Source organism: Arachis hypogaea, chromosome 13 (genome assembly GCF_003086295.3).
Source record: "Arachis hypogaea cultivar Tifrunner chromosome 13, arahy.Tifrunner.gnm2.J5K5, whole genome shotgun sequence".
NCBI lineage: Eukaryota > Viridiplantae > Streptophyta > Magnoliopsida > Fabales > Fabaceae > Arachis > Arachis hypogaea.
The window spans coordinates 143220467-143292555 of record NC_092048.1 but is presented as its reverse complement, the minus strand read 5'-3'; the positions used below and the strand labels follow the sequence as shown (position 1 = coordinate 143292555).

General features: G+C 27.7%; 3 protein-coding genes across 4 annotated transcripts in view; 1 reads left to right on the top strand and 2 right to left on the bottom strand.

Annotated features, from left to right (window-relative positions):
- Nucleotides 1–33522: 33522 nt before the first annotated feature.
- On the bottom strand, nucleotides 33523–36781 carry LOC112792518 (putative ubiquitin-conjugating enzyme E2 38). Of its 2 annotated transcripts, none has more exons than XM_025835787.3 (6): nucleotides 36442–36781; nucleotides 35066–35539; nucleotides 34903–34966; nucleotides 34661–34800; nucleotides 34258–34575; nucleotides 33523–34131 (listed from the first exon to the last, which is right to left on the bottom strand). In XM_025835787.3, the coding sequence occupies exons 1-6, from the start codon at nucleotides 36499–36501 to the stop codon at nucleotides 33802–33804; spliced, it is 1386 nt and encodes a 461-aa protein (XP_025691572.1). In that variant the 5' UTR covers nucleotides 36502–36781; the 3' UTR covers nucleotides 33523–33801. The 2 variants fall into 2 exon arrangements, with proteins under 2 accessions (XP_025691572.1, XP_025691573.1); XM_025835788.3 differs by having other exon boundaries at nucleotides 36274–36456.
- Nucleotides 36782–37841: 1060 nt separating this feature from the next.
- LOC112783904 (uncharacterized) lies at nucleotides 37842–44254 on the bottom strand. The gene is made up of 4 exons (XM_025826988.1): nucleotides 43729–44254; nucleotides 40612–41208; nucleotides 38428–38486; nucleotides 37842–37961 (listed from the first exon to the last, which is right to left on the bottom strand). Exons 1-4 carry the CDS (start codon nucleotides 44252–44254, stop codon nucleotides 37842–37844), a joined length of 1302 nt encoding a protein of 433 aa, XP_025682773.1.
- A 26288-nt stretch (nucleotides 44255–70542) lies between these two features.
- LOC112792516 (uncharacterized) overlaps nucleotides 70543–72089 on the top strand; it is a 4683-nt gene continuing 3136 nt past the window's right edge. Inside the window, exons 1-3 of the mRNA XM_025835785.2 lie at nucleotides 70543–71255; nucleotides 71405–71542; nucleotides 71874–72062. Coding sequence (XP_025691570.1) covers nucleotides 70746–71255; nucleotides 71405–71542; nucleotides 71874–72062 — 837 coding nt within the window. The 5' untranslated portion in view covers nucleotides 70543–70745. The remainder of the gene's footprint in view (nucleotides 71256–71404; nucleotides 71543–71873; nucleotides 72063–72089) is intronic.

Sequence of the window (72089 nt, the reverse complement as noted above, 5' to 3'; positions counted from 1 at the left end):
ATATATATATATATATATATATATATATATATATATATATATATATATATATATATATATATATAATTTACTATAAATATTAAATTCAAAATCAGTCCCGAAATGTATATTTGCTATAAAAATAGAAAATAGAGTGTGCTGGAGAGGACTGTTTGCATGTTCATGCTCAGAACATATCATTGCATGTACCCGCCGCCCAAAAGAAAAAATTAGAGAAAAAGAAAAGAGCGATTATACTATTGTATGTTATGCCATTTATTTTAATTTTGTTGCCTTTTCCTTTTTTATTTGATTGATTTCATTTTGATTTTTTAATCAATATGTTTAAAGCACTAATTAGATAAATCTATTTTTTAATTAAAAACATAAATAAATTAAAGTATTTTAGTATATTTAATACATTTAAGATATATAACAGCATTTGTAATGAGAATTTTTTATTTTAAAAAAATAAATAATGAATTTGACTAAGAGTGCTGTTAAGGTTATTACTTATTAATAATCCTAAATTTTTCGTTATTCAGTAAATATATAAAAATTATTTTTCTTTATATTTTCAATGCAATTTGCTTACATTAATAACTTAGAGAAATGCCTCTATAAATAAGAGTATAGTATTTGTTAGTAAAATTGTTAAATAATTAGTAAATTTAATATATATAAATTGTATATAAAAAATAAAATATAGAGAAAAAGATAAATAGGTTTCTGATTTTTTGTCTCGTGAATATTTTTGTTATTAAAAATTGAAAAATATATTTAAATCTCAGGCCTCTTAAAAATATGGAATTTAGGTCCCTCCATTAAACAGGATTTGTCATACCTAACGGAAAAATATGACGTAATTTTTGTTGGGTTGACCTGGCTGTTACAGGAGAACTAATTTTTAAAAACTTTCCCTCTACATAGGACATCGTAATGGTCAGGTCAATTCAGCGAAAACTATATAAAATTTTTTTGTTAGGTCTGACGGATCCTATTTAACAAAGAAACTTAAATGTCCAAATTTTTAAGAAATTAAAGATTTAAATATATTTTTTAATTCTTAAATATGAAAATATCTGTAGAATAAAAAATAAAAAATTTATTTATCATTTTCTCTAAAATAATGTATATAGATAAGAATACTTGTTAGAATTTTTTTTTTAAACAGATAATACATTTAATATATTAATAGTGTATACATAAAATAAAATGTAGATATGAAATTAATTACTTGTTTCTATTATCTTGTTTAAAATGTAGTATATAGAAAATAATAAATATACTTTAAAAGCTTTGGTAAGCACGAGACTAAAACTTCCTAAGAGCCTCGGAGCCCAAGCCTAGTTATTAATAATTATTGTAACGCCATTATTAAAGAAGCGAACTAATTACGAGCAACTAAAATTAAGTTATGTAGCTTATATGTCGATCTAACGTGTTTTTTTCCTGGCAAGCTCCTTTCTATCTACGTCAAATTATTTGCTAACCAACTTGGTTAGTTCTATTGATTAGTTTATTAGTCAGTTTAATAAAATATTGATGATTCAAATTTCGTCTTATATATATATATAGTAAATAATTTATTAGCTATTGACAAATTCTTAATGAAGCTTAAATATGTGACGAATCAGTTATTGACCTAACGATAAAAAAATATTGTGAAAACAAAAAAAGAATTATTTGATTATAATTATAAACGAACATAACACCAATACAATTAGGACTAACGAATAATAAGGAAGTACTAAGCATTTATGTGAGGTGCATATTAAGAATGAATATGCTAATTTTGTAGATAATTTCCCATAAGTATCAGTTACCAAAATCAAGCCTCAACTACTAATGTAAATAATAGTACCATTAGATCATTTGGTTGGTTTATATACTTTCAACCACCATCACATATCATGATATCATCTACATGCATGGAGATGTCAAATAAAGTCGTCTTCTAATTTTAAAAAAGTTGCCATTAATGCATATAAACATAATATTCACCGATGAAACTATATTTATAAAAAGTTTTAAGCATTCAGTAACGTTACTGAATTTTCTATAAAAGAAAACAAAAATGAAAAAGTGCTCAAACCAACTCAGATATCTGCAAAGTGCAAAGTGACTTCGTCATGATTTTATGATTTTATCCCGCCATTGACTTCACACATAAAAATGGAGACCTTATAAAACGAGACTCCAGACATCATAGCTTGACAAGATTAGCACCTACAAAATCCAGAGGATCCACAAAAAAAAAGTCATAATTTAAGGAAAACCATAATATTAACGCGCAACAAAGTCAAAAATGTGGCAATTAATTAATCACTCCATATTCACTTCATGGAATTTTATTTTTAATATTGGAGTGGTAGTGGTGTTTTTCTTAAATGTGGATTATTGAGGTGTTATACTCAAACGTGGAATCGTTTAACTAGAAAAGCAGAAATCGGATCGTTCGATTTGTTAGAGGTACACAAATCGGATCGTCCGATTTTTAGAGGTACAGAAATCGGACCGTCCGATTTCTAAGAAATACACAAATCGGACCTAGAAATTTCTGAGAGGTACACAAATCGGTCCCAGAGATTTGTGTTAAAAAAATTAAAAAATTTTAAGTACAGAAATCGGACCTAAAAATTTATATACTTCCACAATTTTAAAAAACACCAAAAATTATAATGTTAAAGTATATCACTACTTTTACTTCCATAACAAACAAAAGAATGAACCTCACTTCATGAGCAGTTGTGACGTGTAGTAGTGCATCAACTAGTAAAAGAAGAGGCGCGTGAGTAATCTGCGCGTGGATCAGAATCTTTTTAATCGAAGATCAATTATAATTTTGAAATGCCAGCTATGAGACCATTCGACGTAAACGGACCCGCCGTCGACATCAGCCACCACCGGCAACCATCAATCTCCGTTATCTCCGATTTTAACCTAACGCCGTCACTTCACCGGTGGGACCCACCAGATAAAGTGTACGTCTACTTTTAATTTTCTAAATTTATGTGATATATCATTGTTCTTTGATGAACTTTTCTTTTCATTTTGTTTTTCTTTTTATAAACTATTTTCAAAATTGTATTTAATTAGATCCCCAACCCAGAGAAAAAGCTTTGTAATTTCATTTAAAACTTTATGGATCCTTCACTATAATTTATACATTCAAATAATTAGCTTTTCTTACTTTGAAATACAATGGATCAAAGACAAAATCCAAAATTATTTTTTATTGATGAAATTATTTTTTATTTCTTTCTTAAAGTACAATATTATATGACTAAAAATATTTATATTTTTAGCTAATACTTAGTCAATTTTAAATTCTAATAATATAAAAATAAGATGTTGATAAATAATGTTAGCTAATATTAATAAAAAAAAAACTTTCTAATATTTTTCTTTTCTAAAATTTTACCTATCTATCTGGACAAAACGTGCGTATAACTAATTGGATACACAATTTACACAAGAGAAAGTATAAAAAGTCAATGGTCTAAATATACAATGTGTACAATGGAGATTTAGAAAGTATTAGAAATATGACCATTAGTGTTACATTGTCCTGTCAGGTTACGTTTTTGGGATGAGTGGGTTCATGACATGGTATTAGAGGTTTAGATCTGAAAGGTCAATGGTTTGATCCTTGGTGAATTCCAAAATTAACTTAAGTTTGAACATAGTAATTCGAATTGGTACAATTCGAACTAAGCATGCATGAAAGTATCATAATAATTCGAATCAATCTTATTCGAATTACATACAAACACTGATTCGAACTAGTACTTGGTATATTGACTCATAGTAATATTTGTCAAAAATATTAGTGAAATATTTGTTAAAAATATTAGAAAAAAATTACTATATAATATAAAAATTATACTACAAAAAATATTTAAAAAAATTATTAATATTAGTTGAATGTGAATTTTATAGCATAAATCTAATCCATGCAATTATTTTAATACACCAACAATTATATTTAGATGGAGCTAATGCTAAATTGAATCTAATTAGTTCGATAATACGAGTCTATGAAAAAAATTGTATTTTATAAAGTTTAAAATTTTTTATTATGTGATAGATTAATAACGAGTACATTACAAATCTTTTATAGTACTCATCGTAACAATGTTTAATTTAATAATTGTTATTAAAATTTTAGCTGTACTCGTTACAAAATAAATAATCACAATAAATTTTTTTTATAAAATTTTCTTAAAAGACTCCATGAGTATATAAAAAGTATCCTAAATCGATTTATATAAATTGACTTACAAAAATTTTTAGTACTCATAAAATCTTTTAACAAATTTTCATATTTTATAAAATTATTTACAATGAGATAATAATAATAATAATAATAATAATAATAATAATAATAAGATTTAAACATATTTTATTATATTAGGTTAGGTAAAAATTAAACTATTTAAATAAATAATTCGGTATTTAGAAGTCAAGCCTTAGAATATATTTTTGGGAAGCATTTATCATATTATAAATTCATAAGTACGTAAGTATGCGAAGGATTTATTTTTTAAATTACGTTTTTAAATTAAATGACTTTCAATATTATTAAACTACTCTTCTACTTTAATCATGATAACAATAAAAAAGTTTCGTGACCAAAAAATTCAGCCCAACAGAATACATAAATTCAATTACAATTTTAATATTTATTATTCTATATCATCTTTTCTTTATCTTATCTTTAGTTGTTCTTATATTATCTTTATTTATTTTTATCTTTCATAGGATAATGCTCTATATATATTTAGTTTTACCTTCATAGTTTACAATTCAATTCAATCAATTAACAATCAATAAAAGTTTCTTCATCTTTTTTTTTCCTATTCTTTTACAATTTTATTAAAGAAGAAAAAAAAACGTGTAGCAGAAGAAGTGCGTTGTGAACAAATTCGTGAGAATGAGTGACATTGAAGCAGTTGTATCCCTCAAGAGAGGAGCAAAGGGTACAAGAGTGCCGAAAAAAAAAAGAAGCAGAAAATGAGGAGGATCATGGATTTGAAAGCATCTCGCCAATGTTATACCATTCTCAATATTTTGTCTTCTCACAAACATGGATGGCTTTTCAAGTGGATCCTATCATAACACATCCTATGGATTTAGGCACAATTAAATACAAGCTCGAGTCAAATAGCTATCCTTTCATGGAGGATTTTGTGACTGATGTCAGATTGACCTTCTGTAACTCCATGATATATTATGTCCGTGGTTTTTTTTATGAAGTTTATAAAATTACAATGGAGTTCAGCCAAATATTTGAGGATAAATGGAAAGAGTTTGAGAGAAGTTTGAAGTGTGAACAAGATCATGGAAAAAAGTATGAATCAAGAAAATGATACCTTGTCCAACAAGTCACCTAAAAAATTTGCAAGAATTTGTTACACACCAACTTTTATTGCTATATTCGGAGTGATTTCAAAAGGAATGCACAAAGGATCAAGAGGACGTGTACACAAATCTGGTGCTGATAAACTGGAAAGATGAGGTCATCACAACTCACATTTGCAGAAAAAATCTGATGCTGGTTCTGTTGAGAGAGGTCTAGGATTGAGATATAAACTAAAGCTGCTGAGAAAGAGCCTAAAAAAATAGGAAAACATAGAAAGAGAAATTACCATTTGATTAGAAAAGATTAAGATAACTGCTTATGAGAAAGATAAAAGCTTAAAGGAACTTAAAATACTATCTCCTCAATCCCAAGCAGTAAAATTGCACCCAGATTGGAGCTTAATTTATTTGACAAAGATTATAATAATATGCAGATGACCAAATTTTAAATGGAAGGAAGAGATGATCCTTAGTTGAAGTACTCTTTAGTCATTTTATTTATTTGTACATTTTTTTATAGTTTAAATTTGAAGGTTGGTGAATTTGTGTGTCTATGGATATGAGTAAAGCAAATGCAAGTTTTCATGTGTGACTTGCATTTAAATGCATCTTAATCAAATACATAATTTCTTTAAAAGAAAGAAGTAAAAAAAAATCACCCTACTTCTTTTTCAATCTCCTCCCACGATGAATAATCAATCTTTTAATTTAGCTCAAAATCCAACCAAACTCTATTAGGTCAATCCAAGTAAAAATCCAATATCAGTCTTGAAGAATGCTGTTCAAGCATAGCATCTTCTTTTATATTTTTGCTGCCCGCAGCTCAAACTCCACCGCATGCATCTTCCTCCGCATCACCATGTCAGACGCTCAATAATTTCATCGGAACTTATCTAAGATGTGGAGGCATATTAAACTACTCTTCCACCTTAACCCATGACAACAATAAAGAAGTCTCGTAACCCACAAATTCAACCCAATAGAATATATAGTTTTACCTTCATAGTTTACAATTTAATTCAATCAATCAACAATCAATAAAAGTTCGCATTCTTTTCTTTTCATATTCTTTCACAATTTTATCAAACATTATTAGATTGTCCTATTTTTAAATTGGTCAATTCATTTTATATTTATGTATTGTAATTGTTTATTTTGTAACGAGTACAACTAAAATTTTAATAATAATTATTAAATTAAACATTGTTACGATGAGTACTATAAAAATTTGTAATATACTCGTTACTAACCTATCACATAATAAAAACTTTTAAACTTTATAAAATGCAATATTTTTTCATAGACTCGTATTATCGAACTAATTGAATTCGATTTAACATTGGTTTCATATAGATATAATTGTTGGTGTATTAAAATAATTGCATGTATTAGATTTATGCTATAGAATTCCGTTCAACTAATATTTATAATTTTTTTATATTTTTTATATTATTTAGTATTTTTTCTAATATTTTTGGTAAATATTCTATAATTCGAATCAGCATGCTTCGAATACTATGAGCCAATATACTGGGTACTAGTTCGAATCAGTCTAATTCGAACTAGTATGTGTTTGTTTGTGTGTGTAATTCGAATGAGATTGATTCGAATTACTATAATGCTTTCATGCATGCCTAGTTCAAATTGCACCAATTCGAATTGGGAGCCACTCAGATAAAGACGCATAAAACGTCTTTTTTTTAAATATGTTTTTCAGTAATTAAAATTTAACACATATAATCGATTAAATTGTGTTATTTTTGTCAAAATTAGGCTAGACAAATTGATTTAACCGAAAAAATGGTGAATCAAATTTTAAACTGGTCTAAATTAATATTTTTTTTATAGAAAATGACTACAATACCCTATTATAAAAAATGATTAAAATATTTCTATTATATATATTAATTTTAAAAATTCTAAATTTTTGTCCTTTATTTTTCTTTCGTAGGGTTAGGATTTAGAATTTTTAATATATATATATAATAATAATAATAATAATAATAATAATAAGAGTATTTTAATCATTCTCTATAATAAGGGTATTGTAGTCTTTTTATAAAAAATAATATTAATTTAAATAAGTTTAAGATTTGATTCACAATTTTTTCGGTTAAATCGATTTGTCTAGCCTAATTTTGGCAAAAATAACATAAATCGATTATATGTGTTAAATTTTAATTACTGAAAAATATTTTTAAAAAAAGACGTTTTAAGCGTCTTTATCTAAGTGGTTCCCATTCGAATTACTATATTCATGTCTAATACGAAGTAAGGTGATTTGAATTACTATTTATTGGTCTAATTTAAATTTGTCTAATTCCAATTACATAAAAATATTCTCCTAATTAATTCATATTTCTTTTTTTTAGCTGAATTGTATAAATTGTATATCCAATTAGCTTATATGCATTTTGTCCTATCTATCTCCACCATTGCAGTCAACCTTAAATCAAATACTACACATAATAAACGAATTGAGTGAAGGTAGATAACATAAAAGTTAATATGAAATATTTAATCTCTATTGTGGTTGAGGCTCGGTGAAAGCAGCTTCCCAAGCACTATATAGGCCAAAATGGATCTTCTCTTTTTTTCTTTTTAAAATTATTTTGTCAAATGTGATTTTTTTATCATTCAACATTTTTTTACGTGTTTTTTTTATCTCATTTACAAAATATAATGTAAAAAATCATACTTTATAACAATAATTAAAAAATTTATTCCGTCACTCATAGCGTTAGAGTCTATTATAAAAGGTTTATATTTTTATTTAATAGACAGTAATCAATAGATGAACTCATTACCTGCACTAGAAATAGAGTTATGTATCGTGCTTCAAATTTACAACACAGTTACCTCCAAATTTACCGTCAGAAAAATCTCACACTAACGTATTGTGGGTCGCCAAAATAAAGCGTTTTACTAAGTGGGTTTACTATCTAATTTTTTCGCCAGTAAATCCGATCCTAATTTCGTTTGGTTGATGTATGCGATGAGCCATAGACACAAAGATATAGACATTAAAGACATAGATATAAAATATTTGTGTTTATGTATTGTGTTTGGCAAAAATAAAAAACAAGACACAATAAATTGTTGGTTTGCAATAGTATGTGTGATATGGAGGATTAGAAACCAATTTATTTTTTAAAGAAATGATATATCGTGGGAGAATGCATGTGAGTTTATTATGTACCAGCTAAAAGAATGGGAAATGCTTAACAAAAAAAAGAAAGGAAGAGTAGTCAACTATTGTTTAAGGGGTTACAAGTAGTCTAGAACCAGTTGTGAACATTTGAATATGAATTTTTTTGGTGGATTTGTGCTGAATATGTTGCTTCAAAACAATGTATGGCAGTGGGTGGCTATCTTGTGAATGCCGAAAATAATATTGTTGTGCTTTTATGTGAGTTTTTGAATGCAGATTCTAGAGTTAATACTTTGGTGGAGTGTATTGAAACATCCGTTCAATTCTTGCTGGAGGAGTGTAATACAATTCTAGAGCGGGTGGTCTTCAAAACCAATGAAGCAATCATGGTGAGATGGGCCAAAGGACAAGGTGATAACTATTGAAAGCTAAATTTTGAAAGAAATAAACTGAAATTTTTTTTGCAAAGTTTCAATAATATTAAGGTTCAATATATTTCACACAAAGAGTTCAAATTCATCAACAATTGAAAAAAAATGGTCAATAATCAGAATGAGAACAGGAAAGTCTTATGATGCTAATGAGAAGTTATGTGATCACCAAAATGATCTTCGTGAGCAACTGTGGTATTGATAATAGGAATGTGGTCTTCTATACAGTGTTGGAAACAAAATATTGCAATAAAAAGTGGAGACATCATAACAAGAGTTATTGTAGCTCTAGTATTTAGTTGGAGAATTCTCTTTTTGATTTGGTGTTAGTTTTTGTATTAGGTGTGATTTTTCTGTATCTTGGACATTTTTATATTAGTAGCGTTGTCCTAATCTTGATCATTATTCTTGATGGCAATGCCGAAGAAAAAATGACTGAGAAGTAGAATTTGTTGTGTCTTCTCTCCCTTTTTTTGGGTCGAATTTGTAACCCAACAATCGAAAAAAAGACACATATATTTGAAAAAAACTGAATTACCATTTATTCAACTATAAGTTTTATCACCATCACTTTACACTCATTATCCTAAACATTGCATGTCATCACTATTAAATTTTTATTTCTTCTAATATTTTTTATTTTTCTAATATCATCTTAAATTATCATTTAAATACTAAATATATGATTTTCTTAAAAAAAATAGAAAACTAAAACTCAGAATTTATCAAAAATTAATCAAAATTTAAATAAATAAAAAATTCAATGTACAATATTTTTTTTTTTGAAGAAAAAGGAGGATAAATTTAGTTGTAGAATCTAAAAGAGGAAGAGAAAAAAAAATTTAGGGAGATAAGAGGATAAATTTAAAAATTGAATACGGGTAAAAGAGTTAAAAATTAGTGTTTCACAAGTTGTGTCTCAGTGTCTCACTAAATTAAAAGTACACAAATTTAGTGTCTTCGTATCCATCCGTGTCTATCTGTATCTTCCCATGTCCTTCAAAAATCTGTGTGTCACCAAACCAAACAGCAGACATGTGTTAATTGAGATATGGATATCAATCAAACACTATTTTAAGGACGTCCCAATTTTTTTTATATTTTCTCTAATCATTATCAGTGATTTTACCGTGAAATCATAATAAATCTACTAGAAATAATTTTTCCTGACAAATTTAACGCCTAATTTCTCGATAAATTTGCCGGTAAAATTGTACCTATTCTGCAACACTAATTTTGATGATATTCAATGTTTTTTTTTTTTAATGATTTGATCTCTTAGATGTGTAGTGAGCCACCAACACTTAATCATAGTTCAACTAAAACTGAATATAGGGTTCTTCTAACTTCTAGGTTCTAACAGCAGTTTTCATGGAGTTGATTTGAATTCAAAATCCCTTATTAAATTGGGACAACTAACTATAATTCTTCCAACAGTGTTTTATGACAAAATATTAGTTGTATTTCTGGTTTATAATCTAATCCTATACAATAGAACAAAATATTTCGAGTAAAATCTTTATTTTATAAGAAATCGGATAATCAAAGATACTATTACTGTATCTCACATCTCCTTGTCTGAATAAGTGACACGTGTGCTTACAAAATTATTGTCTTCAACTAGCTTTGATAAAATTAAAAGAAATTTCAGATTGGCTTTAAAATCATCCTGAATTGAGAGGAGAGGAAGAAAATATTAGCATATATAAAAGAGTATTGTGAAAATGTTTTGATTTAGCAAAAATTAGTTATAACTGCCAAATCTATTAGGTAGTTATTAGTGCTTTGTTTCTTTAGTTCTAAGTTAATTATATTGCTATATAAATAACTACTAATTCTAAATCTTTGACACACATCAATAACAAGTTTCTCTTAATGTTTTCTTCTTTCAATCTTTAAATATCTCTCTCTCCTTCTCTCTTTCATCTTTCTTACACTTACATTATTAAACTGAAGCTAAACTTCGTTATTTTTCTCCCCTTTTTTCCGCGTGAATGAATTTATATTGATCGAAGAAATAATAATTGAATGACACTTTTAATTGTGTTTGCAGAGTGCACCCACTGCAAGATTCAATTTTGGACAAGGAATATCGATGAGCAGCATGCATGTTAGGAAAAAGGATTATACGGATGGCCATGGTCGCGATTAAATGCAGTTTATTTTGGAAAAGAAAAATAATTTCTATTTTTAGCAAACAATCGAGTTGACGTTTTGTATTTTGTGCTTTTTTTTGCATAACCATCCAAACATGTCCTTCGGTGCCTTCTACTGCTGCCATTCCAAATTATTATAATGCCTAACCACTAGCTTCTCCCTCTCTCTCTTTCTCATCTCTGGAAATGAATAACAAGGACAAAATAACCTTATATATTATTGATGAGCTTGAAGAATATAATAATTTTGAAAAATAATAAAACTCCATCAATAATAACTAGTTATAATATGAATTTCGTATTTTGGATGTGCGAAATTTTTTATTAAATACAATGCACATTGCATTTTGTATTATTTTTTTTTTCATTTATATTAGGGGTGTTCATGGGACAGGCTGAGTTTAAATAACTCAGACTCGATCCTAAAATAGTAACAAGTCTATTTTGATGTTGTAAATATCAATCTTAGATATTTTTAGTATTTAATTTATTTATTTAACTTTTAAATTTTTCATCATAATATCTATTTTTATGAAATAAGATCATAAAGATTCTAGTTCTACAAATATGTAACATTATTAATATAATTCTTTTAACAAAAGATAAATGATATTTTGTCTTTTTATAACTTAAAAAATTTTTTTTTACAAAACAATAGCGTTTTATGGTACTATCATAATAATATAAAAACACCAAATTACAATAATTAAATATTCTCGTAATTTACATTAAAATTATTCATATGAAAAAAAATCAACCACCATAAGGCCTCTCATATAAATACTAAAATGGTTCTGGTCTTGACTAACCATACATTAATAAAACATGTAAAATAATGCAACTTCACAAGTTTATTTTGATCGAACAAATTCTGTTAGGATAACGATAGGTAACCAATAATTTTTTTGAACAATATGAATAACCACTAATCAAATCAAAATACACTACACCTCCAAACTACATATCTAAATCTTAATATTAGAATAACCATTCGCACACCTAGTAAAATAAACATCCAATATATATATTTATTATTTACATTATTTAGTATTTTTATTGTTTATTTATACTTTTCTATTCTGTTAATAGCACAGTTAAATAGATTTTGCTATTAGTAGAATAACTACTTCTATTATAACCAACCTTCCAAGATTGGGAAGAGTTGGTTACAAGGGTATATTTGTCAATTCAAATAGTGAATCAGCTTTTAGGATCTCTATATAAGGTGTAATAAACTTGTATGATTAACACAATGAATTTCTGTTATTAATTCTCGTCTTTCATGCCTTACTTCTTTTCCAAATTTTCTTCCTTTATTTGAAACTCATCACTACTTCTACCTATTCTGTTCTTGTTACTATCCATACTTTATAATCTTTCTCAAAATTCTATCATGATATCAACAGCCTTGGTTTTTAATATTTTTTTTAAATCATAAAAATTAAAAACTCAGATTCAATAACAAAAAAATATTTTCTTTCTATAACAAAAAGACTTATGATTGAATTTTTGATGGTTTAGAATTTCACAAATGAATTCTTGTTGCAAGTATAGTTTCTAAACCAACAATAATCCTTTCATACAAAAGATTGTTTGTCACAAGTAACAAACCCCTAAAATTAATAACCGAAGTATTCAAACATCGGGTTGTTCTCCCTAGGAATTGTAATGAAGTGTTTTGTTATTGGTTGTGAGTTATTTTTGGGGTTTTAATAAGAAACATGAAAGATAAATGGCAAGAAAGTAAACTAAGGCCTAAAAAGATCTTGGCAAGGGTTGGTGGTCAAGAATCTCTATCCTAATCACTAACCACAATATGAGAATTGGCAAGGATTAATCTCATTAAATTATCCTCTAACTAGTAGTAAAGGAAAGTCAAATGAGCTATATCAATCCTAGTCCATAAGTCCTAACTCTCCACTACTTCAATTAGTGAGAACTAGAGTCAATGGATCCCAATCATCAATTACTCGGACATTAGTAACTCAAGAGTTCCTAAGTTACCTTTCCAAGCTAAGAACATAAAACTCTACTCTAAAATCCAACCAAGCATTTCATCAAACACTTGGAAGGCATAAAAGGAAAGCATAGTAAATTGATAACAAGAATAGAATCTAACAACAATTATTGAAATGAATTAACAACAACAATCAAAAGAAACACATTTATTATGAATTACCTTGATTGAATTGAAAGAGAGTAGAAGAAACAAAAGTAGATCTACAACAAAACACAAGAACAACATAAAGGAAATTACAACAAAAGAATGGAAGGAGAATGAATGTAACAACAAGGAATTGAGAAGATAGAAGTAGAAGAGGATGTATTAAAATCTAGATCTAAAAACTAAACCAAATCCTAATCCTAATCCTAGAGAGAAGTGAGAGCTTCTCTCTCTAGAAACTACTTCTAAAACTAAACTATGACTAATGGTAACTAACATGTGTTTCCCTCTTCATTCCTTGGGTTAAATAGTATCAGAAATGAGTTGGATTGGGCCCACAAGACTTTAGAATTCGCTGGCCACGTTTTGCTTTAAGTGAACCAGGTGGCAGCAACGACGCGTGCGCGTACTATGCGCGTACGCGTCACCATGCACAGTTCAACCATAGCAAATCTTATATCGTTTCGAAGCCCCGAATGTTAGCTTTCCAACCCAACTGGAACCGCATCATTTGAACCTCTGTAACTCAAGTTATGGTTGTTTAAGTGCGAAGAGATCGGCTTGACAGCTTTCCGGTTCTTTCATTTCTTCGTGAGTTCTCCAACTTTTCATGCTTTCTTTCTTCATTCCTTTGATCCAATCTTTGCCTCCTAAACCTTAAATCACTTAACAAACATATCAATGCATCTAATGGAGTCAAGGAGAATTAGATTTAGCTATTTTAAGTCCTAAAAAGCATGTTTTCACTCTTAAGCACAATTAAAGGAGAATATACAAAACCATGCTATTTCATTTATTAAATGTGGGTAAAAGGTGATAAAATTCCCTAAAATCAATACAAGATAAACCCTACAAATTGGGTTTATCAAAGACTTAATGAGAAAAACTACTCTATATGGTACTATCAAACCCTTCTCACTATATAAAGCCTTGACATGAAAGATCATCTAGATCTGTATAAAATTTCACAACAATTTGTCATCAATGAAGCTGCAAAAGCCACATTTAAATCAGATACTTACAAGAAATGGAGACTTCAAGATCTTACACTCTCATCTTTGTTAGTTGGTTCCATGACAACACATTTCAAAAGCAAAATTCTACAATGCACCAGATTTCATGGAGTATGGGAGATAATTGACAAATACTTCACTACAGCATCATTAGCCCGTGTTCAAAGTCTGGAAACTCAACTAAGACCAGTCAAAAAAACTGGTACTACAATGGAATATTTTGCCAAAATTAGAAAATATGTTGATGCAATGTTTGCAATATGCTGTCCAAGAAGATAATCATATGCAAGCAATCGTGGATAGTTTAACCACTCATCCATCTCTCTCTTATATCTTCGTTTTTTATTCTATCCAATCGCGTATAACCACTTATCCATCTCAACATTTTCATTTCTGCCACACTTAACTAATGTTTGTGCTCTCTTTTGGCCTCTCAACACTCTGTACCATAAATTATAGCCAGTCTGATAGTAGTGTAATAGAATTTACCTTTAAATTTTAAAGGCACTTTTTTGTCACATGTAAAACCGGATGCACTCCACCATTTTGATCAACCTGCTTGGATCATATGATTTACTTCCTGTTCAATCTCTCCATTATCCTATGTGATGCACCCAAGAAACTTACAACTTTTAACTTTTCTTAAAATGTTTTCTTCAACCTTCATCTCTGTATTAGAGTTTTTTCTTCGACGGCCGAACTTACATTCCATACATTCCGTCTTGTTACGGCTTATACGCAGGCCATACACTTTTAGAGCTTCCCTCCATAAATCTAATTTCTTATTTAGGTCTTCCCTTGACTCTCCCACAAGAACGATATCATCGGCAAAAAATATGTAACATGACGCAGGCTCTTGGATATGTTCTGTGAGTATTTCTAAAACTAATGTGAAAAAGTATGGACTTTAGGATGATTCCTGGTGTACTTCTATACCAATAAAAATTCATCAGTCACACTACCTTAAGTCTTCACACTAGTTATAGCCTCATCATACATGTCTTTAATTGCACGAATATATACGCTCCTTACTCTCTTGCTTTCCAAACCTTCCATAAGACCTCCCTTGGCACCCTATTATATGTTTTTTTTTAAATTAATAAACATCATATGTAGATTCTTTTTATTACTGCGATATCTCCCCATCATCCTTCTTAATAGGTATATAGCTTCTTGGTCGCTTTAGTAACTTTCTTGGATTAGAAGCTAACTAGTTACTACAAGGAAATATACTTTTAACTCAGTTTAAATATGCATTAGAACTCTTAACTAAAGCTGAAACGGAGGCTGCAAGCTCCATGCCCACACCAATGGTAACTAATTTGAAGCTTACCGTCAATGATTCAGAAGCGTATGACGACAATCCAAAATAATTCAGGTAAATAATTCAGGTCATATTAGGAAGACTACAATACCTTACTCTTATTAGGCCATATTTGGCTTATGCAGTAAATTGTATGTGGGTCATAATTTATGCATCAACCAACTATAAATCACTTGAAGAGTGTCAAAAGAATACTCAGATATGTGCAAGGCACTTTGAATCAGGGCATTTTATTCACAAAATCCACTGACTTACATTTCATTGTTTTTGCATATTCAGATTGGAGAGGAGACCTAGATAACAGAAAATCAATTATAAGATATTGTGTATACTTAGGAAGTAACTTAGTATCATGATAGAGTAATAAATAATAAAAAATAAGCAGAAGTAGTATAGATAGGGGTGTTTATGGATCGGATTTGATATGCATATCTGTGGTATTTATTCGAATTCGATCTGAAAATTGTGGACATAGATCCAATCCGCAAGACTATCGAATTGGATCCGATCCGCAAACTAAAAGGATCGGATTTCGAATTTTGTGTAGGTATCTGCATATTTGCGTATTTGCAAAAATAAAAAAGTAAATATTATTTTTATATTTTATTTCAACTAATAATTATCATATATTATATTTTTTAATTTATTATTTAAGAAAAGTATGTTTAATATTATTTTAAGAGTAAACATGTTTAAAAGAATAGAAAAAATGAATTTTATTGATATTTTTTTATAAAGATAAATTCTTAAAAATATTTTTGTGTTTGGCTGTCTGATTCGCAAATATACGGATCGGATCCAAACTTAAAAACTACGGATATTAAATTCGATCCGATCCGATGATTTTAGCGCACGATCAAAATCTTGACCACATTCGATCCGATCCGCGTTCACTCCTATTAGTTTGAGGAGGAATTTTAGCAGTATAACTGCTTTTTAGTAACAATGTTAAACAGATTTTGTTATTAGCAGTATAACCGCTTCTGTTATAATCAACATTCTAGAATTAGCAAGAATTAGTTACAAGAGTATATCGGTAAATTCCAATAGTAAGGCAGCTTTTAGGATCTCTATATAAAGTTAACAAATTTGCATGATTAACACAATAAATTCTAATTACTAATTTTCATCTTTTATAGATTACTTCTTCTCCAAGTTTTCTTCCTTTGTTCGAAACTCACTGCTTCTACCTATTATGTTTTTATTGCTATCCATACTTTACATTTACAATCCTTCTCAAGATTCTATCAGAGTCGACATCATAGCATGTTCATGACATAGCGTATCCACCTAATCAAATCTTATATTTATTTGTCAAACAAGAAAAGGAAAATAAAGTCCTAATGAACGTGGTTTTCAATGAGTGGTTCGTAATGGAATATAATACTCCTAATTGTATATTGTATATAGTTTAATTATATATGATAATAAATTGATAATTAAAAGACGTATTCATCCTAAGATAGCTGAATTGGTTTGTTGTTTGAGAATGAAAACGAATTAAATAATGTGGTGATGGTGTTTGATGTTGCAGCCGGCATTTTAAACAATTTGGACAACTGAGAAGTGAGAACTGCCGTCCATGCATGCATGTTAATTAATTAATTAATTAATTAATTAATAAGAAGAGATCATGTTCCCCTGTGTGATGTGACCGTATAGTATTAGTATTTATCTAATCCATAATTGAGGTATTAATATATGGTTGAGCGTATATCATGTTCGCTGTGATAAAGACTTGTGTTTATTTAATGAAAAAGTATAGGTAGGAAATAAAAATATTAAATAATATAAATAATGAATATATTGTTGGATGTTTAATTTATTAAGTGTATGAATAATTATTTTAATATTAAAATTTAAGTAGATAATTTAAAAATATAATGTATTTTTATTTTATTAAATTAATTTTAAAATTTATTATTTATATTATTCATAAAAATCATTATCTACCTAACAAAGTTTTTAATTAATTGAGAGACAGTTTAATTGTGAGACCTGCATGTATATATGTATGTTATTTGAACTTTTAAATTTCGTCTTGTGCATGCAACAACTCATTGGCCAGCAGTAAACCTTTAAATGGAGTTTAATATCGCAACGGATTAATCTTTAACCGATCAGATTGAAAAATACCGTGAAAAACAAAAAAAAAAAGAAATTGAACCCTTAATAAAATCGATTGTTCGTACTTAACTAGTAACACCCAGCATAATTTGAGTAAGTATATATAAATTAAGATAAATTAATGTTTCGGATTGAAGTAAATGCTACATCAAAATTCAAGTGTTTAAAGTGACCTGTAGCTAGAAAATTTAAAAAACATTTTTTTTCTTACCATTAAATATAGATCTTGTTAACAAGAGTATTACTTAAAGTTACTTGACTTAGAAAATTAAAAGTTTTTATAAAAAAATACCTTAAAATTTTAAGTCTTTCAATATATATATAAGAGATTGTTTCAGATTTAACATCTCATGAAAGTTGTTAGCTAATAATAAACTTTAATATTAATCTTGTTTACAATTTTACAATTATTTCATTCGATTTTTAGTATATTTTAACAATATGTCAAATTTAAGTTGTATCAAGATCTCAAGTATCAAAAAATAAATACAACTTTTTTAAAGAAATGAGTGAATTCAATCTAAAAATTATTTAATTATGGTATTAAAATAATTTATATCGAAATTATTAGTGACAAATTTATAAAAACAAATAATATTAAAAAAATAAATGAAGACGACAATAATGAAAGTGTAAGAGTATTGATCAAAGTAAAATAACCACAAAATTCAAAAAAAATGAATCAAATAAATAAAAGGAAGCAAGTTAAAAGTCAACTTCTAACACTCACGTGCACTTGCACTCCATGTTCTTCCGCTGCGTCGTGAAAACTGTAAATTTTATGAGTTTATGTGATGATCTAGTGTTCTTGATTGAAGTTCTCTTACTTCTTTTAAATTTCTACTATTTATAGGACATAGACTTGTCATGAAACATATTTGTCCATTATCTTACTTTCCATGACATTGTCTGGACCATAAAAAATCTTGTCTCTTAAATTTTGACACTACATCTTCCTTAGTCTTCAAATTTCACATTTTCTTCAACTTGCTCGTTAAATTTAACACCCACGTTCTCTTTTCATCCTAAAGGTCGAATGTTAGGCTTTGATGCTTAAGAAAAGAAAGTAATTGTCTTTTAACTTCGACTATCCTTGTACCATCTTTCTTCAACTTCAACTTACCTGTATTGAGGGGCGAAGCTACACGTATGGGAAGGGGCAATGCCCCCAATTTTTAATTTTTGTTAAAAAAAAGGAATAATAGACATAACTCCAATTTTTTTTATTTTTTAGCCTCCTCTTTTTTTTGGGTATACTTTTTCAATTCTCCTTTCATTCATAAAAAAAATTAGTCTATTTTTATATAACATTAACAAAATATGATAGTTTTAGGCTTAGTCTAATAGTTTATTTTATTTAAAAAATAAAATATAATTTTTTTTAATATTTTCATCCACTCAAATTTCTCACTTTTACTTTATAACAAGTAATAATTTTAGTAAATTATTAAACACCGTCTCCTAAATAGTTAGTCTAGTTTCGCCCCTATCTGTATTGGATCAAAATACTCTCTTGTCAAAAAAAAATTATTTTTTGTACCAACAACAATAAAATTAAATACATGAATATAAAGAAAAAAAATTGACCTGATGATGATAAAGGTCGATTTTTATTTTGCTGAGTGAGAGATCAACAAAAAGAGCATCTAATTTTGATTGTGGCTTAGTAGGCATATAGCATGTCTGTAGTATCTAAGTGGGTGTTCAGCACCTCGAAGCATTATTAATTTGTGGGAATGAAATCATCAGTAGTGGAGCAATTAGGGAAAATGAAAGGGCAATTATATAACCTAAGTAGGGTAAAGAGAATTGAAGGGGTGCGACTCACTCGTCGTTCTGGGAATGAGCCAATTATTAGAGCACAATGCATCACTATCAATCCTCCTTTGTAGGAGGAAAATGAGGAATAAAGTTTGGGCTCCTCTAATTAATACTACATTCCACATAACCAAGCGCGAATTTTGATCAACTTCTATATATTATTATTACGTGCTTATTAGGATAAAGGTAAAATTTGACAATTCTATTAATTTAAGTCCCACTATGATATTAGGTATGAGTATTTATGAGTTGGGTTAGGCCGAATGAATTTAAGTCGAATTAGATTTGGTCTTAAGAAATCATCGGATCTAATTTTATTTAATTTAAAAGTAAATTAAAATAAATTGGATTAAAGTATATTGATTTGATATAAAATCAATATATATAAATTTATAAATTTTATATATTAAATTAATAAAATTTTATTTTAAAAAATTTAATAAATATTATATTAAAATTATTTATTTTAAAATAAAAATAATACGTATAATATAAAAAATATTAATTAAAATATAAAGTATAATATGACATTACTAATTTTATTCTAAAATATATATGTTTATTGTAAAAGACAATTTTAGATCTGATCGGATTGTTTGAAGCATAATTCGAATTCAATCTAAAAATAATACCGAATAAAAATGACAAATCCAAACCCAACAAAATATATCTCGAGTCCTGACCGAATTTTGTGCAGCGTCGAATTTCAGGTCAAGTTAGGTCTTGAACACACCTAAAATTAGGTATTTTAAAAAAATGTCTTTATAAGAGAACACAATATTATTAGACGTAAATTTTAGTACATTTATGCTTATAGTGGCTATGATGATTATGAAATATTGTTAAAAGAATTTTTTTTCACATACAAACGTTTTTTTCATACAAATCTTTATAAGTCATTTATGTTTATGCGCTTCATACCATTATTGCATGTTGTTCTTCTTCTTCGTGTTACTGCATGTTTTTATCATCGTCACCAACACCACCTCTTCCTCCTCCTCCTCTTCCTCTTTCTTTTTTCATTGGAATTTCTTTTTCTCCTTTCTTTTTTTCTTTCTCCTCCATCATCATTTATCTCGTTGTTGAAGATAATGAATAATTCAGGTTCAAATTGTCAATTGAACCAGAACGAAATTGATTATTATTTTAAATCCAATCAAATGGCTGATGTGTGGTTCAATTCAGAAGAAAAAATATAGCATTAGAGGAAACATTTTTATGTATTTGCAGCAAATTTAGGTGTAATACGAAGATATTTGGGTGTATTTTTATTCTGATAAGTTCTGCATAATTCAAAACTCTTCATCTTCCTCCTTCTCATCTTCTGTTGCTTTTGTTCTTATTCATCTTTTTTTGTTTTACCTTCTCAAGTTTATTCTTATTTTACTCTCTTAACAAGAATAAAAACAAAAAAATCAAACAAAGAAGAAGAAAAAATACATAATGCTTTAAAATTTTTTGGCAGAGGATGAACTTACATTCATTTAATTAAAAGAAAGAAAGAAAAAAGGAAAAAAGAAGAAAAAATGCAGTATTAGAGAAAATATTTTTCTGTATTTGCAGTGAATTTGGGTGTAACACAAAGATATTTGGGTGTATTTTTATTTTGATATATTCTGCATAATTCAAAACTCTTCCTCTTCTTCTTCCTCATTTTCTTCTGCTTCTTTTTTTTCATCATCATCATCATCACCATCGCCATCTTCTTCTTTTTTTCTTATTCATCTTTTCTTTTTTGTTTTACTTTCTCAAGTTTCTTCTTATTTTACTCTCTTAACAAGAATAAAAACAAAAAAAATAAACAAAGAAGAAGAAAAAATACATAATATTGCAAAATTACTTGGAAGATGATGAATTTATATTTATTTAACTAAAAGAAAGAAAGAAATAAGGAAAAAAAGAAGAAAAAAATACAACATTAGAGGAAATATTTTTCTGTATTTGCAGTAAATTTGGGTGTAACACGAAAATATTTGGTTGTAACACGAAGATATTTCGGTGTATTTTTATTTTGATAAGTTCTGTATAATTCAAAACTCTTCATCTTCCTCCTTTTCATCTTTTGCTGCTTCTTCTTTATCATCTTCTTTTTTCATATTCTCATAATTCTTTTTGGGAGGAAAAAATTAAACAAAAAAGAAAAATATATAATGTTGCAAAATCAATAGAAAGAGAATGAGGGAAAAAATGCAGCAACAATAACGGTAATAAAAAATGACGATGAAGATGAAACACGTGAAGAAAAAGGAGGAGAAACACAAAGAAGAAGGAGAATAAGAAAGAAGAGGAGGAGAAACGCAAAGCGCGCTATAGAAACCATTGAGTAGTGCACGTGTTGACACGTTCATATGAGTAAGCGTCTTTTTTGTTAAATTTAACTCAATTTATATGATTTATAAACCAAAATAATTTATATATGTAACACTTTTTTCGATTTGATTTATTAAACGGAGGTTGAATTTTCCATGGTAAGAATCGAGACAGCGCTTGTACAAAGTGTTCATCATGATGGGTATAACAAAGATCATAATCATAATGATAATGCTGTCAAATCAAAGGCTGCGAATTTTTCTTGGTTCCTCCAATTCCTTAGTTGATCCTACTATATTAGGAACAATTACATAGTTTCTAATTCTTGCCCATTAATACGATAATTGCTTGCATTTCATTTTGAGTATGCAACTTAATCAAAAAATATTTTTTTTAGAATTTTGTTATGTTTATTTTAATGATTCTCTCTATAAGAGCAAAAGTAACTGTTTTAACTTGCTTTTTAAAATGATTTTTTTTTTCAAAAGATAAATTAAATAGAGAGACGCATAAAGCGGTATAACGAATAGAAGAGTTTTAGCATATACAAGAAAAAAAAAAGAGAATATATAGGGAACCAATAAATTTAGTGTATAATGTGTATAATAAAAATAAAAATAAAAATAAAATTAATATTAAATAATAAATAAATAATCAATTTTTAATAATTATCAATTTAAAATTTAAAATAAATAAAAATTTGTAACAATAAACTCCAAAAATAGTTTCCTTTTCTCCTAATTGATGTGACTATCTTCTCGTCTAGTCTCTTTCTCTTTCATTGCTGTCGCACCGCCACAGATATCAGACCTCAATCATCACTCCCAGCACCCCGTCAATCATCGCGCTTACAGACTCTCCAGCCGTCGGCGAGCTTCCCCTTTCTTTATCTCTTCTCTGCGCCACCTTCTCGCGTCCGAGTCCTTCTCCTGTTTCTCGCCAAGCCCAAGACCTCTCCGAGCACAGGAGTCTTTGTGCCAACTCCTGCTTCAGCAATGCGCAGCCACCGCGAAGCCCTCTCTCCTCTTCTCCGAACCACCATTACCATAGCCTCACACTCCTTCTCACCTTGCAACTCATGCCGTTGCAGTCTCTACCAGCTACGACGAGATGACTTGTCTTTGCGCCCGATCTGGCTCCCACATGCGCCATACTCTCCGCCGGTAATACCTCAACGTCGGCTGCATGGTTGGCATCGGCATCTTCGTCACCACCAGACGCACCATTCATCTTTATGATGGTCCTGCCATTGTCCTCTCTTACGTAGTTGCAGGCCCTCTGCGCTCTTCTCTCTTATCTTGCGCTTGACTATCCTACACTTTAGTCTCTCTTTTTTTTATGCAGATATTCTTTACACTATGTCGGCGGATATTTATTTTTTATGTCTAATGCAGATGGTTATTTATGTAAGTATAGTTAAAATAATCTGAATGTTCAATGCAATAGATATGCGGATGGTTGTTTTAATGAGTATTTGGATGATTAGTTTATTTGATTTGGTTGAAGCATACAGACTTAACATTTTTAGTGGTGACCAGTATTATATGTAATAGGATAGTTATTTTAATTGGGGGAATTACGGCGCTGTTGGGGCTACTGGAAGGTAGTTGACGGCGCTGCTAGGGGTGCTAGAGGGTGTTTACAGCGCTGTTCGGACTGCTAAGGGGGTTAGACGCTGCTAGGGTTTGGTAGTGAGTAGGAGATGGTTTAAATTTGAAATTAGGGATAAAAGTTTTTTGTTACTAGAGTTTAGGGCGTATTTTTTTTAATCCACTGTGGACCAATAAACTAGCCCATTATACTCATTATCAAGATTTCTCATTGTCTCCCTAACGGAATTCCAAAAAATTATAGTAAAACAAGTTGGTGAAGGATTACCATGTGTTCATAACACGCAACGGAAGAAAAGAAAGTAATCCTTAAAGATCTATTTTGTGCTTAAACTTTATTCCAATAATATAATATATAGTAAATCAGATCTAAATACCTGTATGTACGCTAGTAAAAATCACTTTCTCCTTCGATGGTACGAAGGCGCTATGCATATCCACACCGAGACCAACCTTTTGCTGTCAACTATTTGACCAATGGATATCTGATCTAAATTGAGAACCTCTTTGAAACTCTTTGCACACCATAAAATTCTTCTCCAAGAATTAGGCTTACATACGTTTATGTGTGTAGAGGTAAAGGAATAAAACTCTTGTTATTCTCTCGTGACTTTTCTGTACTCCTGACGTACATATATATAGTATGAGATTTATTACTGATTTTAAATTTGATTCTCAATTCAAATTTAAATCATATCTTGAAATTCCAAATCTGAATCATTCAAATTTTATGAATCATATCATAACTCAATTTGAAAACAGAATCAGTTAGGATCTCATCCAAATTCAAAAATAAAATAACTAATTATTCTCAATTATCATACTATTATTATATTCTTGGTGCTAGCAAAGAATATAATAATATTCCATTTGAATTAATATAATTATTTATTTGATCAAATCAAAATAATAATTAAATAATTCTATAGCAAAGATTAGAACACTCGTTAGTGTGTGACCCCATAGGTTCAATACTAAGTGGGTAGTAAATTAGTCGTACTAAATTTACTAATCAAGGTTGACGTCTAGCAACACTCCTCAACGACCCGATAGTATGAAGTAACATATTTTTACTAAGAACCTTAGAAGAACAAAGTATAATTCCTTCCATCTTTCCAGCTCTTGGTTAACCCTTAGAGTATGGTTTAATTGTCAAATTCTAACTTGTTATCATTATTATAATTAATTGTGAATGACTTAAGAAACTCATTTCTTCATTTATTCAATCCCGTTGGCCAATGTTTTATTCATCTCATTCATTATAATCATAGAACTCAAACTCTTTACCGAGAGTTGACGGATTCCTTATTGACTAATCATTAATTTTACAAGTATTTAAATTATACCCAATATCCATTCAACTATGCGGTAATTATAACCATTATGAATTCTCAGAGTGAGCTAGTTAAATGGTCATATCCCTATATGCACCATCTATATATATAATTAATAAATGAGATCTATTAATCTTCATCCAATGAAGACCATTATATATATTGATCTTTTCGGATTATTAATGTCCTTTTAATAATTCTATGACCAAGAATAATTTAAATTAAATTATAAAAGATTTATCTCTCAATATTATGATCACTATCACAATGATAAATCTCTAAATTTAATCAAGAACCTTATTATATTAACATTTTAATATAATAACAATAACAAATTATTTGACACATGATTGATTGAATTGTGGTTATACTACTTATTCCCAACAATCTCTCATTTGTACGAGAGTCAATCATGATAGATTGAATCTTGAACATACTATTATCTCAATAGTTGGCACTTGAAACCCAATCATTTTCCTATGAAAGTAACTAAAGTCTTCGCAAAAAAGTTGAAAAGTTAAGGCACTTACGCAGTTTGGCTAAACTTTTTAAATAAGTTCTTTTGAAAAAGGAGCTTAAAATATAAGGACTTTTATTAATATTAACTTTTAAATAAGTTATTTTGAGTTTGGAAAGTTATTATAGAAGTCCTTATTTTAAAGTTGTGCATTAAATAGGAGTGATAAAATAGCTTTTGAAAATAGGAGAAGTCACATTTTTTAACTTCTTCAAAAGCTCTTAAATAACTTTTTAAAAAGTTAAAAGTTTATCTAAAAAATTGTACCAAACACATTAATGTAACTTTCTATAAGTCAAAAGTTGAAAAAAGTAGTTTTTTGGTGTTTCCCAAACGGACCCTTATAACTCTATCTTCTTGACATTATTATGGAACCTTCATTATTTAATTACCTTTTTCTCCTTTGGATAAAAACCAAACTGTAGTTGTTTTTAATGGTAATAGTAAAAAAATACTTGATCTATTGCTAATTATTTGGTGAGATTGGATTTCTGAGTTATATTTAAGTTGGTTTAGTCTGATGGAAAAAAATATTGTTATAAGATAAAAATTGTGCGATAAGTTAAATTGTCACTTTAATATTTTTTGCATTCTGTAAAAAAAAAGTAAACCGACAAATTTATGAGAATTCATATTTTGGACAGATTAATTTTTAAGGAAACAAAAAATACTAATAAAAAAATTCTGTAGACTAATAAGTCATTTAAATTCTAGTTTGTTGACTATTCTAAAAGATGTTATTAGTACTTTTTTTTTAGAGACTAATCTATTTTTGGTATAAATTGTTAGAAATTTATTTGTTATTTTACTAAAAAAAATACATTTAAAAAAATAAAAAAATAAAAAAACAGCTTCTCATCCTCTACGAGAAAACCACCCCTATATTTGTGGATTTTATCCAAAAGCCATTTTAGGGCAACACCTAAAGTCTTTCCAAATATAAATTTATAAGCCTTAGCTAGCTATCATATAGAGGTGTTCCCGAAACATCTTAGATTATACATACTTTTATGTGCCATGTATTTTACGGATCATTATTATTCACCTTTTGACAAACCTCCACGAAATTAAAAGCTAACACCTATATATATACTCCAATTGCGATTTTCTTTTTCAAAAAAGCATTTTAACTTTTAATGCAAGGTCGTTGTTAGTCGGGCAATCATTCTTGCCGGCCTGCTCCATATACCTTTCAATCTGAAAGATATTTGTCATATTAATTATAATTGATGACTTGATGATGGTTTTTAAAAAATAAACCAAAGTTCACTTTGTATTAATTAATTTATCATAAACTTTTAGAAATCAATAATTTTTAATAATTTTAATTAATATTTAATCAGTATAAATATTAAATTATTTTTAATAAATAAATTTATATAAATTATATAATTTTTATATATAAATTTTTATAAATATAAGTTATTATTAGTCAATATTAATTTAAAATAATAATATTTATTAGTCACGTAGGATACATGTTAATTTATATAAATAAGGAGTGTATTATGTTCACATGTATAGTGGTCTGAATTATTGACTTCCGTGACACGCATATATACACAAGGAAATAAATTTTTGCGGTTGATTTTTGGAAGTTAGAACACATATATACACAAGCTAATATAAGGAAATTAAAATTGAAAATAAATAAAATAAAAATCATGGAGAGAGTGTAACACATTGGAGCATGATGTTGAGAGACACATAATTGTACCTTAGAAAGATTCGTTTCATTTTCCATTGGGGAGGTGTAAGTTCTTTGGATGCATGAATATAAAGGGAAGTGAAGAGAATAGCATAGATTATTGACATGTATATATGTATTGGAATTTGGGGCCACATAAAGGAAGATAGTGAGAGGCATAATAAGACCCTGCCATGTGCAAGTGTGGTCCATGCACGAAGCTATTAATCTGAAATCTAGCTAGCATGGTTTCCCCACCTTATAGCTCGTCATCACCATTCGCCAAAATTGCAATCTCAGCTCCAAGAAAGTGAAAATGCAATTGCACCTTAGAGGGTTTATTTCTGGGGTCCCAGCTTAGTAGGATTTGATGGATGCACATAATAAACATAGCTTGCTTTTCTCAGGGGAATGCATGCCTCTTTAGTTTTCAACTTTTCATTGCTTTGCTTCATTAGCAATTTTATCTGCACATATGCATGTGATTTTTTACAATCACTATGGCCCTCCTACTCTGCAAATAAAAGTAAAAATTTCACTTTTCATTTTTTTTTTGGTTATGATGTCTGTTTTGAGCCTTTAAGCTAACTCACGTGACTTGAATCTTATGTTTTTATTGAAGAAATTAAATATTTTTAGATTGAGAGCTAAAATTTGATACTAGCCGTCCATGTTCAATTTTAAAAACAATAAGAGAGAAAAGAAATGAGTTCACTCAAGACTTTGGTTAAATTAATAGGATGAATTTTGTCTACTAATGTATAAAAAAGATATGTATCTAAATGTCTTGTAGTGTTTTTTTGGATATATTTTTTTATTTTATTTTTAACGAAGAATGCTTAATTGAATGTCTATGTAAATGTTCGCTTAATAAATAATAATAATACAGTATATATAATACAGTACCTGACTTTGATTGTACATGTTTGAATTTATTTCAAAATTGCAATTTGTGTGTCGGATTGGTGATTAAGAACTTTAGTTATCGATGCATTATTCTTTTTAGTAAGCTCTACTACTATAGTGACACCTTACTATATATATGCTTAATAGGCTTGTAAGTACACATATTTGTTTAAAATAAAGAATAAGATTTCGATGTACATGACATACTTTCACCATTGAATATACAACATGAAATTTGGATCTATGCATATAATCATTGTTATTCTATTTTTATACTTTTATTTATTTATTTTGGTAAAAAAGCTTTTTTTTCTTTTGGCACATATGCATTTGATTGTGTTTTTCTTTTAGGTATCAGTCATAGTATTGGAATTCTTTTTTATATTACAACACTCAGTGACACTACACATTTATGTACGAAATTCATATCCACAGCTGAATTCAACCACTCTAAAACATGGGTGTAGTCATTTTAGAAGCACCAGATATGTCATTAGTAGTTTAATACAAACCTCTATCCACGGTTATAGTATTAGGTTATGCGTTGGATGTTTCAATCTAGCTACAAGAATAGATTTCTTAATTTTTGGTCAACAATTTTGGAACAAAAGTGATATGGGTATGGGCTTTGGAAGAAACAGGGACAAGTCCAAGATATCTTCTTATGATTAACTTGGCCCGACAATCATGCTATTTGTATGTGGTAATTATTTGTTGGGTCATTGGCCCCTTTATCTACCAAAAACGAATTTTTGTTTTTAATAATAAGAATTGAATATGAATTTTAAGCTTGTAGAGTAGCCCAAGCTAAAGGTTTATTATATAGCTCACGTCGAAAAAAATAAACAGGTTTATTATATAGCTCAATAGTGATTAGCTTATAAACGTGGCGTTCGGAGTTGATTAAATTAAATTATCGACCAAAAAAAAAAATTGAATAGAAGAGATCAACAATTGAACATAATTTACGGAATAAAGACATGGTTATTTTTGTAATTTTGATATAGCCAAGTGAAAAAGCAAAGTTTAGAGAACCGAACTAATTATTGAACTATTTTAGTTTGGGTTTAACTATGATTCAATTAAAATAATTGAATTATAATAAAATAATATCTAAAATTAAAAATAAATACATAAAATATAAATTTTAAAAAATATATAAATTATAAATACAAAACTAATTAAAATTTTATAATTACATATAAATAAAATATAAGGATTAGAAAAAACAAATATCAAGGTATATGTATGTATAAAGTTTATGATATTATATATTATATATTATAGAATAAAAAAATAATGATAAAAATAATTATTAGTCTAATTATATTTTAATTCCTAAATTCTTTTTATTTGAATAAAGTGTATTATATATTATTTAATTTAGATTAACTATATTATATTAATATATATTAAGATAAGTTTAATTTATTATATAAAAATTAACAAAAATCTAATAATATCAATAAGAAAAAAACCTTTGCTTATTGGGCTTCTAAAAGACCTAGCCCTAAACCACTTTAACCCTAATAGTTAATATATTATAAAACTCTTTACCAAAAAAAAATTAATATATTATAATATTATATTACCTACTATGTTAAATTGGTAATTTGGGTAAACAACTTAAATATTTTTTTTTTGGAAAAAAAGGTTAATGTATAAAGATTTTTATTAATAGCAGTTTATAACTAAATAACTTGTTATAACTAACTATTAAAATAATAACAAACTATATAAAACTAAAATCATATAAAAAAATAAAACTAAAACTAAAATTTCATATCACACATAATACTAAACATAAATTTAATAATAAAAATAGAGTGATAAAATAATAAGAAAAAACTAAAAAAAATAAATAAAGTAGGTGATTCAAATAAAATATTATTTTAAAATAATAGTATAAGATCAATACTTTTAGCAGATATAACATTGAGTAAAAATGACAGTAAAAAACTAAAAAATCAGTATTTTTAATAAATGAAACTTGCGTAAAAATAATGATAAAGGATTAGTATTTCCAACAAAAATTGAAAATATTTTTACAGAATAAAAAATAAAAATAAATTTTTTTATTTTTAAATAAAATTTTAAAAAAATAATAAAAGAACTCATCAAACCAAACAAATTATAAATTAATTTTTTAAATTAAATTTTTTCGTATTGTGGCTTTTCATAATTCATAATTAAATAATCACTAATCAGTACATCCTATGATCCTATGTTCCTATCCAAGTGGAGTGTTTCTTCTTCACTTTTTCCTTTTTTCTATTTTGGTCAAGCCTCGTTGGAGTGTGTTCTTCAGTTCTTTCTCCCTTAGCTTCTTGGGCTAGCCTTTCATAGTCTAGTAGTGACCGAAAAAAAGTGAGCAGAAGGAGCGGAGGACGACGACGTCGACCTCCAGGAGCGACTGCGCGAGGAAGAACCAGAGAAGATGGAAGTGGAACTACTTATGGCCTCTGGAGTTCTGCACTTCTGCCACTTTGATGTGATGATACTGATGAAAAATTGCAGCACCAACATAACGAAGTTATTGTGAATTTGGATCTGATTTTCCCCTCCGCATACCCAAAACGACGTAGCTTAGGCGGTATTCCAAAAACCGACCGGTTTTCGATCTGGTCCAACCGACCGATTTTCAACCGGTTTTCAAGTTTGTCATCGGTTTTCTTGGCATCCGGTTTTTTCAGTAATTCGATTCGATAACTGGTTTTCAGAACCTTGGTGAAAAGTGATGTTGGCAGCCCCCAGGTTTGAAGGGTCGGATCCATCATATTGAAAACGATAATAATAATTTTGTTATATTCAGCGTTCATTACTTGATACACAGTTTGTCGTTTTAGGTTATCTTGTCTCTCTTCTCTCTTCCCCTCCATTTTTATCTGGATCCACAAGCCAAAGGTATTCACTTCAATATCCATTCCCCTCTCTCTCAATTGTCTCCGTCTTGATTCATAAGCTCTCTTGTTTTTTCTTTCATTTTAATTTTGCTGTCCTAACATATTCATTCATGAAAGATTTAATATTTTACCTGCAAATTTCACGTTTCCCGATCTGGTCCACTGCTATCCATATCCATTTGTTGTTGATCTGGATTGATTTGTTTGCTCGTTTGATAATTGCATGCTATCTATTTGTTAAAATCACGCAACGAAACTCATCTAATTTGTGAATTATGACATTATCCATCGTCAATACAAGTATAATTGTGTTAATCGTCACTAATTTGCGCATGTATTTATTTGTATAATAAAATATTGTACCTTGTTGGGCATGTTAAGTTGGACTCAGTGAGACACTTCTTTGCTCTGTTGAGGATGATATATGTTGAAAAGTATTTCAAAATAAGTTTTATTGCTATTGAGTTCCTAATTCTGAACAAAATTACTATTATTCTTTTTGCAGCCATGGGAGAAATGAATTGGATTCAGCGCAAGATCTTCCTCTACAATGTTACTTTTGGGCTTTATATGTTGGATTGGTGGGAACGCTGTACTTTCAGTATCCTCTATTGCAATCTCTTCTACATGGCTTTTACCTCTTCTTTTTTCAACTGATCTAAAACTCAAATCTTTTCTAGATATTTATGTGCGGGAAGTGTGTGTCTTTTATGCCAAGGAAAGATAAATGAAACCATATTGGAGATACTTTACCATTTTGGATCATTTTAATTTAGATAAAAAAAATTTTCTTTCCAAAAGTTATTTCAGAACATTATTCGACAAACAGCGCAAAGTTGAGTGCCTTGAATTCATGTGCAATCTTGTCTGTTGTGGTACTGCTTGTATATGTTCCTAAACTTTTCTAGATATTTTGCTGATTGTATTAATGTGGTTCGTGATAAGATATATTACTGAGTTCTTCAGGAGGTGAGTGCAATCCATTTCCTCTCTTCTAATATGTGTTTTAATTATTGTAAATTTACCTAGCATTGCCAGATAGTCTTTTATTAAAAATTTAGCAAGTTAGTATCCATTTTTCACATGTCTTTCGCCAAATTCGCAAGTAAATGTGGATTCTTTGTAAAGCAACCCCTGAAGCCCTTTTAATATAAAGTTACATTTAAAATGCTCTTCAAAATGATTTTATTGCTGAAGCTATACATAAACTGTTTCTGGTAACAATGCTAGCAGCCTTTTGCTACTTTCTTCAGTACTAGAAAAATTGCTCCTGCTCCACCAGTTTGACCAAATTGTGTAGTTACATTTTAATGGCAGGTATGTGTTCAAGCAGTATATGTAGATGGTGACTTGAGGATTCATATTAGTTGCATTTGGTGTAGCCAACTAGGGAAATAATCCTATAGCAGTTTGCTATGAACTGACTTTGGAGTTTCTTCAAGCTGTCAACAGAAGTTGCGCATCTCATGCCTGTTGTGCACCGTCGTTAATCTTATATTTTTGACATTTGCTTGCTTGTTAGATTGTATTATGTGGGATGATAATTGCATTACTAAGTTGTAATAATCTTTTTTTGAGAATTTTTACTATTGTGTTTGAACTATTGAAAATTCAAAATGTGAGATCCTCTTTAAAGCCATAAGGTTTCATTGAAGACCCATGTTTAAAATGTATCAAGTGACTGAAGCTAACAAAATTTGTTTTGATCATGTAAGATTTTCTTTTTAAATTGAAGACAGCTTAAAGAGAAAATCAGAAAGAAGTCTACAGAATTTAGTTTGTTTTTTTGTTGTCCCTAACAAATGCATTGCTGCATGCATACAAAGTGTATCATCACTCTGACCGAACTAAGTTCGTTATTTAGTTTATTTGATTGTTGGTTGTTGTTGTTGGTGGTGTTTTCAATTATTATTATAAAAAAGAAAATATCAAAACCATGAAAGCATATACGTTCTCCTCTTTGAGGCAATTTTGTTAGGTTGGAGACTACTTGTGCAGCAAAGTTTACCTTTTAAATTTTAAACATGCATACAAAAGAAAACTATTTAATTTGAAAATTGAATCTGACGTTTTAAGTGTTTATTAAATAAGAGAAGATTTTAATTGGTAAAATCACTTGAGATTTGGTTCCAAATGCTTTTAACATATAGCAAGATTTTTTTTTATTTAATTAAGCATTATGAAAAGAGCAATAATTAAGAGTTTTAATTAATCCTTTAAATTATTCTCTTGATGTTTAAATAAATAAAAATTTAAATATATTTTATTCTGAAAACGTGAAAAGGATCATTTTTTTAAAAAAAATATTTAAAAGTTAAAAGGATAATCACGAGAATAAATTATGACTTTTAATCATTTTTCTTCTAAGTATATGATTTAACTCAAACTCAGAAAAATTCAATTGAAGAGTACATTTGTCTTGCAATTGGTAAACAAGGAACTTGATTCCTATTTAAACTAGGTTTGTTATGACATGATTATTTGAAAACTTCCATCACAAAGCGAGTTAAAAAACAAAAAGGAACATTTGGATGATACTGAATACTTACTAACAAAGAGTAGGTTTGCAACATGGTGTTATACTTTCACCAGCACCTTTATTATTAGATTAGAAGATGATATACCAAAGACCTTTGTACAGTTATAATATCCATAAATATTGTTAACTGGAATCCAAATTAACCCAAATATATATATAAAGAAATAGGACATAAATGGAAGCATGTGCATTGAACAACTAGTAGTTAAATTAAGATTAAAGAACCAGTAATTTGGAGAATCCAACAGAAATGTCTTGGAAAAACTATTCTCTGCCTAATGAAGCCATTTTGAAAATCAAAAACCCTAAACTAGCATGTCAAATTTTTACAAGTTGGCGGCATATTCAACAATGAGAATCATGATGTGAGACATCAAAAGTGCCACCAAAAGTAAGAACAGAAAGAAACCTAACTAACACTCCTTATTCACAGCATGAACATCCATCCTAATAGGACTTCAAAGATTAAAGGGTTAATGCTGCTGAACCAGACGCACTGTTGTAGCACTCTGTTAGACTTTCATTAGCTGCAGCAGACACATTCATAATCTCAGGCGACCGAAATTCCTCGCAATCAGTGGATCCGTTCTTAGTGAAGAAGGCAATAAGAGTGTTCATCATTCTATGGACAGCTAACTGAAATTCTTTCTGGTTCTTGGCTGCACTATTGCTAACAGTTGGACCAAGATTATATACGACTGAGCCAACAGGAGCCCCCTCGGAGTATAATTTACATGCTGTCAATATGTCACGTGCTCGGGTCCGGAAATGACCAGCAACCAGATCCTCAAAATGCTGCAGAGGAATAAAATGCTAAGATGTATAAGCCCATGATTTATGCATACATGTATGATATCAAAACTATCAAGACAATACTATATTCAAAGAATGAGAGAAAGACATTTGTTCTAGATGCCAAACCTTTGGAGGTTTGCGCATCGTATACATCATTGTCTTCAAGGATAAAATAAATGCATTATCACTGTACTCCTTAGATCTTCTATGCCCATCTCGACTGCCTCCATATGATTCTGAGTATCCAGGCTCATTATAGAAGGGCTTCTCATTCAAAATCAGAGCTTGTATGGAAACCAAAACTTGTAGCATGGTTGATTTTCCAGGAATCCAGTTTTCATCATTATTCCTACCTTGCCAAGTGCCCAAAAGACTAAGGCAGACTGTTCCACATTTATATAAATTTGGATTTATCCTAACACCACCGGAGTGGTAGTAAACTTTCTGCAGTAAGATAATACAAGTTTACATCACATACAGCAAAAGGAACACTCTATAACACGTGGAATATTTAAGAGATGATACATACCGGGGGAGAAGCAGGATAGTTATCAGGAAAGTAGCAATCAAAAAAGAAAAGACCATCGTGGTATGGAGTGCCTTGAGGTCCAATGATGGCAGCCCTCAGAAGCTCCATCCTGGATTCACTAACTTTAACAAATACTGTTTCTGCAAAAATATGTTTGTGAAATGCATATGCATACCTTAACATATAGCAAAACATTATTTTTATAGATGCAGGACATAGTGGATTACTTAAAAAAGTAATACCTGGCAAATTCTCCTCCAAAATTTTCCACTCCTCCTGAATTCTTTTGGCCCAGTTCTTGGATCGCTGTAGGGAACATTCAACAAAGAGCAAGAGCAAACAATCAAAAGCTTGAACATATAGGTTGGTAGATATAACTAACAAACAGTTTTCCAATATCATTACCTGCGCCCCTGAAGTACCCTGCTTATCAAAGAAATGATCAGGAAAAGAATCAACAATATCAAATTGCTTAAATTGCCGATATTTTTGCATCACAATATCATCCTTGGCTTCTGCTTTTCCATGGGAACTTGATCCTTCAGAAGCACCAACTTGCTTGCATTCACTTGAACCAATATCCTTCAACCAAGGCAGTGACGCTTCAACCCCAGTAGGTAAATTGTCAAATTGATCCTGCATACTTGAATAAACATCGTCGTAGTAGTCCTCATCGTAATCAACTTCAGAGCCATAATCAGGATCTTCATCCATTTCACCTTCATCAATCATATCCTCATCATCCTCACCTGAAATATCATCAGAACCATTGGGATTGTTTGAATTCAGCGATCCTGAGGTGGAACTCTTGCAGAGGTCACCACTACCAGAGGACTCTCCCACATTCATAGAGTTTTCATTGTCGCCTACAATGGCATCCTGACAAGAGAAGAAAAACACACGTGAGCTCCTCCATGAGGCAATAAAATCATGATACATATGGTTCCACTTTCACATTCCCAAATAGTTCTTTACACACTATTACATGCATGATGAGCTTACCATACAAATTGTTACACTCTTTAGAGACAATAGTAGTAAGCATTTAAAGTTTAGGGCATTGCAAACTATAATGTTGGAAATTTGGTTCAGTTACAGTTGAGAATTGAAAAGACATAAACTCGTCCACACTGATTTGAAAACCTAAGGGGAAAAAAATCCCAGTAATCATTGACCATAAATTTAATTTGCAGTAACATTCAGAAGAGGATCATAAAATGATGAGTCATAACAATTAAGAGGAACTTTGAGACATTTTTTTAAGCCTGCAAAGGCCAAAAGCATCCATGGAAGAGGAAAGGCTCTAAAAGACATTTTTGTCCATAGCAACGTTGACGTGCAAGCCAAGGAGGAAATCACTATTCCAGCAGCCCCAAACAACCCCACAACGTGAAAAACAATCATACTAGAAAAAAAAATACACACACACACACACAAAATCTGTGTACAAAAAAGTGGTGTTCCATTATTTTCTTTTAAGGGGAAAATAGAAAAATACAAACATAATTGTTTGAAAGAACACGTAAAGTTACGAAATTCAGACGATCAAGGATGAAGGTTAAAATCCAAAGGGGTACCCACAAACATTACAAAAAGAAAGGAACAAACTTTACCATAATCCAACGATGAAAAACATGAATGGTTAATATAATAGCAGAGTGAAAGATATGAAACCTACAAGGTAAAAATCGAAACTTTTTTAAGAAAATGGAAATATTTTTTTCCTTATTTTATTGTTTTTTTTTTTAGGGAAGAAATCGGTGAAAAGAGAAGAGGGGTACCTCTTCGTCCTGCTTGCGTTTCTTGATCGCAGAATTGGGAGCGTTGCTATCAAGATCCATTGGAATGGAATCAGAGGCGTCTCAACCCCACTCACTACTACAGATGCTAACAAAACAGCCACGCAAACACACTTTCACTCTCCCAAATACCAACACCCAACGTTCCAATCTATTCCTACTTGGCTACTCTACCTTTGTTTTTTTACCCCTTTTTTTTCCTTTTAAATATTTATACCAAGAAGTTTCCTTTTGGGTTTGGGTTTTCGGTTTGGGGTTCGCTAAGGGTCAATGGTTATAAATAATATTTCAAAAAAAAAAATACAAAAGATTTTCTAATGATAATTAACAAATATTTTTAGATTACTTATTCGTTAAGTTTATTTTTTAAATTTAAGTAAATTTTTTAAAAATTTAATTTTGATTCATTAGTAGTCTAAAATATTTTATACGATCATTTAATTTTATCTATTTTTTAAATAATTATTTATACGATCAATTTTAAAAATAATTATTTTGACTAATGTATTATTATATAATATTAGAATTATTTTTTTAAAATCATAATGGTAAGATCCATTAATTTATTATATTATAGTATATAGATATAATATAATAAATTAATAATTCTCTTGTATAAACTAAAATATTTGGTATTATTAGACAATATTAGTATTGATTATAGTTATGCTTTAATTTTAGAAAAGAATTGGTTTTTATTATATTTTTTTAAGTGAATTTTATCATGTCAAATAATGGTTGGAATCTTGAAAATTTAGATATTTTCACATGTTAGCTTATACAAGAAGGTATCAAAGTAATGTAATATTAACGGCCCGATTTTCACCCAATTTTTATCCGGTATAATCGTGACCCCAAAATATATAGATTTCATCGAGTCTAATAAATAGTCCCAATATATATTTCGGATCAGAGTTTGAATCACATCAAACCCAATTTCACGCGACTCATGCACAGCCTTGCTTGTTACGCGTGATTTTATAGTGCTCCATGCCCCCATCGGGCCACGCATGTTATTGGTTGCTGATGTGGAGCTTGTTTGTTACCGCTTGACCTGGGAGTCAACTAGAAAGAATGAAAGATTAAAAAGAGAAAATGGGAGTCTTAATTGGCGGATAAATCCTCTATTTATTTGTTTATTTAAACCATGTAAATGTAAATGTATTGGATTATATTTACTAACAGATGGAGTTGAAAAAATATTATTTGTTTATGAGGTTTAGTAAAAATAAAAAATCTTCAAAATTCAGGTCATTCCCATATAATTTCACACCAACCGTGTGTCAAACTTGGTGATCACGACCGCATTAATCTGATAGGAAAACTGAGTCAACAACTGGTTTATGTATTTCCAAATTCCAATCCGCTTTTCATGGCAAAATTCACGGTTGTTTTTCCACATCATGTATGGGATCCCAATAAAAGCGTACAAGTACAACAGAAACAAGAGGGGAACAACAGATCCCAATAACCATGCTGGAATTTTGCTTAATCCCATTTAGCTGCAATGCGTATATGAACAGAATCATTGAGGAAATACATGTTACATAAACACCACAACTCTGCAATATCCAAAGAAGTAAGCAACTATAGTATGAATTTCTACCAGACACAAGAATGTTTTTAGAGTAACTTTAAGAAATTGACCAAAAAATAGTAACTGCCATGATACAATGAGAGTTTAGAACAATAAAAGACTTGCCTCGGATCATGAGCACAACTGTATGATGGAAAATAATCAGTAATCAAATGCAACAAATGATACATGTTTAGAGGATATTTTCGTCATTTTAGAGACAAGGTGCAGATGTTCAAGTATCTAAAAACTTATCTTTTCGTTTCTGCTGTGTCTTTCATGTTGGTTCTTCTTTTCTTCAATACCTTGTGAAAAAAATTCATCCTCCAGTGTTTAATTTACTGACTAGACACAACACTGGAGATAAATATTTGTATAAAAAGATATCTTACTTTAAACTCCTCATCAAAGGACTCATATTCTTTGGCTTTCTCCTTTAATGAGAACTTAACTATAAGAATTGGGTTAGAAATAGGGATACACAATATAATACAAATATAAGGCACTTCAAAACATACATTTACATTCTTGATCACAATTTATAATTATTTTTTTTAATGAAAGGAACTCTTGCTAGCAGGTGTTAGGTGTAGGCTTTTCATCAAATTTGGAGTTGGGCATAGAAGGAGAGGCCATTCGAGCAAAAGGGAAGAATGTAAATGGCAAAGTTCTGGCCATTTTGTACTGGAGTAGCTATAACAAATTTAACCGGACAGTCACACTGTTATGTATACATTATATTTAAGATATTCATCACTCAAAAAAGCCAGAACCTGAAATATATATACTTGATAAAGTTCTAAACACACTTAGTGCCAGAAAAGCTTATATCTTATGCTATGTGATTTTTCTTTCAATAAGCAGAAACACTAATAACCTTAAAGCATGCATTTGACAAAAATATAAGGCTTTCTTTTAGATACTTCCTTAGCTTGACCTCTGCAAAATTTGCACCAATCTCAACCTCAATGATCATTACTTGAAAAGAACAAAAGAGTTTAGTAGTATTAGTTGATGAATAAAGAGAGAGAGAGGTAGGAAAATGTTTAGACCTCTGCAAGAGTAGTGCAGTTTGTAGAGGATGCCCAGTTCTTGGTCTGAGCTGCACAGAAAAATAATATAACTTTACACTTTTCTCAAGAAACAATAACAATCCATATGTTAACCACTGAGAAAAAAAAAGAAGAAACCATCAAGCCACCAACTCAATCCATATGCTAACACATGATTCCACATCCCTAACAAAGGAACTGCCAAGGCACCGACTCAATCAAAAGAAGAGAAGAATACCAAAAACACAAACATTAATTCTGATAAAATAAAAAAGGAAAAAACATTGTCTGTACAATCAAATCTTATCATTACACATGCATATAGATCAGACTATCTGCTTAAGATAGGGTTATGATTCTTTATTTGTCCTTGAGCTGATCATGGAACAAAATACACATTTTTATTAAAAAAGTTTTAGCCATTTGCTACTAGATTCTTCTTTAAGAAATGAGTTTCATGCTCTCTGCAATTTAGAATAAAATCGTTCAGTTAATTTGTTGTTCTCATGTTCTTCCAATTCAATCATCATTGCAAAATAATATTTCCTGAACCCCCCCCCCCCCTTCTCCCTTCTCAGATTTATAGGTCAAATATTACAAATGAAAACATAAAGGGTCATGGAAAACTTAAAAAAAGAAACCAAAGTAACTTATAGTGAGAAAATTGCAATAATCTGTGTTTATATGCAGTAAATGATAGATTAGCATATGCATAGATCAAGTAACAAATCTTATAAAAAACCTCAGCTTTTCTAGTTTCATTTCAATCACTTTGATACTAAAGCAGAAATGGTGCACATAAGGTCTACATATAAAGTGGTTTTAGCAAACATAATAATTGCTTTAAAACATTGTTAATGTGGAAGCAAGGATCAGCACATGGTTATAAACTATAGAAAAAATATAGGGTACCAACATATTATTTGCCAACTTATTACCAATAATGATTAATTATTATATTTTAAACACATATATAAAGAGATACATCAAAAAAATATATCTATAAAGACACTTCTATTAAACACAGCTATAAAAAAGACATTTTTATTAGACACATCCACAAAGACACTTCCATTAAATACTTTTATAAATAAGAGTTGGCAGATGTTGCCATGTTGGCAGAAATGCTGTTGGTAACGTAGCAGGATTGTAAACTATATTATTATTATTTTATATTATTTTAGTTGCTAATAAATATAATAAGTTTGTACATAATGACTAATCCTACGTCGATGGTTCATAATCATGAAGAAAACTTTACAGTATATATAACGTACATTCACTGATCACTTCCTGTGTTCAAGTAAATTTTTTTTTTTTTTTTGCATTTTTGATGTTCTGAAACGTACATTTGTTGTGACAATAACACATAAGAAAGAATAAATAAAATATAAAAATGAAATCACATTAGTAACAAGAAATCTAAGCTAAAACCACCATTTAGAATTTAAAAATTGCTTTTTCTAAGCATTGCATTATAGATTACCACAAAGCAAGGTAATATAGCTCTAGGATTCAAAATACAGAGTTCTTCAATATCTGATGAGTCACGGCTTATTTTCTTGATGAATGAATCAAAACCCGAATCAGTCTCTTCCTGAATCTCTTGCAAAGGATTGTGAACTCTTCCAGCAATTACTCTGCACACTATAACACACTTCCTCAATATTGGTAATGCTTCCTCGTTGTATTCAAATAAAATAATGGAATCAAAGGCTTGATCACTTGTAGCAGTGGTGAGAACCCCACGTTCACCATAGAATTCTTGGTTTGCGTTGAAACCATGCTTCAGAATTTGGCACAAACCACATTGTTCTAAAGTGCAGGTGAGGATAGAAGAGTAATTTACTAGACCAAGGGAGCATGCAATGGTTGTTCCATAAAACCTCATGACTTCATTTCCATCAGCTATGCATCGAGGTTGCATGTTCTCAGCTATGTTTCTCACGCTTTCTCTGCATTCCTCAAAGGAAGCGAGTGTTTGTGGAGTGGTAAGAACTTTTAAGACACATTCTATATGTGCTGCTGCATTGGTTTCAGTAGTTTGAGGGTTCATATATTTGGTTTGGCAAATTCTTTCTATGATCTTCCAAGATGAATCTTCTCTGTCAAGTTGCACAACTGCCAACATGTGTATTCATACATGTCACTTTTCAAATGTAGCTTTCTTACGAGTTTAAAAATAAGAATTCATCCTCTAAATTTTAGATTTAAAATTTTTTATTATTGAATATTTTTTCTTTGGTTCCACATATAAAATAAATAGTAATAGATCATACTTTATTCTTTAAAATAAAATTTAAAATTTAAAATTTAAAGTATCTAAATCTTAAAAATAATATTTGTGGTCAATGAATAATAGCTCAAATGGCATAATCTCTCCATACTCAATTAAAAAATTACGAGTTCGAATCTCCTATCTTTAGTAAAATAATAATAATAATAATTGTGACATTACTATAAATTGTCCAAATACATTCTCAAAATGACAACTTTTGACAATTATATAATAGTTATATAAAATATTTTTAACAACGACCGGTAGAGTACACTGATCAAGTCACTCATCTATCTAAATAAATGTTTGATTTAATTCCAAAATTAGATTCAAGTTTAAACTAACTTAAAAAACATAAATTGAATTGATCATAAGTTTTATGAATTTATTTTATAAAAATATTATATAAACACAAAAATAATTACTATATCAGTTATTATTTATTTGTGTATAAATATAATATATATTATTAAATTTATTTTAATATATATTTTATATTTTATACTGATTTTGTATTTGATTTTTTTAGTGTTTACATATTATAGTTGTTTATTTTAAATTTGTTTCATTTTTTTTAAAGAATTTGTTTGAAATTGAAATGATTTGGTATATTAAAAATATTATTTTTATTTTTTAGATATTAATTAAAAAAAAGAGAATGGCCTCGAATTGATAAGATCAGAGGTGATACGGTTCAATCACCGGAAATGAAGGCGATTATTAGTGGTGATAAAATATTGTGTGGTATATGAAAGATAAATATATAAAATCAATTTATTATATTAGTTTGTAAATTAAATAATTCTTATTTTATATAATGATTCTAAATACAATAATTTATTTTTAATTTTATTAGTTCAAATAAAATAAAATCAATTACAAAAATATTTTATTCCAAATATACTCTTAATCTATAATGAGTAAAACATTTTATTAGTTTTAACTTTTAATAAAACGTGTGGGGTTATTTAATTTTTAAAACGTAGCATTTGATATACAAAAAAAAAAGAATAAAACAGAAAAGGAAAAAAAATAACCCCCTGATTTCAATGATTTAACCATAAATTATTACTATAGTTTTGCCTATATATATATTCAATTCATAGTGTTTGTAGTGATGCTTATTCCTTCGCTTTTGAATATGAGAATATCCATGATATTCCTACTCCAGATATTTCTTTTGTGTATAAAATAATTAAATAGATTGCATCAAAAGCTAAAAGTAACGCGATATAGAATTTATTTGGATAAAAAGATAAAGAAAATATATTTTTATAAATAATTTTAAATTTTTTAAAAATAATTAATTTAATATTTAAATATTTTATATAAAAATATTTTTTATTTATTAATAATATTTGGATATAATAATGTAAAATAATTATTTATTTACTTATTTTAAAATATATTTTAAAAATAAATGTAAGTTATAATTTTTAAATAGTTATTTTTTAAAATTTTAATTTTTTATTTTAAATATTTGTCAAACATATTAAAAAATTTAATTTTTTAAAAACCTTAATGATACATGAACAAACTAATAAAGATTTCGTCAAGAAACTATAACTTAAATAACATAGTATCACCATACTCACTTACTCTTAATTTAAAAAAAAAAAAAACTAATAAGGATTCAAAGTTGATCAAATAAATTGGATCGATTTAAAACAGGGTGCTGGACTGCCGGTGTGTAGGACATGAATTAAAGCTGAAGGATTCAAAACAAACGTATCCAATGAAAATCAGCACAAAATAAAAAAAGAAAATTTCCTACAGAATTGGCCCTATTGGCTATTGCAAAGTTCAAAAACAATATTGGAGAAATTCCAGTGACTTTGTTGAATAAAAAAAAAAAAAGTCTAGAGACAGCAACTTTATTAAATTTTAGTTAGTACGTAATCAGCAAAAAAAAATGAGTAATCTCACGTTATTGAATAAATTTCACACCATTAAAAACATCATTGATAACTACTTGATAGCTACAAATCACAAAAATTACTGATCTCTATTACTCTTCTAAAAAAAATATTAAAGTCTTAATGCATTCTATTAATTTGTAAATTAAAATTATATATATTTATATTTGTATTTATTTAAAAGATGAATTAAGACTCTCAATTATTATTTTTAAAATAAATCTGATTACTCTGAGAGTCGAAATAATAGAAATATGTGGTTCAATCCATCATGTGTTATTGTCTTATGATTATGAATGTCCCAAAAAGTTTTCCATAATTTTATTTTGTATAAATATGTACTATATGGTGAAAAAAGTTAAAAAGAAAAGGTAGATAAATAAACAATCAAACTTTAAAAAATTAATTTAATTCAACAAGAGAAAACAAATAAGTGACGATCAATACCTGAATTCTCAGTGATACTGTAACCTTCCACACATTTTTCTTGTTTGTCACGACATTGATGATGATGATCATGATGACATGTCGATGTTAGTGGAACACTATTAGAACCTTTGTGCATCGAAACCTTTGACTTTAAGAAACCACTGCATTGGTAACAATCAACATATTGTGTTTTCGTCAAAGACATACCTCTTCTTGTTGATCTACTTGATGATTCTTCCAACCCTTTGTTGCCACCATCTTCGCGAGTATTATTGAGGTGAGTGTAAGGATAAGATAGATAAGTCTTAATCTTAAATTCCTCGCTCGTGTCATCAAGGACAATATCATGTGTGACAGGGTCAACGATTATTGCATCATCACCACCATTATGTTGTTTCTCTGAATTTGAACCTTCTATGACTTTGTCTCGTGTCTTTTTTTTTCTATGGTGCTGCCTTCTACTTGTCATGGGATCATGAACTTCTGTTGAGTGAGGTTTGCAATAATGAAGTGAATTCTTCAGAGATAACCAAACCTCAGACATTATTCTTATTCTCTGAATAATAATAATAACAATAATATTTTTGTTTTAATTTCTTTATGATCATAAAAGATTTATCCTCACAGTATCTATAGGCTTTAATCTAATTTCAAAGGTAACTAAACAATCATGGAAACTCAATTATAATTTTTTTTTTGTATTATTACATAAGATTTTTTATTTAAAATTTGATTCCTTTGCTGGATCATTCACTAATTATGGGATGCTCATGAAAAATATTGTTGAGGAGCATGACCTGTCCACAGTTCATGTCAAGCTTTTAATAGAAAAAAATTTAATAATTTTAAACTCCCAGACTCCCAATTCTTTTTTAAATTGAATTTTAAGTTCCCAATTTGTTTATTATTTAAATCTCAAAAATGTTTTCTTTTGTTGACGAATAGATATGAAAAGATATAATGTATTATTTCATTGTCATTATTTAGTTACTAATATTTTTTCTTTTGCTTTTAACCTACCTATAATAATTAAACAAGAATGTTAGCCTGTCAAAAATAAGTCCAACTAGCAAAATACGTTTTGTAGCAAAAATTTATGTGTAAAGATTTTTGTATTATTGATAATTTTTGTATTATATATAAAATTTTTTATATTATATGGATAAGTTCATATGCTATATTTAAAAAATTCTATGTTATATCAATAAATTTTTATGTTGTTTAACAAAAATTTTCATGTTAAAGAAGTGAAAAGAAAAACGTAATGCATACTTGCGTTAATTTTTGTTTAATTTGTGCCACTTAGTTGAATGTGGATTATTTATGATGAAAAAATATTAAAAGTAGTTCTTAAAAATGTAGGGATCCGAGATTTTTTATCATGATTTTTTTAAATTAATTTTTAAAGTGGTCTCTGAACTTGTAATCAAGTTTTAAAGATGTTCCTAAACTTACATTGGTCCTAGTATTGTTCTTGAATTTAATAAAAGTGACTCAGGGTCATCCCTAAAATATTTTTCAAGAAATATTCTTTAACGACGTGATAACATATACAGAGAGTTTGAGAGACGTCACGGTGAATAGGTAACGGCTATATGATGTGACTGTTATGGCTATTTAACTCAATTCAATAGGCATGTTCATGGATCGGATCGAATAAGCAAATTTGCGGTAAATATTCGCATCTGATCCGAAAATTGCGGATACGATCCGATCCGCAGACTGATCAGATCGGATAAGATCCAATTCACATCCTTTAAAGATCGAATCGCGGATATTTACTTTGCATCTGCATATCTGATCCGCGAATCCACAGATCCGCACAATAATGTGTGTGTGTGTGTCCTTTTAAGAATTCAATTCACACTTCACCCTAACCTAATCTTAATCTCACTTCTCTTGCACTTCATTCTTCACGACATTGCAACCCCAACTTACAATCATTCACCCCCAATCTCTCATCCATCTTCCGAGTCAGAGACACCAAACCACCCATCGGCCACTTCGTCTTCGTATTCCTTATCACCATCGAAAGCTGCTCTCCAGAGATCTCCTGATGTTCCTCCCTCTTCGTGACGTGCTTCTTGTCGGAGCTCTTTCTCACAAAGTCACGTAGTAAGTTCGTCCCTGTGGTTCGTAGTTCGTGGTTCATGGTTCTCGCTAGCATTCTCATCTCCTGCCTCCCTCGGCTTGACGACCTCTGTTCTCTGTTCTTGACCTCTTCCGTCCTAAATTCCTACCACATCTCCTGATCTCCGTCCTCCTGAACCAGCTTAGGCATTATAACTAAGTACTTGTATTAGTATATAATAAATTAGATTTTTTTTTCAATTTACTCTAACATATTTGACTAATTTTTAAATTGGTATTTTCTTAATAGGAATACATGATTGCTGAAATTACCTGATGGTTGTTGATTTAAAAAATGATCAACTTGTTTTACTATTGTTTTATTTTAAGCATTTGCAGATTGTTTAGACTTTTAGTGTGTTATAGTGTTACTGTTTTATTTTAAATGAGACATTTAGTATTTTATTGCTTGTTATTTTCACTTACGATCCCACTAGGGAACCAACAGGAGTCTAGCCAACATTAGGCCAAAAAGTATTTTGAAACTGCATTTTATACTAATTAATTGTTATTAATTAGTGATTATTTAAATTTTATTTTTTAAAGATACAAAATTAATTATTACTAATTACCTCTTCTTACTATAATTTACCTTTTACCATTTATTACACAAATCTTAATTCCTCTTTCCAAAAAAACTTTAAAACTCCAAAATAAAAATACCAAAACATAATATAAAGATTATACAAATCCCTAAGAAAAAAACATACAAAACATAGTAAAAAGAATCATTCAAAATTAATAAAAAGAATCATCCAAATCCTAAGAAAAAAATTTACAAAATATAGGAAAAAGAATAATCCAAAACTAATAAAAAGAAACATCCAAAATTTAGGAAAAAGAAACATAAAAAAACTAGTTAAAAGAATCATTCCAAATCAAATAGGAAGAGGAGAAAAAGAGCCGCAGGGTGGCCGATGGGGGACTCGTAGTGGCACCTCGCAACGTAGTAACTAGAATCTCGATTTAACTTTTAAAATCTTCTAATATTACAATTTTAAATGAGTCAATCGATTTTGCAACATTTGTACAAAGTCTGACGATTTTACAATTTAAATCTTATTAAAATTTTACGATTTACGTACTTAATTTACTTTTTCGATTTCACATAACATCTCGATTTTATCTACCTTGACTTGCAAGGAGGAAGTCACAGAGGCCGCGCATCGCGAGTGGAAGAGTCGCCATGGATCAGAGTAGTTGATCGTGTGTCGCGAATGGGGCCTGGCACTGGCTGTGTCACAACGAATGGAGAGCCGTAGGATGCAGATTCTATTTGACGCAACGGATGGGGTCGTGATGGTGTTTGGCAATGCAGGTGCATCTGGATTATGATCCCACAACATGGAGGCGGCTATGTCTAATGAAAAAGGACGGTGACGGGATGTGAGGAAGAGATTTGACTATTTCCATGTGAATGGAAAGGGATTAGGTTTTTTATGGATTGTTTTTATTGTGTACTATAAATGTGATTAGGATAAATGTAGATAGAATCTTTTTTAAATTTTGAATTTTGATTTTTAAATTTTTATTTATTTATGAAATTTAAATTATAATAGAGTTGGCTTATGTTGGCTCATAGGGGAGTTGTTTTTCTATATTTTTCTTTATTCATATATTGTATTATTTTATTTTTGTTATTTAGAAAATGTTTGATTAAAAATATTTTAGGAATAAATATGTTTAAAAGTGTGAAAGAAACATTTTTATTGAATTTTTTACACAGAAATATAATAAAAAAAGAAGGTTCAATTATGTGAATATATCCGATATCTGATCTGATACTAAAAAATGCGGATATCATATCTGATCCGATCCGATGGGGATTGTGCGAATCAGATCGAATTTTTGGCCATATCCAATCCGATCTACGTACACCCCTACAATTTATTCCCTGAAATGGTTTATAACCCTAATCACCAATTTGAGTTCCAGATAATTGTGTTCACCATTAGAAGTCATTCTCTTTCTTCTTTTCTTCTCTCCTTCTTCTTCTCTTCCATTGTTAAGCATGGTTTGAATGGGTCATGATTAGTGGAGGCAGCAACCTTTTTGGTAACTTCAGTAATCGACGATTCGAGGATAGCTGTGGGAGGAGAACCTCCAGAAGCAGTCATGAATGACTTCTAGATAGGTGTGAGTGTGGTAGCCAAGCCTTCCTCAAATGCGAATCTAGGGAGACCATTTTATGGTTGTCCTAACTACAATGTAAGTGATTTTTGTTAATGTATATAGCTAGTGTCGTTGCTCATTCAATTTGTAATATTTCTTCTCCATAGGCATAAAATATGATTGCAGAGTGTTGGCAAGAGATGGTGTGGTCTTTTTTATGTGGACTGATAAAGTTTCAGATGAAGAATAAGTAAATAGTAGAGATAATCCTGAATTTAAAATAGAGGAGTGGAGAATGAAATTTGCCTGAAAAATTGAAAGGCTAGAGTGTGAAGTTAGGGTCTAAAAGTGGTATTTTGTTTGTTGTTGTTGGTTATTGTTATGTTAATAATTGTGATTTTTGTCAGTGTAGCATGGAAGCGGTAAAGACCATTTAGATATTATGTAATAGAAAAGTCTAAATGTGATGGTTGTGATTGTTGTACCTATGAACAAATGAATAGAAATGATAACACAATGTTCTATTTTGTCATTGTTGTTGCTAATTGTAATTTAGAAATGAAGGAATTTGAAATTAAGAAAAGACACTATAAAAAAACAACATAGAGTATTTAAGTCAAACTAAAACATATACACTCTGATACATGAAACTCAGAAATTATAAAGTTCAATGTTTAAAACCAAAATGTCTCAATGAAAAACATCTAAATGTTCAATTCTTATATTTTTTTTTTTGGTGGACTGAACTCCGGAGTTGGCACAAATCGTAGGACGCTATGCAACCTTGAAATTGTAGCTGCAGATGCACCAACCATTGGATCAATACGAGCAGTTATTGGTGGTGGAGTATTTGAAACTAAAACAGTGGGTGGTGGAAAAGCATTTGAAATATTTGGTGGAGGAGCACTGGTGACTAATGGAGGAATTGAAGCTGGTACAGTTGGTAATGGTGAAATAGTTGAGGGACGAGGTTGTCTTTTTTTTGTGAGAACTTTGCGGACCTTGTTTGAGGTTACACAATAGTTATTGCAATCTGTAAGACAGTATTTAATTAGATGGAAAGAAATATATAAAACAACAAGGAAAGAGAACAATAATTGAAAACCTATTGAGAGTCTTCATTTTCTAACATAATGGGTTGACTCATGCCAAGCTCAATTTTAGTAGCATTGCTTTCATCTTGTACTTCAATTACAGCAAGTGGAAGTTATTACTAAGTACCTGTATCAACTTCATCAGATACAGCAGCAGCTGCTGCGACAGCTGCAGCCTCATCGTCAGCCTTTTTCTTGTCACAATTTTTCTTATCGTGACCCTTATCACTACAATGGCGACAAAAAACTCTCTTTATATACTCTCTTCATTTTGGTGGTCTTATACTTTTTGCTTGGTTCCACTAAGCCTTCATCAGCATTCTTTCTTCGTTTCTTCTTGGGTGTTTTTAGCATTTTTTTTAAATTTGGATGCTTGTGGCCGGTTGTAGATTGACTTCTTCTATAATTTCTAGCCAAGAATAGAATTGATATGGAATGCATATATGCTATTGTATGCATTCATTGGCAATCATTTATGACAAAAATTTATTCCACATCACTCATCAAAGATAAATTTGAGTGAAATATATCTGAATTCAAATAATATTGTCACCCTTATTCGCTTTATCACTATATAAATTTTTTTTACTTTAAATATTAAATTCATCCAGAATCAAGTCCCACAAGTTTTGTTTCAGCTCCTCACTTTCACTACATTCCTTAATGCCTAGACCTTATTTCTAGCTAGCTTAGCTACTAAATCTGCTGGTCTATTACACATGCGATGCGAGGACCAGATTAGAAGAAAAGAAGTTAAAACTTGGAATTATACAGAAAATGTCTTGAACAATAATATTTGTTAAATATATATAATATGAAGTTGCTTCGCTTGCTCTCTATTCAGCTTTCATACATGTAAACTATCAGTCTCCAAAATAATATGTTCTCCATGCATCCCTTAGGCATTTGAACTGCCCATGAGTTCCCCTTCCAATGTTGAAATCGATCCTGAGAAATTTTGGGTTAAATTAAGCTAGTATATAAGAGCGCTTTCAAAGTTTTGAGCTACCATATAATTTGTACTAATCTTTATGGTTCTTAGAGTGCTCTTCATATAATATCACTTTATTTTTTTCTATTTACTTATTACAGTATTGTTACAGCTGATCTTGGTGCAGCTACGATCTTCCAAATTTGAATCCTTTCCCACCATACTTTTTGTAAGCACTCTTATTAACAGAAAACTTACCATTTGGTTCTAGCATCCACATCAGGTGATCTTGTTCCTCCGTTTATCACAGTATGGGCAATTCCAACTAACAGAATTTAATGAACCATCAATGTGAATGAATAATGTATCTAACTTTTTTTTCGTTTTAATGGTAGATTTGTGACTTGGTGTGAACAAGAGATCGTATTAAATACTTTCGTCTTATAAAAATTGATCTTTACACTAAAAACAACTACTAAAATTAAAAATAAATTAAATCATACATATATTTATACATAAATACATTAATAATTAATTTTAGTGTGAGAATAACATTATTTTTTTATAAAAAAAATAGCTTTTATTGAATTCACGTATTATCACCTATTATTAGTAGTTGTCATGATTTTTCATTTCTATCTTTATATTAATATATTTTAGGGATAAAAATGTTTCGGTTCAAATTAAAAAAAATCAAAATTAATACAATCTAATATAATTCATATATAATTTTTAACATCAATTTAATTCAATTCAAATTGGATCTAATTCAATGCAAATTGGTATATATATATATATATATATATATATATATATATATATATATATATATATATATATATATATATATATATATAATAAGTAACTAAGTTGGTAAGTTTAGAAAAAACAAAAATATATATGCAATTCTTTATCTTTGTACCTTTTCGGCATAAAAATTTTAGTAAAACTATAAGTAGACAATGAAAATATTAAACGATGTGAACAATGGATATGTCAAATGTTTAATTTAATAGGTATACAGATGCTTATGTTCATTATTTTTAATTGGATGGTTATTTCTTTTTATTCGATTTACTCATGCACAGCTAATAATGGCTGGATGTTCAATTCAGTGTGTAGATGATTATATTAATATTAAGGTTTATGAGGTAATTTGAGGGCGGAGTATGTTTTTTTTTACTTTATTGGGTCAATTCTAAAGTCTATTATTCATATTGTTTACAAAAGTCATTGTCTATCTAACAAAATCCAAAATTTTATTATAGAGTATAAAAATTTTATTAGAGAATACAAAAAAATTTATATATAACACATAAATTAATGGGGGTATGTCTAAAATGAGCACAACAATTATGTACTTATTGGATGTGTCACATTTATATAGATCATTAAATTTTATTAGATAAAAATCAAAACCTAATATAAAAAAAGAACATTGATGGACTCTAATAAATAAATATTTTAAATGACAATTAATACACAATATTTTAAATGGTAACAGAATCTTTTATTCTTAAATAATTAAATATAAAATATATAAATACAAAAAATATGAGTATTTTTTATTCATTAAGATTAATTATTATGCAAAATTTTTTTATAATATTAAAAAATATATTAAAATAATATTTTAAATTGTAATATAAAATAATTAAAATTTAATTTTATATTACTTGATAAATAATTAAATTATTATATTTAAATTTAACAACTAACTACTTTTGTTAAAAATATTATTATATAATATAATTTTCATCAAAATATTTTAAAAATATAATTTATTTAAAATAGTTTATATAATACATCGAAATATTAACTTTTTATTTTTTAATTTTTTTTAGAAAATAGAATAAATAATATAATTTTAAATACATATCTATCATATTATATATTTACTTATATTAATAAGACCTAAACTAATAAAATTTATACAATTAAAAATATTAAAATAAATAAATAAATTATGTTTTTATTTATATTATCTACTATATATGCCGATAGATAAACAAATTATCTCATTTAATTGTTACCCGATCCAATTTATGATTTCAGTTTTGCCATTGTATATATTTTTAATGACATAACTTTCATTAGTTTAGATCTTATTAATATAAGTAAATATATAATATAGTAGGTATGTATTTAAAATTATATTATTTATTTATTCTATTTTTTTATAAAAATTAAAAAATAAAAAAATAAATATTTTCATGTATTATATAAAAGATTTTAAATGAATTATATTTTTAGAATATTTTGATAAAATTTATATTATATAATAACATTTTTAACAAAAGTAATTAGTTAATAAATTTAAATATAATAATCTAATTATTTATTAAATAATATAAAATAAAATTTTAATTATTTTATATTTTTATATTATAGTTTAAAATATTATTTTAATATATTTTAATATTATATTTTTTTGCATAATAATTAATCTTAATGAATAAAGAATACTCATATTTTTAGTATTTATATGTTTTATATTTAGTTATTTAAGAATAAAGATTCTGTTGCCATTTAAAATAATGTGTATTAAATTATTATCGTTTAAAGTATTTATTTATGTAATAGGATATTCTGTAATTATTAGAGTCCATCAATTTTCTTTTTTTTATACTTGTTTTTTATTTTTATCTAATAAAATCTAATGATTTATATAAATATAGCATGTTCAATAAACACATAATTGTTGTGCTCATTTTAGACATACTCTATTGATGGATATATCACATAAATTTTTGTACATAGCACAGAAATTTATTTGTTATAGCACAAAAAATATTGTTATGCACTAATTTTTGTAAGATGTATATCAAAATTTTTGTGTTGTGCATCAAAATTCATGCATTCAATATTTTTATTAAACATATATTGGGAAAAAAGAAGTATAACAATAATAATAGAAAAAGATGATGAAAAAAAGAAAGAGAAGAACGATGAGAAAGAAAAAAAATGTTTAATATCTTTGCTAAACGTATATAGGAAAAGAAGAATAAAATGACGATAACGATAACGAAGGAGAACCAAAAAAAAAGAAGAAAGAGGAAAAAAAAATAAAAAAAAGACAGCCTAAAATAACAACGTAACGATAACGATAACAAAAAAAGACAGCCTAAAATAACAACGTAACGATAACGATAACAACGTAAAAAAAAAGTTATAAAAATAAAAAAAGAGGAAGAGAGTAAATAAGCCGAAAAAGCAGTCTTGCATATATGAAAAAGAAAAAATACGCAACGACTTAATTAAAAATTCGGTTTAAAAAACGTTTCAACATCTAACTTTATTCTGTGTATATGTATATGTCATAACACTTGAATGCAAAATTTACACTTTCAATTACTCCAAATTTCAACTTATTAAATAAATTTTATTTAAACTTATTTTTTTTAAATAGTAAATCCCGTTTGTTATATGCATATAAAAATGAAATATAAACATTGATATACTTTAGTTATTTCAGTTTGAAAGATTATCAACTTAAAAATATATTTCTAATTACACTATCATCTAATTGTATCATTATCAATCACCGCAATAATTATTATAGAAATTTTATAATATATTATTTGATGATAATTTAAACTTTTTAATTTAATTAATTAATAGTTTAATTAATTTTTTATTCTCTTATAAAATATCTAAATAATATTTTTTATTTCTAAATTTATAAAATATACACTCTTATGTTTTGTATGATTAAAATAATTTACCTTTTTAATTTATTTGTCTAAAATACTTTTCAATAATAGTTATTATATTAGTGATAATTGCTTGGTTGATTCAAATAATAATATAAAAAAATATTTTTTATTAATTTAATATTATTTATTTTTAATATTTTATTGTTAATAATTCATATATGAAATTTAAATAAATATTTCTTAACAAGTTAATATTTTATATTTTCTGATAAAATATTAGCAATAACTAAATTATTAATATATTATTTATATTATAATTATTTAATTTAACTAAATAATTATTACTAATTTGTATATAACTTTTAATGATTATTAAATAATACAAATTAAAAATATATTATTGAATAAATCACTCCAATAAGCATGGCAAATATTACATACATCACCCAAAATTAAAAACATTACATGCATGTCCCATTCTATATAAATCGAATAAGGGTTTGATCAAGGGACCATATCAATTTAGCAGGGAATATAGTAAAACGATTCAAACTGCTTCGATTTATACATGAATGCTTAGATCCCTAGTGAATAGGGGTAGTAATAGCCTAATAGGTAAGGTATGATAGGGTTTAGATCCAACCTTAATTCTATTTGCGGGTTGAAATTTTTATATAAACTTAATCTTATTCTACTTGCGAGTTGAGAATATCCTAACCCTAATCCTATCCACTATTAACTTACGGGTATCCGACTCTATCTACGGGTTAAAAAAATATATAACATTATTATATAACTTGATGATAATTTAAAATATAACTGATTTTTATGTAAAAAAAAATTTAAATTATCAATTAATGATTTTTTTTAGTGGTTAAGAATCTTTTGTATTTAGTGAGAGATTTTTGATTCAACATCCACTTAAAACATATTTTTACTAGTGTTAAACCCGTGCGATGCACGGGCTTATATTTAAATTTGATAAATTAAATTAAAAATAATATTTTATAATCATATATTTTTTAAATTTAGTATAACACTATCATCATCGTTATATAATAAACGTGTAAAATATGTTATTTTATCTTTATTCAAAGTAAAATATGAATAGAAGAGTTCGAAGTTTATAATATTCTTGAACCATAAGGAGGGAGATAAAAAAAATAAGAACATATATAACTGTAATAATAGCATGTTAATTTTACCCTAAATTTTATATCAAAAAGCTAATAAAAATTTATCAACAACCTGATATCTTACTAACTTCATTAGAAAATCATTGGATGTTGTGCTCCTTGTTACACATTTCATTTCAAATTTGAAAAAAGAGTTATAGATAAATTAGTTATATCTATAGTAAAGATTTATACAAAAGTGTAAATCACAACATGCTATTAAAATGAAAATAATATTATTCTTACCTAAATATTATTAAAAACCTCTTTGAACACGACATTTGTTGTTGATGACTTTGGATTGCCGTCTTCGTTTAGAATTAAAACCCTGAGGCCACTGCGACTCTTAACTCTTGACAAAGCAACATAAAGTTGTCCATAGATGAACATTGATTTTGGCAAATAATGCCGTACATGTGATAATGATTGATCCTGACTCATGTTAATGGTCATTGCAAAGCATACTGTTAATGAAAATTTTCTCCGTTGGAACTTAAATGGCAATCCTGAATCTGAAGGGATCAAGTTCATTCTTGGAATGTACACTTTATCTCCAATATTTCTACCGGTCACTACTGTCGCTCCAATTACGTTGCTGCCAAGTTTGTTAACTATTAATCTTGTCCCGTTGCATAAACCTGAAGTCTGGTCTATGTTTCGCAGTAGCATTACAGCGACTCCTGGCTTCAAAGTCAACTTGTGATTGAGTAGTCCCGAACATTTGATGTCATTTAGAAACTCTGGTGTGAACCACTCTTGTTTTACATCTTCATTCTCATCAGCTTGACATGTTGTGTCAGAGCTCAAATACTCCTTTTCCATCACTGGAAAGATTGTCAAGACAAAATCGTTTACCTTCTCGACACTTTTAAGTGTGGGTGCAAGAATTGCTCTACTCTGAAAATACATGTAATCTGACATGTTTTGCAACAAATTTGGATATGCAAAGTCTACCAAATGAGAGAGAGAATCATCAGTAGTTGTAATCAATAGATCATTTGGAATTTCAACTTCTGATTCATCACCAACAACAGAGATAATATTTCCATTTCCAACATCAAGTATCCAATTAGCAAATATCTTCATTTCACCTTCATCTTGATCCAAAGAAGACATTAGAAGCCTCATATTCGTATGCAGTTTCAGAAACTTACAAAATGACCACAGCTGGAATGAGTTAATAGCGGATGCTAATATATCGTGTCTACTTCCTTTCGGAATCACCGGAAGTATCTGTCTGAAATCACCTCCTAGAACAACAATCTTACCACCAAATGGTTTATGTGTCTTATGTTGATCGGTAACTGACATAAGATTCCTGAGCGTCCGATCAAGTGTTTCAAAACGGCTGTTGTACCTTCCCTCGCATACAACATATTGAGAACTCAAAATTGGATCCTGTTCTGGACTTCTCTGATCTCTCCTCATACCATATCATGGCGTCGCAGTGCCGACAAAAAATTATGGGTCATCAATATCTATCACATCTAATAATCACCAAGATAATAAATTGTTTTAGTTATATCTGCAACAAATAATTTATATAAAAATATACCTTTTTTCACCATGTTAAGTATAAAAATAATATTTATAAAAGATTACGAAGAATGCAATTTATGGATTAAAAAGATGAGATCATATAATACAATTTCATTATGCCAACCTCAAGATTTAAGTTTTACAATAAATCAATGTTCAAATACAAAAATTATAATATATAACCATATCTTAGTTTGAATTTTAAAACTTGAACACTAAACGATAATTTTTTGTTTATAAAAAGCATAACAATAGTAAATAATAAAGTGCTGATATTGCTACCTCTTAAATTACCTGTATTCTCAGCAACATCGAATATGGCTGGGTATTAAATTTGCACAGAATCATCTATAATAGTCGTATTTTCAGTAATATTCTCAACTTTTTGAAAATTTTTTGAAAGATTTGTAGTCAATTCCTTCAAAAATGTTTCTCTTTGTATCAGGTGTCTTTTTTTCAGCTATGCACACTTCTTCTAATTCTTTTTTTAGTATCTAAATTTAAATTAAATGTACTTGCTCCTGTAATCATTAGAGATAATACATCAAGTATTTTATATTATAAAAAAAGAAAAATGAATATATGTTAAATGTTTGAATCAGCTGAATTATGAATATATATTATGAAGGTAGTATTAAAGATAAAAAAAGTAAAATTTTAGCTTTGTGATAATTACAATCTATCATGTTTATCTTACCATGTCTCTTTTGAAGTAGCATAGTCTTCCTATTCAGTCTTAAAGTGCTGATATTTTTACCTCTTAAATTATCTGTATTCTCAACAACATCGAATATGGCTGGGTATTAAATTTGCACAGAATCATCTATAATAGTCGTATTTTCAGTAATATTCTCAACTTCTTGAAAATTTTTTGAAAGATTTGTAGTCAATTCCTTCAAAAATGTTTCTCTTTGTATCAGGTGTCTTTTTTTCAGCTATGCACACTTCTTCTAATTCTTTTTTTAGTATCTAAATTTGAATTAAATGTACTTGCTCCTGTAATCATTAGAGATAATACATCAAGTATTTTATATTATAAAAAAAGAAAAATAAATATATGTTAAATGTTTGAATCAGCTGAATTATGAATATATATTATGAAGGTAGTATTAAAGATAAAAAAAGTAAAATTTTAGCTTTGTGATAATTACAATCTATCATGTTTATCTTACCATGTCTCTTTTGAAGTAGCATAGTCTTCCTATTCAGTCTTACATCCCTTTGCAATCTAATCTTATTTCTCTTTGGACTTCTTGTATCTTTCAATATATACCTAAAAATATCAAATAAATAAATTTTTTAACCAATTAAAAATATATATACATTATACATAATACTTTTTTATTATCAATTTTTTTATATTATTAAAAAAATAAAGTAGTACACATATGACGCGTCTGTTTTTGTTATACATGTCCATCAAAATATAGACACAGGAGTACATGTATGTTGTTTGTTTACTGAGACAAAAATATGAAAGACATAGTCGTACACAAACACCCATTAAAAACATGTATTTTGTGTCTCTCTAAAATGCGAAAACACTAATTTTTAACTTGAGACACTAATTTTTTTACAATTTTTTCTCATGTCTAACTTACCAAATAGAATATGAAATTAATGCCTTCTTATGTCTATGTAAAATTGCACAGATTTTATTTTCGATGGCTGCTTTAATTTCTTTTTTATTCTCATTTATTTAGTTACGTAAACATATTTTACAGAAAATAATATATATTTTTTTACAAAAGTATCTTTTTTCAAATAAATATAAGTTTAATCTCACGATCAATAAATTCAACTTATAGTTAAAGAGATTGAAAATGAACAACTTATAAGTAAAATGAGAGAAAAAGATAAAAGTATCTCTATTGTTATAATCTAAAAAATAACAATGTAAACGAAGTAAATAGAAAAAAATTATAAATGTGACAAATAAAAAAAATTTAAATTTAAAAATCAAAACGGCTAAGAATCCACTTAATTAGGAATTAGTATTAGAGTTTTAAATTTCAAATTTTTAAATAGAATTTTCTAATTAGTTAGTGTAAATTTAAAATTTTTAAATAAACTTTTTTTAATTAAACGTTTGTTATTCATTAAGAATATAGGAATTTGTTAATTTAAAAATAATTTTTATTAGTTTCGTCATAAATAGTATCCATCCTATTATTTATCGATAAAAATAAATAAAAATAAATACAATCTAAAAATTAATAACCTTATAAATTACGTAAATTTAGAAAAAATACTTAAAAAGAGAGAAAAAGATGAAAGTATTTCTACTGTGGAGAGACAATCTAAAAAGATAATAATAAAAATTTATAAATGTGGCAAGTAAAAAATTTTAAATTTAAAAAATGAAATGGTTAAAAGCTTACTTAATTAGAAATTAGTATTAGAAATTCAAATTTAAAATTTTTAAAATAGAATTTTCTAATTAGCTAGTATAAATTTTAAATTTTTAAATAAAATTTTCTAATCAAACGTCCGTTGTCCATTAGGAATATAGAAATTTGTTAATTTAAAAATAATTTTTTTAGTTTCATCATAAACAATATTAACTTTATTATAATTTTTCTAAAATTTAAACAGTATTACATTTTTTTAAATAGTATAAATAATTTCACATCTTTTCTAAAATTTAAACAGTATTACATTTTTTTAAATAGTATAAATAATTTCACATCTTAATAAGATTGATAATTCTATTTATTTTATTATAATTCTTTGTAATTAGATAGTAACTTATAAATTATATAAATTTTTAAAAAATATTCTCAAACCCAATTGCTTACGTAAAAATTAAAAAAAAATTATATTTGAATTTAAATTTAAAATTATAAACATAATACTTTAATTAAAAATTATAATTAGATTTTTTTTAAATAAGTACACATTAAAAATTAATAACTAACTTAATTGTATCAACAATAATTCAAAGAAAAAATTTATAACTTTATGACATTAAATATTAAATTAAAAATTATCAGAATATCAACGGTGAGAATCAAATTAAAAATAAAATCACAAGTAATAACTAAATAACTTCTATTTATATTTAAAAAAATTCTAAATTCCAAACATAAAAATCGAAAAGAACCAAAAGAAAAATAATAACTCAAGAAAAGACAATGTTTCCACCAAAACAAACATATGTTTGGCATTATTCTATTAGATAGATTCTACAAGAGATTCCAAAACATGTGCATCCAAATTCTTAAGTTTCTTTCTCAATCTTGATCTTCTTGCAAGTTGAGGTATCTCATTCCACCTTCGAATCTTCCGACTCCGAGGATAGTCACTTAGTTGGTGTAATAACACTTTCCAACAATTCAGATTCATCATTGGCCGCAACTTCAATGGAGAATTCAAGCAACAAATTCTGTACAAAAAACCACGTTAAATTAAAGACTTCTTTCTAACCTTTGATTTTATCTCACTAATATTTTTTGAATAAAATTAAGATCTAATTTTGAGAGAACAAACAAAAAAAAATATTTTTTGAACAAATACCTTAGTACCTTCTACTTTCTCCCCTTCAATGATTGAGGATGTCTTTGAAATTAGAAACAAAGCACCGGTGTAGTCAACATCCTAAAATTATAATTAATTGTTGTTTATAAATTAGATACTACTAATGACCAAGAAAGCAAAAAATAAATTAATTTTTAATAGAAGTACACTTATATATACTCACAATTTGAATAGGGTGAGCCTCTTTGAATTTATTTATGAGATCCACATTATTAGTCATCTTCTTAACTTTATAAGAAGGTGAAAAATATGAAATATCATATATTTGAACTTCAATGATGAAGAGAAAGATCTTATCAATTAGGTTGAGTAAAAGTGTAGGTGTATCTGATAGATCTCCTTTCTACAGGATATTACATAATATATTAATAATAAATAATATAAAAAGTACCAATAAAAATATATTCACTAATGCTTTTAGAAATAAATATTGGTTAGATCTTACCAATAGGAGTAGATCAAGTATCTCTACACAGCTCTCTTCCAAAACTTGTTTTGCCTCATTGTCAAAGACTACATAACATGCACAGTCAGAATCATCAATGACACCAAGCTTTATTCGATACCTGCTTAAAAACGAAAATAACATAAAAAAAAGTTAAATATAGACTTATTTAATATCTAATCCAATGTACATAGACTTTAATTTAAATAAATAAATAAATAACCTTGGAGTCATGGATAAAAGGGTATTAGTAGAAAACTCGCGTCTTCATCGAGTCAAATAATCTCAATTGAGTATGGCAATGGAGAATTTCCGTAACTTGATAGTGTCCATAACCATATCACTCGTATACGTACACACAAATTGTATATTGTAGGATTGATGTTAGCAATTTTGTGAATATCAGCTATTGGAATAAGTAGGGAGATTTTGGATATATGTAAAGAAAGATATTGATGTACTTTAAATTGTGGTGTTTTACATCTCTCATAACTTATCCTTTTATAGTTGCATCATAACTAAATTTTTTAAAATTTGGTTGACTTTAATTTAAAATTTAAAAAACAACAAACTAAGTTAAACAACCCAAATTTAAAATTTAAAAATAACAACTTAAATAAATAATAATTTAAAAATTCTAAACTAACGTAAATATTTATTTATTGTAATATTAGTATGTAACAACCGAAGAATAATTAACGTAAATTTTTTTAAAACTCTAAATTTCTTTAAAAGAATTTATGTAGCTACAATTTAAAAAAAATCAACAAAATTTTAAAAAATTATGCTAAAAAGAACTAACAGATTTTTAAAAAATAGTGTTAAAATATAAAAAAGAACCATCTAAATAAAATTTAAAAAATAACAACTTAAATAAAATAATTTAAAATTTAAAAAATAACAACATAAGTAAAATAATCCAAACAAATAAAACAATTTAAAATTTTAAAAATAACAACCTAAGTAAAACAACCCAAACTTAAAATTTGAAAATAACAACCTGAGCAAATAATAATTTATAATTTATAAATATAAATCTAACAATTTCTAGTAACGACACGTAAGCAAATAAACTCCCAGACTCAACGTATGAGCGTCACGTCAGCAAATGAGCTACCCATTTGTATTACTACTAGTATTGAACCCATGCGATGCACGGGGTTTATATTTTAATTTGACATGGTAAATCGAAAATAATATTTAATAATCATAAAATTTTCAAGTTTAGTATAACATTATCATCATCATTATATAATAAATGTACTTAAAATGTTGTTTTATCTTTATTCAAAGTAAAATATAAATGGAACAGTTTGAAGTCTATAATATTCTTGAGCCATAAAAAAAGAGACCTGAAAAAAATAAGAACATATATAACTGTAATATTAGCATGTTAATTTTACACTAAATTTTATATTATAAGGCTAATAAAAATTTATAGGCAACCTAGTATTTTACTAACCTCATTAGAAAAATAATTGGCATATAATGTTGTGTTCCATGATATACATTTTATTTCAAATATGAAAGTATAGTTAATAAATTAGTTATATCTACGACTAATATTTATACAAAAGTATAAATCATAACATGTTACCAAAATAAAATACTATTTTCTTATCTAAATATATATTTTTAAAAACTTCGTTCAACACGGCATTTGTTGTTGATGAGTTTGGATTGTTGTCTTAATCTAGAATTAAAATGTTCAGACCACTGCGATTCTTAACTCTTGACAAAGTAATGTAAATTGGCCATTAGTGAACAGTGATTTTTGCAAATAAAGTTCTACATGTAATAATAATTTACCACATAGTGAAATATCTTAATTTTTCAATATTTTTCTCTTCATATATAATATCCTGTCAGCCAATAACGTCTAAGTTGCATTTTAAATACGATTTGATTTGTTAACACTATTAGATATCAATAGCATTACAAACAATTTTCTCAATTGATGAACATACCTCATTAATAACTGCAATGAATTTTCTATCGTCACACAATAGTCTCATAAAATAGAAAGCATCTTAGAAAATAGGATATGTAATCCCATTAACTGTACTAATAGACTCATATGTTGTGCAACATTTTTAAATAATTAACAAAATTCTCATATAGTAGATATCATCACATGTACCCGGTGGAACATAGTTTAACCTTCTGATAGAATACTCTCTCTTGCGTGGATATCATTATCTTTCTTCGCTATCATAAACAAATTGATTTGGAAACTCAGCATACGTTAAAGTTTGACCAATTTCAAATTCTTTGTTGGTCTCCATCCATGCTAAGAACATTGTACTTTTTCCGTTCTTTTGATCCATGATTTTCTCAAGATTGTCATCATCTTTAAAGATGATATTTTACTTTCCAGGTAAATAAAAAGTTAATCTCACCACTGAAGGCCATCTCCGATGAATATCATAAGCTAAAGTTCTCTATACAGCCTCCTGTGTCACAATTATAAAATTATTTGATCTCATAATACATTTTTTTAAGTATGTTTTATCTTTTATATTTTTAATACTAACATACCAATAATAACATTTTAAATAAAAAGAGAGACAAATATTTATTCACCGAAAATAATTTTTTTCTCAACAAATTAAAATCCTTCAAGTACAAAAAAGTTTAATATTACAAAAATAATTATAACAAAATAAAATTAAAATAATAATCTAAATAAAAAATATTAAAATAAATAAATTTAAATTTATAGAATAAAATCTTAAAATAAATCTAAATAAATAAATTTATATCAAAGTCAATATTAAAATTTCTAAATTTCGTTTTACTCATCTAATATGTGTAAGTGTTTATATTTAAAAATAACAACAACAAAAATTATACCAAACTATATACATATATATTTTATATTTTAAAATTTAAAAATTAACAAATTCATAAAATTTGAAAAAAATATAAAATATTTTTTATTGAAAAAATAGTTACAATTTAAAAATTAATAATTAATTAATTATTTTAATTTTATAAAGATCAAACAACGTAAAGTATTTTTTTAAAGTATGTTTATTTTTTATATTTTTAATATTAACATATCAATAATAATATTTTAAATAAAAAGATAAAAAAATATTTATTTTCAACAAAAACAATTTTTTTTAACAAATTAAAATCTTTCAAGTACAAAAAAAAATATTATAAAAATTTGTGTAACAAAATAAAGTTAAAATAATAATTTAAATACAAAATACTAAAACAAATAAATTCGAATATATAGAATAAAATCTTGAAACAAATTCAAATAAATAAACTTACATTGAAGTTAATATTAAAATTCCTAGATTTCGTTTTACTCATCTATTATCCGTCATCGACTTCTCTTAGCAAATTTATGAATCGAGACACAAGAGTCCTCTTAACTGAAGCATGTATCTTTTAATTTTTTTTCAAATTTTAATTTATGTGCAAATAATTTAAAATTAAAAAGTAACAACTTAAACAAATAATAATAATTTATAATTTAAAATAATAATCGGTAAATAACTTAAAATTTAAAAAATAATAAACTAAATAAATAACTTAAATTTAAAAAGTAACAATCTCTTTTAAATTCAATTTTTTATTATTTTATTTTAAAAGAACGTTTTGTTTCCGTTTTCAAATTTAAGCTCTTATTATTTTGTTTTCGAACTTGTTTCTTACTACTACTTGCTTCTTATTGTTTTGTTATTACTTTTAAATAGTTGATTTTATTATTAAACAACCGTCCTACTTTTAAAATAATTTATAAATAATTTATAAATAACTTTGTTTAAATTAGTTCAATAATATTATTAAGATTTAAATATTTAACTACCTTGCTAATAAACTTGAAAACTAAATCCTTATTGATATCTAACAACCTAACTGAATAATTTATATATTAATTTTTTTAAATTAGTTCAATAATATTAAGATTTAAATATCTAACTATCTTGTTAATAAACTCAAAAACTAAATCCTTATTATTATCTAACAATCTAACCAAATAATCTATTAATTTATAAATAAAATTACAAAAATTTCTAATAAAGACATTTAAGCAAATAATCTCGAAACTCAAGTAAAAAGTCTCCCTATTTGTATTCCAGATTGTTTCAAATTTAAAAAGTAACAACTTAAGCAAATAATAAATTATAATTTATAAACAATATTTTAAAATTTTTTAGTGATGATACCTAAGCAAATTATTAGTTCAATAATATTAAAAACTAAATATCTAACAATCTAAGAAAGTGTTTTTAAAAATTTAAAAGGTAACAACGTAAGCAAATAATAAGTTATAATTTATAAATAAAATTTTAAAAATTTTCAGTGACGACACTTAAGCAAATAAATTTCTAAACTCAATGTATGAGCACCACGTCAGCATAAGAACTTCCTATTTATATTGCTATAAAGATAAAGATTTTTTTTAAAACAGTATAAATAACCTCACATTTTAATAAGACTGGTAATTCTATTTATTTTATTATAATCCTTTGTAATTAGCATAGTAGCTTATAAATTATATAAATTTTTAAAAAGTATTCTCAAACCCAATTACTTACTTAAAAATTCAAAAAAAAGTATATTTGAATTTAAATTTAAAATTATAAACATAATACTTTAATTAAAAATTATAATTAATTTTTTTTAAAATAAGTACACATTAAAAATTAATAACTAACTTAATTGTATCAACAATAATTCAAAGAAGAAATTTATAACTTTATAACATTAAATATTAAATTAGATATTATCAGAATATCAACGGTGAAAATCAAATTAAAAATAAAAAAGGAATTCCAAAATATATGCATCCAAATTCTCAAGTTTCTTTCTCAATCTTAATCTTCTTGCAAGTTGAGGTATCTCCTTCCACCTTCGATTCTTCCGACTTCGAGGATAATCGCTTAGTTGGTGTAATAGCATTTTTTAACAATTCGAATTCATCATTGGTCGCAACTTCATTGGAGAATTCAAACAACAAATTCTGTACAAAATACCACGTTAAATTAAAGACTTCTTTCTAACATTTGATTTTATCTCACTAATATTTTTTGAATAAAATTAAGATCTAATTTTGAGAGAACAAACAAACAAAAAATTTATTTTTTGAACAAATACCTTAGCACCTTTGTGTCATACATAGAATTTTGTAAAACAATCTTTTCTGAAAAATTTAATTTAATACAAAATGAGTAAAAATTCACATAAACAATAAGTAAAAACTCACATATAAAAATATATTGTTAAAAAATTATGGATAAATATTACCGTTATATAACTTCACTCTAACAAACTGTAAGATGACAACAGCTCCATCCTTATTGCCGGATCTCAGAAAAGCATTTAATTCATGTGCATAGTTGCCAAAAAGTGCACACTCCATTATTTTTCTATATCAAATAGAATGTTTAATGTTAAATATATTTTTTTATAACAAAATAAACAAAAAAATTATAACTAAAAATGTAACTACCTATAAAATAATATCAAATTATATATATTTTATATTTTTAAAATTTAAAAATTAATAATAAAATTAAAATATCAAATACAATTTAAAAAAAATAATAAATAATTAATTAATTATTTTAAATTCGTAAGAAACAAACCACGAAAGAATGCCTTTTATTATTTTTTTTTTGTAAAATTTGAATTTTTTTTAAATCAATCCGAAGTGATTCTTTCAAAAAATTTAAATACTTAGACGTTTAAAAACGGTGCCTTTAAATCTAACAAATTTTAACTAAGCTTAATGTTAGTTAAGATACATTTATTACTTATTAATAATATTAATAAAAATATTTATAATAAAATAAGTTAAAATAATAATTTAAAAAGATGAGATTATCAAAATTTTTATATTTATAAAAATAAATAGATAATTACTCATCATCAATCTCTAATTCGATAATAGTATACTTGGTAGATTTGCTATTCTTTTCAAGAGTCCTCTTATTCTCAGTTCCATCAAGATATCCGACAACATCTTAAATGATTTAAAATAAAAAAAAATTGTTGTCAATAAATTTGTTAAAAAAAAATACATAATAAATTATCAATAAAATAAATAAATTTATACATAAATTATACTTTTTCTAAAATAATAAACTTACCACCTACTTAAATCCATATCGTGGGATACTCGATGATTCTGGAAGTCTGTGCACATCAGTACGTTGGTTTAAATTAACCACATACTCATGATGTGTAGTCTTGAAGTAACCCTTATTGAGTCTAACACCAAAATATCGTATTTGCTAAGATATTCCTTCCTCTAGCAAATTCACGAATCGAGGCACAAAAGCCCTCTTAACTGAGGCGTATATTTTTTCTCTCTAGAATTAATGAACAAAAATAAAAAAACGATTAGATGGGAATAAACAAATAAATTTAAAATATAAATAATATAAATTTAAAATAAAATAGAAAAATATTAGTAGAAAACTCATGTATTCGTTGAGCCAAACCATCTAAATTGAGTATGGCAATGGAGAATTTTCGTAACTTGGTAGTGTCTATAACCGTATCACTCGTATACGTACACACAAATTGTCGATTGTAGGATTGATCTAAGCAATTTTGTGAATACCAGCCATTGGAATAAGTAGAGAGATTTTGGATATATGTAAAGAAAAGTATCGATGTACTTTAAATTGTGGTGCTTTACATCTCTCATAACATATACTTTTATAGTTGCATCATAACTAAATTTTTTTAAATTTGGTTGACTTTAATTTAAAATTTAAAAGATAACAAACTAAATAAAACAAACTGAACTTAAAATTTGAAAATAACAACCTAAACAAATAATAATTTAAAAATTCTAAACTAACGTAAATCTTTATAGTAATATTAGTATGTAACAACTGAAGTATAATTAACGTAAATTTTTTTAAAACTCTAAATTTCTTTAAAAGAATTTATGTAGTTACAATTTAAAAAAATCAACAAAATTTAAAAAAATAATGCTAAAAAGAATTAACAAATTTTTAAAAAATAGTGTTAAAATATAAAAAAGAACAATCTAAGTAAAATAATTTAAAATGTAAAAAATAACAACCTAAGTACAACAAATTAAAATTTAAAAAATAATAATTTAAATAAAATAATTTAAAATTTAAAAAATAACAACCTAAGTAAAATAACCTAAACTTAAAATTTGAAAATAACAACTTAAACAAATAATAATTTATAATTTATAAATATAAAACTTAAAATTTCTAGTGACGACACGTCAGCAAACGAACTTCCAGACTCAATGTATGAGCGCCACGTCAGCAAATGAGCTTCCCATTTATATTACTACTAGTGTTAAACCCGTGCGATGCACGGGCTTATATTAAATTTGATAAGTTAAATTAAAAATAATATTTTATAATCATATATTTTTTAAATTTAGTATAACACTATCATCATCGTTATATAATAAACGTGTTAAATATGTTGTTTTATCTTTATTTAAAGTAAAATATGAATAGAAGAGTTCGAAGCTTATAATATTCTTGAATCATAAGGAGGGAGATAAAAAAATAAGAACATATATAACTGTAATAATAGCATGTTAATTTTACCCTAAATTTTATATCAAAAAGTTAATAAAAATTTATCGACAACCTAGTATCTTACTAACTTCATTAGAAAATTATTGGATGTTCTGCTCCTTGTTACACATTTCATTTCAAATTTGAAAAAAGAGTTACAGATAAATTAGTTATATCTATAGTAAAGATTTGTACAAAAGTGTAAATCATAACATGCTATTAAAATGAAAATAATATTATTCTTACCTAAATATTATTAAAAACCTCTTTGAACACGATATTTGTTGTTGATGACTTTGGATTGCCGTCTTCGTTTAGAATTAAAACCCTGAGGCCACTGCGACTCTTAACTCTTGACAAAGCAACATAAAGTTGTCCATGTGTTAACACTGATTTTGGCAAATAAAGTCGTACATGTGATAATGATTGACCCTGACTCATGTTAATGGTCATTGCAAAGCATACTGTTAATGAAAATTGTCTCCGTTGGAACTTAAATGGCAATCCTGAATCTGAAGGGATCAAATTCATTTTTGGAATGTACACTTTATCTCCAATATTTCTACCGGTCACTACCGTCGCTCCAATTACGTTGCTGTCAAGTTTGTTAACTATTAATCTTGTCCCGTTGCATAAACCTGAAGTCTGGTCTATGTTTTGCAGTAGCATTACAGCGACTCCTGACTTCAAAGTCAGCAAATGAGCTTCCCATTTATATTACTATTTATATTTATATTTATATTTATATTTATATTATATTTATATTTATATTTATATTTATATTACTATAAAGATAAAGATATAAATATATAACATAAACATATATAGAGTGTGGGTTGGTCGGATAGGGTTGAGACTCAACCCGCACCCTACCCGATCCGCACAAAAACTCTACCCGCACCCTACCCACTGCGGATCGGATTGACAACCCTACCCGATCGAGTGGGGTCGAGTTAGGTACCCGCAGATAGAATACATATTGCCACCCCTACTAGTGAATCGAATGAGTACAATTGGATTTAATCTGCTATAATTAATCAAATAAATCGAATGACACTGCATCCATTTACATGCATATGAACCATTAATAAATTGACACAATACAATTCGATTTACTATGTATTCACCAAAATATATAAATAGATGTATGTTAATTCGATTTATTATGGTGCAAAGTATATAAAGAGTATAATAAAAAATACATTTAATAATATCCATAATGAATACAATAAACTAATAAAGAATACATTCAATAGTAAATAAAAAAATAATAATTATAATTATTTTCCATAAATTATTAAAAATCTCATTATAAATTATAAATAATTATTTATTAATTAATTTAATCAAAATATATTTTTACTTTTTTAGTAAATAAAATATAAGTAATGAATTATTAACTAATCTTAGCAATGTATTTTTCATAAATAACACACATATAATTTATATGATTTTGTGTATACATTATGTAATTATTTTTATAATGTACCTTTTATTTTATAATAATAATATTTGAAAGATAAAGAAAATCAGTTAAAATAGTTTAAATTTATTTTATTTTAACCTTTATTAATTATTATTATAATTAACAAATATTAAATAAGATAAATTTAGTAAAATAAAAAATTTTAACTAGAAAAGCTGTTTTGATAAAGTGCAGTTTTTAATGATTTGTTGAGTATTTATTAAAATAAAAAATTAAAATTTTCATTAATAACAATTTTAGTATGTATGTCAATGAATTATAACAAAAATAACATAGTTTTATCGTACTTATCATACGTTTAAGGTTCAAGTCTTCCTATTTTTAGTAAAAAAAAATAATTTTGGCATGTGTCCTTAGAAATTAAAACACATAATAACTAAATTCAAAATTAATTGATATTTTACCAAAATTAAATAACAAATAGAATAAGAATATTTTTATATAAAAATCAATCAATGATTTGGATAGTATCACAGTCAATAAATTTAATGCTACTGACTAATAAAATATAATATTTTTGATAAATATTTTATAAATTTTAAATATTAAAGACTAAATTCTAAATCTTAAATTTTAATAATATAAAATAAGTTATTAACTCAAAATATTAACTAATATTGATAAAAAAATTTAACCTATTTTTTATAAAGATGCTAAAAGATTAATAGAATTATAAATAATTATTTATAATTTATAATAAAATTATTTAATAATTTATAAAAAATATTTATAATAATTATTTTTTAATTTATTATTGAATGTATTCTTTATTGTATTTATTATGAGTATTATTTTATAAAATTTTTTACTTTAGATGATATATGTAATATTTACAATATTTTAGTTTATTGAGGTGATTTATTCTATATTATTTTAACATGATAAAAAATGTATATTTTATAAATAAAAATGTCAATATTTTTAATTTTTATATCATATATTTATTTTAAATGTTTGTTTGGTTCTGAATATATTTTTCAATTTAAGAAAAAAATAAAAATATTTTTTGTGTGTCTTTTTTTTTTTAAACTGTTTTAAAAAAAAAACAAGAAGCTAATCTTTTATGATAAGATGGTTACAAATGTTGTTTTTGAATAAGTACTCAGGATATAAATATACACGTGTTGGGATTCCATTCGATAGAACACGTGCCCGTTTTAACACAACTACCACATGGCATAGCGGTAATTCCGTGGAGAGAACGAGGTCAATTTCAGAAAGTCAACACCTGCAACAAATCCTTCCTTTTCAACCTTCTTCAATTTTCCTTTCACTTTCTCTCTTTCCATCACTTTCTCGTTCCTCCCCTTCGGATTTTCTCATCTCGCCCGAGAAACTGATATAGACTCAGACACACAATATCCGTTTTCCCCCTTCACAGCAGCAATAACAATGGAGGATAAGCACGCATCTGCGTTCGAATCCGCTGCCGCCGAATCCAACGGTGTCTCCTCCGCTGCCTCTCACGGCGCCGACCATGGCTGGCAGAAGGTCACCTACGCCAAGCGACAGAAGAAGAAGCCGAACAAGGCCGACGCCGCTAACGATTCGCGCGCCAATTCCAATAAGCTCGCTTCCAACGGCATGCTCTCCGGCTCCGATGGCGTTTTCAGGTCGCTGGAGCTTCAGTCGGAGGACCGACGCCGGAGAATTCTTGAGGCGCGGAGGGTGGCCGAAGAAGGATTCGACGATGCTCCTGTCAGATCGAAGCAGCGGACTCGTGATTACAACGATTACGATTCCGACGATGATGACGAGACGGATCGTCACGCAGAGAACGGGAAAGCGGAGGAGGCGAAGAAGGTGAAGCAGAAGAAGCCGAAGAAGCCGAAGGTGACGGTGTCGGAGGCTGCCTCGAAGATCGACGCAGCTGATCTGGGAGCTTTTCTTGTTGATATATCGGTACGCCAATTTGAATCCCTTGCGCTTTGTGCCAAATGAATGTTGCATGTTAATGATTTGTGTTAGAGTTTGATCTGTTAGATCTGGTAGCACATGCATTTGGGTTGGGTTTGATTTGACTTTGTTTTATGGTGTTATTGTTGAAACAGTCATCATACGAGAAGCAGCAGGATATACAAATGATGCGGTTTGCAGATTATTTCGGACGTGCTTTTTCTGCTGTTAACGCTTCCCAGTTTCCATGGGTGAAGTTGTTCAGGGAGTCACCAGTGGCTAAGATTGTTGATGTGAGTTTTGCATTGTTGTTTCTTATTCTGGGGATGAAAATATCATTCTTGATGTGACTCTTGCTGATTCTAAATTTTATGTGTCATTACACAACTGTGATGCTGTGTGCCCGAGTGTTTGAAGCATTGATCAATGATGTATCTTTTTCTTTCTGGCAAATATGTTTGCATAATTTTGCAACTTAACATGCAGATAGACTGTGAGAGCATTTATTTAATAACTTTTGCTAGTCTAACAGTTCATATTCTATCTTATGTTGTTCATCAGAATAGTGGTTCTACTTTCTTATTTCTTCACGTGCCACTCATTAATAGCTATGCCTTTTTTCAGGTTCCATTTTCTCACATACCTGATGCTGTTTACAAGACATCGGCAGATTGGATCAACCAACGTTCCCCTGAAGCACTTAGTTCCTTTGTGCTTTGGGCTTTAGACAGCATTCTTGCCGACTTAGCTAGCCAACAGACGGTCGCCAAGGGTTCCAAAAAGGCTGTGCAACAAGTGTCATCAAAATCTCAGGTAATTCATGCCAAATAGGCTTCTTTG

Bases quoted from the DNA above. Each gene is read 5' to 3' on its own strand.
- LOC112792518 (XM_025835787.3), bottom strand. From the start codon at position 36,501: ATGGATCTTGATAGCAACGCTCCCAATTCTGCGATCAAGAAACGCAAG. The intron at 34,967-35,065 runs GTAATGATATTG...TGTTCCCTACAG, and splicing joins AGGGTACTTCAGGGGCGCAG to CGATCCAAGAACTGGGCCAA. The intron at 34,801-34,902 runs GTATTACTTTTT...ATATTTTTGCAG, and splicing joins TTTGGAGGAGAATTTGCCAG to AAACAGTATTTGTTAAAGTT.
- LOC112783904 (XM_025826988.1), bottom strand. From the start codon at position 44,254: ATGTCTGAGGTTTGGTTATCTCTGAAGAATTCACTTCATTATTGCAAA. The intron at 41,209-43,728 runs GTATTGATCGTC...ACATGTTGGCAG, and splicing joins CAGTATCACTGAGAATTCAG to TTGTGCAACTTGACAGAGAA. The intron at 37,962-38,427 runs GTAAGATATCTT...TACGCATTGCAG, and splicing joins CCTTTGATGAGGAGTTTAAA to CTAAATGGGATTAAGCAAAA.